The sequence below is a fragment of the Oncorhynchus mykiss genome, chromosome 3, assembly GCF_057628025.1.
Source record: "Oncorhynchus mykiss isolate SJ-2025 chromosome 3, ASM5762802v1, whole genome shotgun sequence".
Classification (NCBI taxonomy): domain Eukaryota; kingdom Metazoa; phylum Chordata; class Actinopteri; order Salmoniformes; family Salmonidae; genus Oncorhynchus; species Oncorhynchus mykiss.
Window position 1 is genome coordinate 20,429,658 of NC_143024.1, and position 71,927 is coordinate 20,501,584.

Below are 71,927 nucleotides of genomic sequence, written 5' to 3' on the forward strand. Positions count from 1 at the left end.
CAGCCATTATACTGAGCCCGTCCTCCTATAGCTCCTCCCACCAGCCTCCACTGGTGTACATGCGTGTGTCTGTGTTTGTGTGTGCATGCAGAACAAGTTTCACCAGGTGAGCTCCACATATGGCCCTCTATTTCTAGACGTCCCTCACACAGTGCATGTCTGATAGAGAAGCTGGACCTGAGTGGCCTATAGAACAAGGAAAGGGGTCACAGTGGAGCCCTGAATAGCCCAATAGTTCAGAATTGTCTAAACCACAAACAAACTTCCTCTTTCACATTTTATTCCTGTTCAATTGCCCATTGAGCAGAACTAGGCTAAAAGTGAATGCTGTCCACCCTATAGAAACACTGAAGAATGCCCACATTCCATCTCAATACTTTTGAAGTTCTTCCTGACCACGGCACTGCTCTGATACTTTCACAATGCATCCTTACGTGCTCCTATCCTCGTGATGGAAGTTTTAGACTACATTTTCTGCAATTCTACACATTTTGCAATAGGGTGAAGAGAAATGTTTGCAGTTTTTAATATGATATCTAAGTGAGAGTGACTAACATAATCAATAGGGCCCCCCGGTCCATGATTTCTACAAGTTTAGAAAGCTGGACACTAGACTAACTTACCAATGTAAAAAATGTTAGCAGACACGGCTAATTGAGTGAATGTCAGTGACTGACACAAGAGAAAAACTACTGATGCACAACCAGAGTTCAAAATAGCACCTTATGATTCTACTATTGTAGAATTCTACTAACTATTCTACTAACTCTCAATAGTAAGTTGAGACCCAGACTGAGTTCCTAAAAATCTTTTTTATTTCTCCTTTTTTTTTGCAGGCCTACAAAAGCCAATCCATGTTGTAGGCTGATGGGGGTGTATTACATGTTTACATGCTCATAGTAAAGCACTTGCCTGCCAACTCGGAATGTGCTGCTTGTGTGTGACCACTCAGATGAGGTCATGTGGTTTTAAGTCCTATGGTGCTGGCTGATGATGCTGCTCTTCAACATTCTACCAAATCAGCCTTTATTGATAGTGCATATATTCAGCATGGTACAATACACTTTTTCAAATGAAGTACAAGGTAATGAAATGCTGACGCCAACATTAGGCTGGGGCCCACAGCCATAGACAGATGCCTGACTGGCACACAGGAACAGGCAACACCGTCCATAACATACATATGACAAAACAGATAGATGTCGTGAGAGAACAAAACATGGCAGTCTATTAGCTGTTGTGTGTGAAACGTCATAGCCCTAATCTGGTACGGGTACCAGTCTGTTGAGCTATCATTTCCCATCTTGCCACTCTTTTTATGCTAAACATATTTGGCATATGACACAGAGTACAAGGTACCCAGGCCATCATAGCCCAGGTTCAGACCCAGGGTCAGACCTGAATAGATGGCAGTTTTAAATGTTGTGAGTGAAACATTATAGCCCAGGACGAGACCTGAATAGATGGCAGTCTTTTAAATGTTGCGAGTGAAACGTTATAGCCCAGGACCAGACCTGAATACATGGCAGTCTACACCCCCTAGAGTCGATGTCTGCTCCCCCCCCCCCCCCCCCCCCCCGCTGAAATCTAATTAGAATATTTTTAAAAATCCCCATCAAAATCCCTCTGTTTAAAGATGTACTATTAAGAAATCACTCCGCCATTTCCTGGTTGATAAACTGAAATGAGGTAAACTATTAGAATTTTATGACAAAACAGGCAGTCATTGTGTAGAGAATCATAGTTCCACCTAAACTGCTGTGAAATATTTTTTCAATAACCAAAAATACTGCTTGTGTACAAATCTGAAAGTAAAAGACGCGAAAATAGCACACATAGAACAGATCTACCGCTTCTTAGACTTGATCTATAGAGATCTATATAGTTATTGATCTATATAAGATCTATAACTCGTATTTCTATGTGAATTTGGTGGGGTTGCCCAAAAAGTTACATATTGTAGCTCTAAGCTAGAGAGATGTAGCTTTTTGGATGGGCTGCGTCTCAATTCACCTCATCCGCCAATGGCGTCCTTCCGCATCTGTGGTGGAAGGTGACCAAGCTACTGTTTGTCAGACCATGAGACATGGCGGAAATCGTTCTTCTCACAAAAACGTCTGTAGCGTCCGAACGGTTTGGCCAACAAACTAATGCGACCCCTCTATGGAAAGATGAGACTCTTAAATTTGAAGAACCCCTAAAGGATACTCCGGGAACATTTTTTTTTTAGGACAGACACTTTAAAACTAACTTCCTTTTGATGTATTGTTTGACCCCCCCCCCCCCCCCCCCCCATGAACTGTTCAGAAAAGGAGTTGTGAGAGAAACATGAGTATCAATGAAGATGCCAGCCACATTCCTGAGACTTTGAAGCTCGAGCCCTTCCCTTTCTCCGTGCTGCCACATCCTGCAGCGTTATTGTCGGGCTTGCTCCCCTCGCGGTTCCCCTCGAAGTGGACCGGCACACACCTGTTCTCCAGCACCTCACATGCCAGGATCAAATGCTTGGTCTCCTCCCGCACGCTGGACACACCGCAGGTCCCAGTCTCACTCCTCACTGTTAGAAACGTGAAAGGGCTTTGGCTGATGCACAGGTTCCCCTGGTACCTCTTTCCCCCAGAGCTGGAGCAGACCGCGTCCACCCTCTCCCGGTCTTTGGGATGGAGGAAGGACTGCGTGGGTCTTGAGCAGTCGTTTTTTCCACGTAGATACTTCTCCCACGCGTTGCGGTCCGTCGTTAACGGGGTATTTGGACGCACATGCCGGTATAGGAACTTTTCATGGCAGTTATTGCATCGGGACCGTTGGCAGGGTTCGACATTACTGTAGCCACTCACCCCCAGGTTGCCCAGCAACAGGCAGATGGAGAGAGAGAGGATGAGAAGTTTAAGGTTCTTCATCCTTTAGAAGTCTTGAAGCTGCAGAGAAACAAATAGCTCAGTGAGTGAAGTGGCTTGTAGGCCCCCCCATCTCATTTTAAAAAATCTATTACAGATGCCCATCTGGATTTAAATATGCACTGGAACTGAATGGGGCCGTCCCTATCTGATCCCTGGCTCCCTGTCATTCTCTGACCCCGTTAACACTCAGAGCTTCTACAACTGTTCTACAACCCATTGGTTATTCAATCAAAATGAAATATATAATGTGAACAGGATCTCTCTTCCTCCCATCTACAATCAAACAGGGTTCCAAAACAGGCATTGTTTACACGTGCACATTTAATCTGGCCGTATTAGTCAGGCAGGCTGTCTGCACTGAGGAAGGTATTCACACACAGGAAGGGCTTGAGTCTGACTCACACACAGCTCTCTCACACACAGCTGTCTCACACACAGCTCTCTCACACACAGCTCTCTCACTACTATTTACACACGTATCCCTCTCTAACACACAGAGATATGGGTATACATTAAGTTGTACATTACCTGGTTATGGATCCGTAATGTCTGCTGCAGTGTGTCTCTGTAATGGAACTCTGTTCCAGATTGGTGGAGAATAACTTCAGCCCTCAGCTCACACGTCTCATTCTTTTATTTTCCTTACAGGACTGTAGACGGGTGTGTCCCCATGTGTACGTAACGTCCTGCTGCGTGACTGCGTCACAGTGTGCATGTCTGCATGTCACAACGGGTTAGTGTGTGTGTCCACGGAGCTAGTTAAAGGCAGGGGTTTTGCAGTGTGGCCTTTATTCTCTGTTGCTGAAGGGATCAGGTTTCAGCTAAAAATACTGTCCAGTGGGGAGGATGGGTGGGGCTAGCGTATGGAGGATGGGTGGGGCTAGCGTATGTAGGATGGGTGGGGCTAGCGTATGGAGGATGGGTGGGGCTAGCGTATGTAGGATGGGTGGGGCTAGCGTATGTAGGATGGGTGGGGCTAGCGTATGTAGGATGGGTGGGGCTAGCGTATGGAGGATGGGTGGGGCTAGCGTATGTCGGATGGGTGGGTCTAGCGTATGTAGGATGGGTGGGGCTAGCGTATGTAGGATGGGTGGGGCTAGCGTATGGAGGATGGGTGGGGCTAGCGTATGGAGGATGGGTGGGGCTAGCGTATGGAGGATGGGTGGGGCTAGCGTATGTAGGATGGGTGGGGCTAGCGTATGTAGGATGGGTGGGGCTAGCGTATGTAGGATGGGTGGGGCTAGCGTATGTAGGATGGGTGGGGCTAGCGTATGGAGGATGGGTGGGGCTAGCATATGTAGGATGGGTGGGGCTAGCGTATGGAGGATGGGTGGGGCTAGCGTATGTAGGATGGGTGGGGCTAGCGTATGGAGGATGGGTGGGGCTAGCGTATGTAGGATGGGTGGGGCTAGCGTATGTAGGATGGGTGGGGCTAGCGTATGGAGGATGGGTGGGGCTAGCGTATGTAGGATGGGTGGGGCTAGCGTATGTAGGATGGGTGGGGCTAGCGTATGTAGGATGGGTGGGGCTAGCGTATGTAGGATGGGTGGGGCTAGCGTATGTAGGATGGGTGGGGCTAGCGTATGTAGGATGGGTGGGGCTAGCGTATGGAGGATGGGTGGGGCTAGCGTATGTAGGATGGGTGGGGCTAGCGTATGTAGGATGGGTGGGGCTAGCGTATGGAGGATGGGTGGGGCTAGCGTATGGAGGATGGGTGGGGCTAGCGTATGTAGGATGGGTGGGGCTAGCGTATGTAGGATGGGTGGGGCTAGCGTATGGAGGATGGGTGGGGCTAGCGTATGGAGGATGGGTGGGGCTAGCGTATGGAGGATGGGTGGGGCTAGCGTATGGAGGATGGGTGGGGCTAGCGTATGGAGGATGGGTGGGGCTAGCGTATGGAGGATGGGTGGGGCTAGCGTATGTAGGATGGGTGGGGCTAGCGTATGTAGGATGGGTGGGGCTAGCGTATGTAGGATGGGTGGGGCTAGCGTATGGAGGATGGGTGGGGCTAGCGTATGTAGGATGGGTGGGGCTAGCGTATGGAGGATGGGTGGGGCTAGCGTATGGAGGATGGGTGGGGCTAGCGTATGGAGGATGGGTGGGGCTAGCGTATGGAGGATGGGTGGGGCTAGCGTATGTAGGATGGGTGAGGCTAGCGTATGGAGGATGGGTGGGGCTAGCGTATGGAGGATGGGTGGGGCTAGCGTATGTAGGATGGGTGGGGCTAGCGTATGTAGGATGGGTGGGGCTAGCGTATGGAGGATGGGTGGGGCTAGCGTATGTAGGATGGGTGGGGCTAGCGTATGTAGGATGCATGTGTGCCTGTGTGTGATTAAGATTTGTCAATACATGCTCTTCAAGACCTGAATGAGTTAGTGTATGTTAGTGCTGGGCTAGAACAAAAGCCTGTTCACCCTGTATCTCTCCATGGTTGGTGACGCTGATGGTGTTTTTTAGCCATCTAGTCCATTGGTACTAAACACATCTAACGACAGAGTCTGTGGAACAACTAGCCTATGATGAGCCAAACGATGAGGGAGAATGAGAGAGAAGCTTATTCTAAAAAGAGCAACCTTTCACTACGTAGGGAAACCATCTGTGTTTCTATAGATGGACACATAGGGTGGATGGATTTATGGACTGTCTCTGTTCCTCTCTTACGTAGTGAAACCATCTGTGTTTCTATAGATGGACACAGGATGGATGGATTTATGGACTGTCTCTGTTCCTCTCTTACGTAGTGAAACCATCTGTGTTTCTATAGATGGACACATAGGATGGATGGATTTATGGACTGTCTCTCTGTTCCTCTCTTACGTAGTGAAACCATCTGTGTTTCTATAGATGGACACATAGGATGGATGGATTTATGGACTGTCTCTCTGTTCCTCTCTGACGTAGTGAAACCATCTGTGTTTCTATAGATGGACACATAGGGTGGATGGATTTATGGACTGTCTCTCTGTTCCTCTCGTATATAGGTAGAGACCATGTGAACATACTGAGCATTCTAAAGACTGTTAAGGACAAAGTCATGGGTTTTATGCATATGACTCAGACCTCATTTCAAATGTGAATTTGAGTATGTGTTATTTAAATATTTTTTTCTGTGTATTTTGGTATTTCCAAATACACAACCTAAAACAAATACTTTTATTTGAACTTGTATTTGTAAAAAACCAAGTAGTTGACCAAATTGTATTTGAAAGTGTTTTCAAATACTATTTAAATACCTGGGAGTGTATTTGAGTACTTCAAACACAATCCAATATTAAACTACTTGTTTTTTCAAATAAAAGGTTATCTGAATACTTGTTTTGAAATGTATTGAAAAGTAATTGAAATACCTGAAATAGTGTTATAACCCAGGTCTGATGACTAGGCCTACACATTTTATACATAGGAGTGACGTTGTACAATCATCACATTTCTCAAAACGAACAGTTCAAGTGTTACAGCCCCCCGACCCCTAAAATAAACAAATATCCACCCACAAGTTCTTGACAATATAACAATTTAATAGAAAAACCAAACATTTCACTTTCTCTTGTTTAACATTTCATTTACATTCCTATATTTGTGTATCTGTGTGCGCTATATAAACTGCAGCTCACATCATTGTAAAAACCTGGACAGGGAACAACCAAAGTGGTTTAAAACAATAACAAGACAACACAGTCATCAAACTGCCATTTTCATCGTGTGACTATTGACACATGATGGGTTTACATACAATTCACATGTTTCGGCAAGTCTGTGAATTACGCTCACAGACATGTATACATTATCAGACTTAAAATGAAAGGCCTACACAATAACAATTTTTGTATTTCAGAACCTTAAAATTCACAGCCCTCTGTTGCCCAATCAGAATTCTTAATTCCCTGTATAAGAGTGTTATAGTGACTTACTAAATATCACAATCGATTTCAGAAAACAAATGTTTGATTCAGATCATATTTATGAATGTCAAACTATCTCGATAAGGATGAACTTTGATTGAAAAAAAGAAGAAGAAAAAGTGTATTAATTGCCAAACTCACAATCAACATCTACTGCTTAATGGATTATTGGGTCATGTGTTTGGAACATGATTAGGATGACTTGAATTTCAGGCCAAACATCATGGCATGATTCTGTCATATTGAATGAGGAATCTTGTCAGTTCTAAACTGGACCTTTCTGTCCTGAACAAGATGCCCTGGTCAATATACATCAAAAACAACCTATCACGAAGTAGCAATGGAGATGGCTACAAAACAGGAAGAGCCAATCAAAAGGCCAGAAAATAAAAACATCAGTTGAAGAAAATTTCAGTCAATCAAATCATTACTACTTCCTGTGTATTTCCGTATTCAAGAACAATAATCAAGATAAAAACATGTAGGACAACAATAAAGAATGGCTTTAAAAAATAACATCATTCCTGCTTGTAAATTATTGCTTTCCAATGTCTTTTTTCATTTTCCTTTTCCTAGTGTAAGTAGAAAAAAAAGCACACTTGGGAGGGTGATTGAGGAAGAGCGTGAGTGGAGGAAGAGTGTGCTGGGTAACCCTGGGTAACAGAGGAAGGAATACAAACGAGTGAGAAAGGGACCCTGGGATTGCTGTGCATTCAGGTTGAGATCAATAAAGTTATACAAACACCTCCAGTAGACATATAACCGTATATAAACACTTGACTTATATACTGGGTATATGTAGGACTACATCAGGTTGTAGTTTCATATCCCCCTCTTCCCTTTACTAGTCATAGACATCTCTCTCAACCTCTCCCCCTCACTAGTCATAGACATCTCTCTCCCTCTCTCCCCCTCACTAGTCATAGACATCTCTCTCCCTCACTAGTCATAGACATCTCTCTCAACCTCAATAGTCATAGACATCTCTCTCAACCTCTCCCCCTCACTAGTCATAGACATCTCTCTCCCCCTCACTAGTCATAGACATCTCTCTCCCTCTCTCCCTCACTAGTCATAGACATCTCTCTCCCTCTCTCCCCCTCACTAGTCATAGACATCTCTCTCCCCCTCACTAGTCATAGACATCTCTCTCTCCCTCACTAGTCATAGAAATCTCTCTCCCTCTCTCCCTCACTAGTCATAGACATCTCTCTCCCCCTCACTAGTCATTGACATCTCTCTCCCCCTCACTAGTCATAGACCTCTCTCTCCCCCTCACTAGTCATAGACATCTCTCTCCCTCACTAGTCATAGACATCTCTCTCCCCCTCAGTAGTCATAGACAACTCTCTCCTTCTCTCTCCCTCACTAGTCATAGACATCTCTCTCCCTCACTAGTCATAGACATCTCTCTCCCTCACTAGTCATAGACATCTCTCTCCCTCACTAGTCATAGACATCTCTCTCCCTCACTAGTCATAGACATCTCTCTCCCTCACTAGTCATAGACATCTCTCTCCCCCTCAGTAGTCATAGACATCTCTCTCCTTCTCTCTCCCTCACTAGTCATAGACATCTCTCTCCCCCTCAGTAGTCATAGACATCTCTCTCCCTCTCTCCCCCTCACTAGTCATAGACATCTCTCTCCCTCACTAGTCATAGACATCTCTCTCCCCCTCACTAGTCATAGACATCTCTCTCCTTCTCTCTCCCTCACTAGTCATAGACATCTCTCTCCATCTCTCCCTCACTAGTCATAGACATCTCTCTCCATCTCTCCCTCACTAGTCATAGACATCTCTCTCCATCTCTCCCTCACTAGTCATAGACATCTCTCTCCATCTCTCCCTCACTAGTCATAGACATCTCTCTCCCCCTCACTAGTCATAGACATCTCTCTCCAGCTCTCCCTCACTAGTCATAGACATCTCTCTCCAGCTCTCCCTCACTAGTCATAGACATCTCTCCCCATCTCTCCCTCACTAGTCATAGACATCTCTCTCCCCCTCACTAGTCATAGACATCTCTCTCCCCCTCACTAGTCATAGACATCTCTCTCTCCCTCACTAGTCATAGACATCTCTCTCTCCCTCACTAGTCATAGACATCTCTCTCTCCCTCACTAGTCATAGACATCTCTCTCCCCCTCACTAGTCATAGACATCTCTCTCCCCCTCACTAGTCATAGACATCTCTCTCTCCCTCACTAGTCATAGACATCTCTCTCTCCCTCACTAGTCATAGACATCTCTCTCCAGCTCTCCCTCACTAGTCATAGACATCTCTCCCCATCTCTCCCTCACTAGTCATAGACATCTCTCTCCATCTCTCCCTCACTAGTCATAGACATCTCTCTCTCCCTCACTAGTCATAGACATCTCTCTCCAGCTCTCCCTCACTAGTCATAGACATCTCTCCCCATCTCTCCCTCACTAGTCATAGACATCTCTCCCTCTTTTCCACCTGAAACCACCATAACCACATTGTTAGGTGACATCGTCAATGTAGAAATATAAAAGTGTTTGTACAGTGTTGGTATAAATCTGCCTGCGTGAGGACAGTGTCCTTTTGAACATGCTACGGGTCGCTAAGCTAAAACAGCGAGGGGAGCAGATAGAGGATATTCACAGGCTTCAGATCAGAATATTCCCATATATATATATTCCCACATATTCCCCCAAAGCTGTAGATCACCTGGATTGCCTGAGGCTTCAAGTGAATGATTGGACTGATCTATCCATATGATGTACAGACCAGTGGAGCAGCATAGATCTAAACACACAGCTGACTCGGTTAGTGAAAGGCCATGTTTGTGTGTTACTGGTGAAGCAGTGCCTGCCTCAGGGCCTTGTGCATGCTCAGGTGGGATTGTGTGTTACATCTCTACAACAAATCCACTGGCTGTGGAGCTTGGGCAGTGCTAGCTACAGATGTCATTTTACATTTGCACAACTATCGCTGAACCCTGAATCTCTTCTCTCTCTCTCCCCCTTTCACGTGCTTATTGAACCTGCATTTGCATACCTAAACTTGATTTCACTCTCTCTTTTCCCTGATTAACTCGCTTTCTCCATCCTGGCAGTGCAATCATCTGAGCGATAATTAGACATGCTCTCTTTGGATCACGACAGGCAAAGAAAGAGAGCAAAGTGCACCAAATGAGAGAGAAGGAGACATTTGAGAGACAGAGGAGGTAAGTGGAAGAGTGTATGTGAGGTCACTCGTTGAAAGAGGGGTAGATGGGAATCTCAAAGTCATCGTTGTTGAAGTTGGCTGGCTGGTCCAGCATGGCGAGAACATCCTAGAGAGAGAGAAAGATTTAACTTGAAAGCAACATGACAACACATAACAAAAGACACAGATGGAGACATGGGGAAGGGAAAGGCAGATTGATATAGGTAGAGGGAGAGAGACTTACAGGGAAGATGTCAGGCTGGTTGTTCTGTGTGTGGGGGTGCTGCTCTGCCCTGTTCTGAGCTTGCTGCTGGCCCTGCCACTGGGGCCACACTGCCTCCACTGCCCTGGAGGGGAACTGCTGCCCCGACCCCAAGCCATCTATCAGAGACAATGGGCGATTCAGTATCTAACTACACCAGCATACACAAACACATAAAAACACTACTGTAGTTGACACACACACACACTCTCTCAGGGTCACGTACCATATCCGTTGGAATTGAGGCTGGCGCGGGGGTTGATATTTGGGTAGTTAGCCCCCATGGTGGGGGTCGGAGCAGCAGTGGTGGGCATCGCCCCAAATGAGGAGGAAGAGCCCCCAACAAAACTTCCCATGGCAAACTGGGGAGACAGGGCCTTCCCTGCCTGGGGCACCACCTGCTGGGCGGGAGGTGAACAACACCATGTTATTATTCACACTTTGTTGAAACTGTCTGGGTGTGATACTCAAAACACAGGTTACACAGGAATAACAGACGAGGTCCTTTACAACGCTAAGATACAGAGATGCAAGAACCCCAGAGCACTCATCCCCATCACACCAGCTACAGATGTAGGATTTCAATTTGATAACCCTGTTCAAGGAAAACTGTCCTGCAATGCAGCCAATTTTAAACTTGGATTGTATTTGAGGTTTAAAAAAAGCTTCTGACAATTGTAATTTCCACAAACAAATTATAATACACAAAATAATTAATATTTCCTGTTGCTGCAGGATTATTTTCCTGCTGTAGAAAAGTCTTAAATTAAGATTCTACATCTGTAGCACTTTGGGCAACAACAGAGGATCTAAACTTCAGGTTGTTTGGACAGCTTCTACCTGCAGCTGCCAGCTGTCTCACCTGGTTGTTGAAGGGGGGTCTAGCCCCTGCTGCTGGCCCCGGCCAGCTCACCGCTGCCCCTCCCTGTAGGGGGCTGCTGTTGGAGGGGGGTGCCCCGTTCTGACGGGACATCTGAGCCAGCACCTGGCCTGCGGAGTGGGATGGCTGCACCATCTGAGGGGCCATCCCTACTGACCTGGAATTAGTTCATAACAACAGGACATTACAATCTCTTATTCAGTATACATGGCCCATAGATCAGTTTAAAACAGTACAACAGAGGCTAGTGGTCATACCTGCTGTATGTGTCGTTGGAGCGGTTGGCAGTGGTGTAGTTGTTGTTGTCCTGAGGGTAGATGGGTACTCCGGTGGCAGAGGTGGAGGGCAGGAACTTGGCCTGGTCTGGGTTGGGGTACATGGAGGGGTGCATCTCTGCCTTGTCCATGGTCTTACTGTGGTCAGTTCCAGCTGCGGTCACGGCCTGGACAGGCATCTGACATGGACAACGGTCAACAAGCGGTCAATACTCACTAAAGGCTTGGAGGTAGGTACAACAATACAACTTTATTGTCCATGTTACAGCGAACAGTAGAACGATCTCGCCCCCAAGACATCACACATACAGTGAGATAAGCACAGGATCAAGCTGCAGTCCAGAACCGCTGGATGGAGGACTTGTTGTGGGGTTAAGGCCCCAGTTAGGTGTGTGTTTTAGTCAGTGCTAGTCTTACCTGTGGAAGTGTAACCTGTCCTGCCTCGTACAGACCATCTCTCCCTCCTCCCCCCAACTCTGCTTGCTGCTGCTGCAACTGTCTGGAAAGGGGGGGGGAAGGGGGAGAGAGACAAAAGAGAGGGAGAAAAGAGGGGGTGGTAGAGAGTGGTAGAGGGAGAAAAGAGGGGGTGGTAGAGAGAGAAAAGAGAGGGAGTGGTAGAGTGGTAGAGAGTGGTAGAGGGAGAAAAGAGAGGGAGTGGTAGAGTGGTAGAGAGTGGTAGAGGGAGAAAAGAGAGGGAGTGGTAGAGTGGTAGAGAGTGGTAGAGGGAGAAAAGAGGGAGTGGTAGAGAGTGGTAGAGGGAGAAAAGAGGGGGTGGTAGAGAGTGGTAGAGGGAGAAAAGAGGGAGTGGTAGAGAGTGGTAGAGGGAGAAAAGAGGGGGTGGTAGAGAGTGGTAGAGGGAGAAGAGAGAGGGAGTGGTAGAGAGTGGTAGAGAGAGAAAAGAGGGAGTGGTAGAGAGTGGTAGAGAGAGAAAAGAGGGAGTGGTAGAGAGTGGTAGAGGGAGAAAAGAGGGGTGGTAGAGAGTGGTAGAGAGAGAAAAGAGGGAGTGGTAGAGAGTGGTAGAGGGAGAAAAGAGGGGGTGGTAGAGAGTGGTAGAGGGAGAAGAGAGAGGGAGTGGTATAGAGTGGTAGAGAGAGAAAAGAGGGAGTGGTAGAGAGTGGTAGAGGGAGAAAAGAGGGAGTGGTAGAGAGTGGTAGAGAGAGAAAAGAGGGAGTGGTAGAGAGTGGTAGAGGGAGAAGAGAGGGAGTGGTAGAGTGGTAGAGAGAGAAAAGAGGGGGTGGTAGAGAGTGGTAGAGGGAGAAGAGAGAGGGAGTGGTAGAGAGTGGTAGAGGGAGAAAAGAGGGAGTGGTAGAGAGTGGTAGAGGGAGAAAAGAGGGAGTGGTAGAGAGTGGTAGAGAGAGAAAAGAGGGAGTGGTAGAGAGTGGTAGAGGGAGAAGAGAGGGAGTGGTAGAGTGGTAGAGAGAGAAAAAAAGAGTGTTAGCAGTGACAACAGAAAATATCATTTTCGTCAAGGCCCTCCACCACTGCTCGGGAAACCAAAACACCTGCCGACCAACAGCACTTGCCCCACCACCAGTCACTATGGTAACCAAGAAGAAAAGAGCAGAGGGGGTTCATTACCAACACCGTGGTCATGATGGATATCTTACTGCTGTTGAGGAGGGAGAGGGAGACGGGGAATCACCCAAAAACAGAAAGGCCCGGTCAAGTCAAGTAACAATCCACAGCCCTTACCAAGGGGTGAACTCTGAACCAGACCAGAGAGAACAAGAGAATAAAGGGAACAAGAGAGAAATAGAGTTGTAGTCTCCAGTGAAGCAGCAGCAGCAGCCCCAGCTGACCCATGCCAGGGGGGGGGGGGGTTGAGGGGGTCTGGTCTCACCTGGCAGCCACCTGCCCTGGGCTGTGGGACACAGGGGGGAAGTTAGGACTGCTCTCCCCCAGCGAGGGGGGCAAAGACACAACTGAGGACGAGAGGGGGGTGAGGGTGTCCTGAGTTGAGGTTCTACTGGCCCACAACAAAAACAAGGGGTGAGGAGGAAAGGAAGGGAGAGAAAGATATGGAGGGGAGGTGAACATACTGACAAACACACATCCTGGAAGAGATGACATCACATTTCCTAAGGTGGCTCAACAGATTGGTTAGGCAGAGTGGAGATGTTCAGATGTTGAGGTGGAATAGAGTTGTGGTGTCTATGTGTTGTAGGCGTCTCACACTCAGGTGACTTGCGTTGGTGCAGATAATACGTGTGTGCGTGTTGGTGTGTGTGTGTACCTACTTGGCGTTGGTGCAGGTGTGTGTGTACGTGTGTGTATGTGTACCTACTCGGCGTTGGTGCAGATGATGTGTGTCTGTGTGTGTATACAGCACCTACTTGACATTGGCGTTGGTACAGATGATGTACTCTATCTCCTCAGAGAAGGGGTTCTGGAAGGTGAAGGAGCTGGTCCTGATCCAGAGCCAGTCTCTGGTCTTGGACAGGAAGCGGAACATGACGGACAGCACCTGACCCTTCAGCTTGACCACCTGCTGGAAGCTGTCTCTCAGCAGTTCCTGGTCCTCAGGGTGGGCCAGCTCCAAGATGTTCTTACCCAGCAGTTCCTGGGGAACACACACATACACACAAACACACACACACACAAACACACACACACACACACACACACACACACACACACACACACACACACACACACACACAACACAGAACAAGTTAGATCAAGCTTACAGCTGTCACAGAGTTTAAACACATACTGTATCCTGATACACAGTTTAAACACATACTGTATCCTGATACACAGTTTAAACACATACTGTATCCTGATACACAGTCTAAACACATACTGTATCCTGATACACAGTCTAAACACATACTGTATCCTGATACACAGTTTAAACACATACTGTATCCTGATACACAGTTTAAACACATACTGTATCCTGATACAGAGTTTAAACACATACTGTATCCTGATACAGAGTTTAAACACATACTGTATCCTAATACACAGTTTAAACACATACTGTATCCTGATACAGAGTTTAAACACATACTGTATCCTGATACACAGTTTAAACACATACTGTATCCTAATACACAGTTTAAACACATACTGTATCCTGATACACAGTTTAAACACATACTGTATCCTGATACAGAGTTTAAACACATACTGTATCCTGATACACAGTTTAAACACATACTGTATCCTAATACACAGTTTAAACACATACTGTATCCTGATACACAGTTTAAACACATACTGTATCCTGATACACAGTTTAAACACATACTGTATCCTGATACACAGTCTAAACACATACTGTATCCTGATACACAGTTTAAACACATACTGTATCCTAATACACAGTTTAAACACATACTGTATCCTGATACACAGTCTAAACACATACTGTATCCTAATACACAGTTTAAACACATACTGTATTCTGATAAACTATGAAATGTGATGCTGGGTGTTTGTCCTACTCTAGCCCCAGGCTGTGAGGCCTACCTGAGGCTGGAAGCCCACTGTGGCCATGCAGCGGTGGTCTACGAAGGTGAAGAGGCCCTGGCAGTTGTGACGAGAGATGAACTCCACCGGAACGCTGATGCTGTTTATGTCTGTGTCGCTCGGGCAAGAGGTCACCTAGACATCAAGGGGGGAACAAGTGTCTGCAAGATGGTGGTTCCATGAGCCCATCCAAACATTGGACATTAAGTTGTCCCATCTTACCTGAAGTCTACCGATGGCGACTAGACAGTAGCGACTCCCCTGAATATTGTCTGCTTCCTCATCTGTTAGATTCACCCCTGAAATGCGAGCAGGCAAACACACACGACTCAGTATGCAGCAGTAGTGTATACATTGGATATATGCCAGTACAGGGACAAAGTGGAGTCGCAATTCAACGGCTCAGACACCAGACGTATGTGGCAGGGTCTACAGGAAATCACGGACTACAAAAAGAAAACAAGCCTCGTCACGGACATCGACATCTTGCTTCCAGACAAACTAAACACCTTCTTTGCCCGCTATGAAGATAATACAGTGCCACCGTCGCGGCCGACGTGAGTAAAACACTTAAATGTGTTAACTCTTGGAAGGCTGCTGGCCCAGATGGCATCCCCAGCCGCGTCCTCAGAGCATGCACAGACAGGCTGGTGTGTTTACGGACATATTCAATCGCTCCCTATCTCAGTCTGATGTCCCCGCTTCAAGATGGCCACCATTGTTCCTGTACCCAAGAAGGCAAAGATAACTGAACTAACTGACTACCGCCCCGTAGCACTCACTTCTGTCATCATGAAGTGCTTTGAGAGACTAGTCAAGGATCATATCACCTCCACCTTACCGGCCACCCTAGACCCACTTCGGTTTGCATACCGCCCCAACAGGTCCACAGACGATTCAAGCCATCACACTGCCCCAATAGGAATACCTATGTAAGAATGCTGTTCATTGACTACAGCTCAGCATTCAACACCATAGTACCCTCCAAGCTCAAAATTAAGCTTGAGGCCCTGGGTCTCAACTAGAGGTCGACCGATTAATCGGAATGGCCGATTAAATAGGGCCGATTCAAGTTTTCATAACAATCGGTAATCAGTATTTTTGGACACAGATTTGCTTATTTATTTTTTTACACCTTTATTTAACTAGGAAGTCTGACTAGCAAGTCAGTTAAGAACACATTCTTATTTTCAATGACGGCCTAGGAACGGTGGGTTAACTGCCTTGTTCAGGGGCAGAACGACAGATTTTTACCTTGTCAGCTCGGAGATTCGTTTTTGCACCCTTCCGGTTACTAGTCCAACGCTCTAACCACCTGCCTTACATTGCACTCCACGAGGAGCCTGCAAGACTACCTGTTACACGAGGGCAGCAAGAAGCCAAGGTAAGATGCTAGCTAGCATTAAACTTATCTTTTAAAAAACAATCTTAACATAATCACTAGTTAACTACACATGGTTGATGATATTACTAGTTCATCTAGCGTGTCCTGCGTTGCATATAATCGATGCAGTGCCTGTTAATTTCTCATCGAATCAGAGCCTACTTCGCCAAACGGGTGATGATTTAACAAGCGCATTTGCAAAAAAAGCACTGTCATGCACCAATGTACCATAAACATCAATGCCTTTCTTTAAAATCAATACACTGCCTGCCCTCCGGGACACCTACAGCACCCAATGTCACAGGAAGGCCAAAAAGATCATCAAGGACAACAACCACCCGAGCCACTGCATGGTCACACCACTACCATCCAGAAGGCAAGGTCAGTACAGGTGCATCAAAGCTGGGACCGAGAGACTGAAAAACATCTTCTGTCTCAAGGCCATCAGACTGCATAACAGCAATCACTAACTCAGAGATGCTGCTGCCAACATTGAGACCCAATCACTGGCCACTTTAATAAAATGGATCACTTCATACAATGCCACTCTAAATAATGCCACCTTAATAATGTTTACATATCTTACATTACTCATATCACATGTATACACTGTATTTTATACCATCTATTGCACCTTGCCTATGCTGCTCGGCCATCGCTCATCCATATAATTATATCCACATATTCTCATTCACCCCTTTAGATTTGTGTGTATTAGGTAGTTGTTGGGGAATTGTTAGATTACATGTTAGATATTGCTGCAGTCGGAACTAGAAGCACAAGCATTTCGCTACACTCGCATTAACATCTGTTAACCATGTGTATGTGATCAATAAAATGTGATTTGATATAAGAGCTATGCCATAGGTTAGTTAGTTAGTTACCTGTGGGGGGCCAGGACTTGATGTATCCAGTGCAGTGGACCACCACATACTGAGGCTCTCCATCCTTGGGTGGGCCCAGACCATTCCTACAGGGGAGAACACTACCAGTCAAGGCATAGTTCACTACACATTGTATTCAGGAAAGTATTCAGACATTTTGACTTTTTTCCACATTTTGTTAAGTTAAAGCCTTTTTCCTCATCAATCTACACACAATACCCCACAATGACAAAGCAAAAACAGGTTTTCAGAAATGTTCGCAAATTTATAAAAAAAACTGAAATATGACATTTACATAAGTATTCAGACCCTTTACTCAGTTGTTGAAGCCCCTTTGGCAGCGATTAGAGCCCAGAGTCTTCTTGGGTATGACGCTACAAGCTTGGCACACCTGTATGTGGGGAGTTTCTCCCATTCTTCTCTGCAGATCCTCTCAAACCCCGTCAGGTTGGATGGGGAGCGTCGCTGACCAGCTCTTTTCATGTTTCTCCAAAGATGTTCGATCGGGTTCAAGTCCAGGCTTTGGCTGGGTCACTCAAGGACATTCAGAAACTTCTCCCGAAGCCACTCCTGCATTGTCTTGGCTGTGTGCTTAAGAGTCATCGTCCTGTTGGAAGGTGAACCTTCGCCGCAGTCTGAGCTCTCAGGAGCAGGTTTTCATCAAGGATCTCTCTGTACTTTGCGCTGTTTATCTTTCCCTCGATCCTGACTAGTCTCGTAGTCCCTGCCGTTGAAAAACATCCCCACAGTATGCTGCCACCACCATGCCTCACCGTAGGGATGGTGCCAGGTTTCCACCAGGCGTGACGCTTGGCATTCAGGCCATAGTTCAATCTTGGTTTCATCAGAACAGACAATCTTGTTTCTCATGGTCTGAGAGTCATTTAAATGCCTTTTGGCAAACTCCAAGCAGGCTGTCATGAGCCTTATACTGAGGAGTGGCTTCTGTCTAGCCACTCTACCATAAATGACTGATTAGTGGAGTGCTGCAGAGATGGTTGTCCTTCTGGAAGGTTCTCCCATCTCCACAGAGGAGCTGTCAGTGTTCTTGGTCACCTCCCTGACCAAGGCCCTTCTCCCCCAATTACTCAGTTTGGCCGAGTGGCCAGCTCTAGGAAGAGTCTTGGTGGTTCCAAACTTCTTCCATTCAAGAATGATGGAGGCCACTGTGCTCTTGTGGAACTTCAATGCTGCAGAAATATTTTGGTACCTTTCCCCAGATCTGTCTCTGGTACCGCGACACAATCCTGTCTCTGAGCTCTATAAACAATTCCTTCAACAACGTGGCGTGCTCTGACATGCACTGTCAACTGTGGGACCTTTTATAGACAGGTGTGTACCTTTCCAAATCATGTCCAATCAACTGAATTTACCACAGGTGGACTCCAATCAAGTTGTAGAAACATCTCAAGGATGATCAATGGAAACAGGATGAACCTGAGCTCAATTTCAAGTCTCATAGCAAAGGGTCTGAATACTTATGTAAAGGTATTTGTTTTTTATTTTAATAAATGTGCAAAAATGTATAAAAGCCTGTTTTCGATTTGTCATAATGGTATTGTGTGTAGATTGATTAGGAAAAATGTATATTTAATACATTTTAAAACAAGGATGTAACATAACAAACTGTGGAAAAAGTCAAGGGGTCTGAATACTTTCCGAATGCACTTTTTACAGTAAAATATACAAGAATGATCTCACCTGTTCCTGCTCCGCAGGAAATGCAATCTGTTCATAGACATGGGCTCCACTGGACACGAACCACATCTACAAACACACACATTTCAGAATACACACGCCCAACACAGGTGCATACAGCCATATACACATGCAAGCTCATCACACACACCTCATCCTACATATGAAAGATCGTCTGGCTCCCATACACATCCTGACGGAGGACTGCTGTCCCTCCTTCTTAACTGTTCCTGTCTTCAGGTCTAACATCCTCCCTGAGAAAGAGAGAGAAGGGTCATTACCCACAGTCATTAGTGTTGTGTGTGTCTCCTACCTATATTATAACTCTGCAGTACAGAGCTGCTCCTTTAGTTCATCTGTACCACCTGTATTATAACTCTGCAGTACAGAGCTGCTCCTGTAGTTCATCTGTACCACCTGTATTATAACTCTGCAGTACAGAGCTGCTCCTTTAGTTCATCTGTACCACCTGTATTATAACTCTGCAGTACAGAGCTGCTCCTGTAGTTCATCTGTACCACCTGTATTATAACTCTGCAGTACAGAGCTGCTCCTGTAGTTCATCTGTACCACCTGTATTATAACTCTCTGCAGTACAGAGCTGCTCCTGTAGTTCATCTGTACCACCTGTATTATAACTCTGCAGTACAGAGCTGCTCCTGTAGTTAATCTGTACCACCTGTATTATAACTCTGCAGTACAGAGCTGCTCCTGTAGTTCATCTGTACCACCTGTATTATAACTCTCTGCAGTACAGAGCTGCTCCTGTAGTTCATCTGTACCACCTGTATTATAACTCTGCAGTACAGAGCTGCTCCTGTAGTTAATCTGTACCACCTGTATTATAACTCTCTGCAGTACAGAGCTGTTCCTGTAGTTAATCTGTACCACCTGTATTATAACTCCCTGCAGTACAGAGCTGCTCCTTTAGTTCATCTGTACCACCTGTATTATAACTCTGCAGTACAGAGCTGCTCCTTTAGTTCATCTGTACCACCCATATTGTTATTCTCTGCAGTACAGAGCTGCTCCTGTAGTTCATCTGTACCACCTGTATTATAACTCTCTGCAGTACAGAGCTGCTCCTGTAGTTCATCTGTACCACCTGTATTATAACTCTCTGCAGTACAGAGCTGCTCCTGTAGTTCATCTGTACCACCCATATTGTTATTCTCTGCAGTACAGAGCTGCTCCTTTAGTTCATCTGTACCACCTGTATTATAACTCTGCAGTACAGAGCTGCTCCTGTAGTTCATCTGTACCACCTGTATTATAACTCTGCAGTACAGAGCTGCTCCTGTAGTTCATCTGTACCACCTGTATTATAACTCCCTGCAGTACAGAGCTGCTCCTGTAGTTCATCTGTACCACCTGTATTATAACTCCCTGCAGTACAGAGCTGCTCCTGTAGTTCATCTGTACCACCCATATTGTTATTCTCTGCAGTACAGAGCTGCTCCTGTAGTTCATCTGTACCACCTGTATTATAACTCTGCAGTACAGAGCTGCTCCTGTAGTTCATCTGTACCACCCATATTGTTATTCTCTGCAGTACAGAGCTGCTCCTGTAGTTCATCTGTACCACCTGTATTATAACTCTGCAGTACAGAGCTGCTCCTGTAGTTCATCTGTACCACCTGTATTATAACTCCCTGCAGTACAGAGCTGCTCCTGTAGTTCATCTGTACCACCTGTATTATAACTCTGCAGTACAGAGCTGCTCCTGTAGTTCATTTGTACCACCTGTATTATAACTCTGCAGTACAGAGCTGCTCCTGTAGTTAATCTGTACCACCTGTATTATAACTCTGCAGTACAGAGCTGCTCCTGTAGTTCATCTGTACCACCCATATTGTTATTCTCTGCAGTACAGAGCTGCTCCTGTAGTTCATCTGTACCACCTGTATTATAACTCTCTGCAGTACAGAGCTGCTCCTTTAGTTCATCTGTACCACCTGTATTATAACTCTGCAGTACAGAGCTGCTCCTTTAGTTCATCTGTACCACCTGTATTATAACTCTCTGCAGTACAGAGCTGCTCCTGTAGTTCATCTGTACCACCTGTATTATAACTCTCTGCAGTACAGAGCTGCTCCTTTAGTTCATCTGTACCACCTGTATTATAACTCTGCAGTACAGAGCTGCTCCTGTAGTTCATCTGTACCACCTGTATTATAACTCTGCAGTACAGAGCTGCTCCTTTAGTTCATCTGTACCACCTGTATTATAACTCTGCAGTACAGAGCTGCTCCTTTAGTTCATCTGTACCACCTGTATTATAACTCTCTGCAGTACAGAGCTGCTCCTGTAGTTCATCTGTACCACCTGTATTATAACTCTGCAGTACAGAGCTGCTCCTGTAGTTCATCTGTACCACCTGTATTATAACTCTGCAGTACAGAGCTGCTCCTTTAGTTCATCTGTACCACCTGTATTATAACTCTGCAGTACAGAGCTGCTCCTGTAGTTCATCTGTACCACCCATATTGTTATTCTCTGCAGTACAGAGCTGCTCCTGTAGTTCATCTGTACCACCCATATTGTTATTCTCTGCAGTACAGAGCTGCTCCTGTAGTTCATCTGTACCACCCATATTGTTATTCTCTGCAGTACAGAGCTGCTCCTTTAGTTCATCTGTACCACCTGTATTATAACTCTCTGCAGTACAGAGCTGCTCCTGTAGTTCATCTGTACCACCTGTATTATAACTCTGCAGTACAGAGCTGCTCCTGTAGTTCATCTGTACCACCTGTATTATAACTCTCTGCAGTACAGAGCTGCTCCTGTAGTTAATCTGTACCACCTGTATTATAACTCTCTGCAGTACAGAGCTGCTCCTGTAGTTCATCTGTACCACCTGTATTATAACTCTGCAGTACAGAGCTACTCCTGTAGTTCATCTGTACCACCTGTATTGTTATTCTCTGCAGTACAGAGCTGCTCCTGTAGTTCATCTGTACCACCTGTATTATAACTCTCTGCAGTACAGAGCTGCTCCTGTAGTTCATCTGTACCACCTGTATTATAACTCCCTGCAGTACAGAGCTGCTCCTGTAGTTCATCTGTACCACCCATATTGTTATTCTCTGCAGTACAGAGCTGCTCCTTTAGTTCATCTGTACCACCTGTATTATAACTCTCTGCAGTACAGAGCTGCTCCTGTAGTTCATCTGTACCACCTGTATTATAACTCTGCAGTACAGAGCTGCTCCTGTAGTTCATCTGTACCACCTGTATTATAACTCTCTGCAGTACAGAGCTGCTCCTGTAGTTAATCTGTACCACCTGTATTATAACTCTCTGCAGTACAGAGCTGCTCCTGTAGTTCATCTGTACCACCTGTATTATAACTCTGCAGTACAGAGCTACTCCTGTAGTTCATCTGTACCACCTGTATTGTTATTCTCTGCAGTACAGAGCTGCTCCTGTAGTTCATCTGTACCACCTGTATTATAACTCTCTGCAGTACAGAGCTGCTCCTGTAGTTCATCTGTACCACCTGTATTATAACTCCCTGCAGTACAGAGCTGCTCCTGTAGTTCATCTGTACCACCCATATTGTTATTCTCTGCAGTACAGAGCTGCTCCTGTAGTTCATCTGTACCACCCATATTGTTATTCTCTGCAGTACAGAGCTGCTCCTGTAGTTCATCTGTACCACCTGTATTATAACTCTCTGCAGTACAGAGCTGCTCCTGTAGTTCATCTGTACCACCCATATTGTTATTCTCTGCAGTACAGAGCTGCTCCTGTAGTTCATCTGTACCACCTGTATTATAACTCTCTGCAGTACAGAGCTGCTTCTGTAGTTCATCTGTACCACCTGTATTATAACTCTCTGCAGTACAGAGCTGCTCCTGTAGTTCATCTGTACCACCTGTATTATAACTCCCTGCAGTACAGAGCTGTTCCTGTAGTTAATCTGTACCACCTGTATTATAACTCTCTGCAGTACAGAGCTACTCCTGTAGTTAATCTGTACCACCTGTATTATAACTCTCTGCAGTACAGAGCTACTCCTGTAGTTCATCTGTACCACCTGTGTGTACCTGTATTGTTACTCTCTGCAGTAGAGAGCTGCTCTCGTAGTTTGTCTCCGTCGTCCGGGTGGAGCTGGTCGTAGAGTGAGGAGCCTAGCCAGTCAGACTGTGATTGGTTAAGAACAGGGGTCAGGGAGTCTGACACGTAGACGACCCGTCCACTCTCACACGACACCACAAACAGGAAGCCATCAGCAGCTTCCAGGATCAGGTGCTTCAGCTCCTACAAAGAGAGGGATGGGGAGTGAGAGGAAAGGAGAGGTAGAGGAGAGAGAGAACGATGGAGGGAGAGATGACATGGAAGATACACTCAGTTATTATTGTGCAACAAACACACATGATAACATTTCCCCTTGTCATCTCTCAGCCCCCTCTCCTCCCTTTCCTTCCTGCCTCTCTTTCTCTAACCTGGTCGGTGAGGAAGGATGGTTTGTATGTCCCGTCTGCTGCAGTGTTGCCGCTCCCTCTCAGAGACTTCATGTGGGACACGGCCATGCGCAGGATGGTCAGCTTATCTGGTTTCCGTGCCAACGCGCTGCAGGTGGGAACCATGTCTGACAGCTCTGTGATGTAAGCAGTCATCTTGTTCCTCCGCCGCCGCTCAATCTCACTGTGGTTCTCCCTGGAGCGAGGGAATGAGGGAGGAGAGGAAGAGAGGAGAGGAGAGTAGGAGGAGGGACAGGGATGGGGTAGAGATGGGAAGAAATAGGAAGGGCAGAGAGTAAGAGGTAGAGGAGGGATGGGGTGGGGTGGAGAGAAAGAGGGGTGGATATAAATGGGAAGAGGTGGGCAGGTAGGTGGACAACATGGAGTAGACTTTAGTGTTGGCGTAACCAAATGATATTTTCAGATTAGGATGAGGTAGGTGGAACAAGCATGGATTGATAAATATAACAAGGAGTGAATGATCCATCAATACGATAGATAAATGTAGAGATCGAGATAGAGAGAACCTGGTCTTTCAAAGCAAGACAGAGTGATAGAGGAGAGGAAGTGCTGAAAGAAAAAGACTTCAGAGATCCTGAGAGAGAGAGAAGCAGAGAGGGAAGGAGGGAGAGAAAGGGGTTGTGCTCAGAAGAAAGGGATTGATAGGAGTGAACAGGTGTCCCTGAGCTCAGGGGTTAGTAGTAGAGACAATAATCACAGTGGTGTGATAGGGAATCTGGTGTCTCGGGATGTGTGCATGCAGAATATCTGTATTATACACACGCACAAACACGCACCAACAACCTCCTTATTCTACCTGGCAAATCGCTCTTTGTCTCCTCCTCCTCCATCGTCATCACACCTGGTCAAAGACAGAGAAGAAGATCTGTCATCAAAACAACCAACACAATACAGTCAGATCAGATAGAGAGAGGGAGAGAGATGAGAGAGCAAGAAAGAGCGAGAGACAGGTGTCAATCCTACCTGAAGAGCTTGCTTCCATCATCATCATCATCATCATCGAAGTCTGGCCTGTGAGGAGGTAGACAGAATCCAGGTTTGCAAAGTTAACACCAAAGAATGGATCAACAACTTATCGGTGTGATTCTGATTCTGCACCTATGGACAACTTCTACCCTGTGCTGTCATAGCTATAGACCGTCTGTTAAAGTTGTGACATAGTGATTGACTGATTCATTGGCATTGTATACTATACTCACGCAGCTCGTCTCTTATTGGACCCTTTTGGCACAACAGCACTGCTGCTTGCCTGGGCCCCACCGGCTCCCAAACCCAGAGAGTCATCTGGTATGTCTGCCACACACACACACACACACACACACACACACAGACAGACAGACAGACAGACAGACAGACAGACAGAGATAAATTATGCAACGTAACGTTACACGATGCTACAAGTGTACTTCAATAACACAACTGTTTGTTTAATTTATTTAGCCATAAACGTATCTACCGGGACATATGTTGCTCCAGACAGCCATGTAGTAACACACCTGAGTCAACTAACGTTAATCAACCAATCGTAAGAATTGATTTAGACGAATAAAATGGTGTGTGAATGCTGGATTGAACCATGCAGCTCTCCAAGCCAGAGCGTGTGACCACTGCAGTTGTGAGTATAGCGAGCTAGCTATTGCCTCTCTGGTAATGAAACTGGCTATGCGTTAACTTACCTAGCCACAAAGCTCGCTAGCTAACAAATACTGTAGCTACAACTAACTCGCTAGCTATGCTAAGCCAAGCAGAACAAGCTAACTGTCAGGTGGTCAAAAAAAAAGCTAATGATTCGTTCAAAATAACACTTGTTTTGATGAAATATTGACACAAACTAGCTAGCTAGTTAGTAGCTAACTTGTCTGAGCATAACCTACGCAAGTCTGTCACCTAGCAAGCTAGCTAAAAATGATAACTAGCTAAGCTAACATGGCGAGTTGGCAACATTAACCTTAGGTCATGCCAGCTAAATGTAAGACAAGCTATTTGCCCAGGTTGGTAGCTAACTACGATGTTGCAAGACAGAAACGTCAATAGCTAGCTAAGTAGTTAGCTAGTTAAATTATTCAATTCAAAGTAAAATATTCAGTTAGCTTGCTTTCGCTGGCCAGTTAGCGCAGCTGGGGCTAAGCTATCTAGCTCCCTAATGCTGTCATCAGACGCAATCTGGAGAAAGTGACAGATTCGGTCAAAGGGCCACGGATCGCCAATTTTCCATCTGCATTATCACCTATAACATTTGAACTTATTCCCACAAGTTTAAAACTTTACTGTACCTGGGATAGAAGAGTCCATGTCCGGGTTGAATAACATAAACAAACCAAGTTACAGTAAACTGCGGAAATTTCCTCAGTCCACAATCCTCTCAGATTTACCGATTTTAACTATATCAGCAAATAAAGAGGGGACGTCATGACTCGTGTTTCTTCATCATCAGCCAGTGGGGGAAATTACAAAATAAGAATTAAAGTATCTATTTTCCCCGTTTGGAAACCTTCTAGATCCAAGATGGCGTTCACGGCTAATAGCAATAACTGTATAGGCTCTAGCTATGTAACACTTTTCTTCAATCATTAGCGGGATACAAGTGACATCCAATAAGAGGGCAACCCCAATGTTTGACCACTTACACAGAATCACAGGCCAGAACCATCTGTATAATATTTTATTTGAGTCAAAGCAAGATCTTAACCTTTAAGATTATTTGAGTGATATGTTATACTCACATTATAATGTAATAAACCTACTACTCCTATTTCAGAAACATATTGTATGTGTGTACACTAAAATAAGTGCACAATATACAATCCCTGTGTTTATAGAAGGTTATAGGCCTCAGTACCTAAACCAAGACATAGGAAACCTATATATACTCTCCCCTTATCCATCAGTGAGGAGAACTTCATAATTTGAGTGTGTAAAACAAACATTGAAGTAGACAAGTTTGGCGTAGTGATTCATGATCGTTGTTTTTATTATTAATGATAATACTTAAGCATCATAATACACACAAAAAAATAACACTGTAATTACGTGACTGTTGTTTTTCCAAAGCGACGGGGAAGAGAGGAAGATTGGTCAAGGTTAGTACAAATGAACGAGGGTTGGAATGGGGATGTGAAAGGCTGTGAGGGGAGGATCTCAGAATGAGGGAGGAGATGGATGAGTAGAAGGAGTGGGCAACAATAAGAAGCAAAAGACAGAGGGAGAAAGGATGAATGAGGATGAGAGGAGCTGAAGAAGGTAGAAAGGTGAGAGGGTAGGCTATCCCATACATTACAGATAAGGCACTTAAAAGACAACAACAATTGAAAATATATAATGATAAAAATACAACACTTCCATTGTTCCATGTATCATACTTTTGCTTACTGAGCAATTGAGTTGCTAAAATCCAAACTCAAGAAAAATCCTAACTTTTCTGAAACAATGATGTCAAACATGAAACATGACTGTAAACCTGTTTCTCATAGGAATCATACCTCAAATCACTCTAGAATAACAGAAAAACACATACCACACACACGGGATAATCTAATCCAGGGCAGTATGGCCTAAAAAATCTGCCCTAAATAAAGCATAAATTACAATGGCCCTTTCCAGTCTCCTGAGAAGAAATGTCCTGTTCTGACCAACCAATCCAGGCCCCCGATGAATATCCATCATGATGCATGATATCATCAGTGTGGGTCAGGATTCTACTGGATCATTGTGCCCAGAAACAGATTGGACTAGACCAAAACAGACTGGCATTCAACTCTGCAAACATTTGCAGAAAACGTTCGTCCTTACAAGGTCATTGTTGAAGAAAGAGTACACAATCAAGTGTTTTCAATAGAATAGAACAGTTCTCCTGTTGTCGAACATTCTTGGTGAGTTGGATTGTTGGTGGGCGCTCAGAGTTGGGAGCTTTATAATCGTTAGCGGAGTTGAATGCATCTCTAGTCGATGACATGCGTCATACCACACTGGAATGAAACCACAACTGGTCCATACTGGTCTAACAGTTAAAATATTGCTTTAAAAAAAATGTGAATTATTGACATTCTATTTGGGATCCTGACTGGCTGGACTGTTGTTTTTTGCCTTTACATTTACAAATGGCAATTTTTGTTTTGCAAAAACTATTGAAATATACTGAAAATAAAGTTCTGCCTGTGTAAAACTGTTTGATAACAAGTATTTTCCTCTCCAATGTCAACGGAGAGTGTCTACAGACAGAGCGTTACCACTGGCACATAAACATGACATCAGCAGAGGAAGGAGAGCATCATTCAGAAATCAGCAGAATCTCAATATACCCCCCAAAACTATTTAACACTTCGTTTGAAGGACTGCTTATAAGCTGCTTATAAACATGATTACATCGTTTATGAACCAGTTATTCACATTATTACATTGTTTATTAACCATTCAATAAAGCAGTTTATAAACAGGCCCTCAAATCAAGGTCCATACAGTGCAGTATTTAAACCCATGCTACCAGTGAGGGAGACAACCAGACTCCCTCACTATCTTACTGCATGGCTTCTACAAGCTTAGAGGTGTCCCAAACAACGGCCATTCCGATGCACTACAGGAGCTGAGCAGAAAAAAACATAATTACATAGAATCATAAAAACCAGGGTCGGCGAATCTGTATGTAAGCCCCAAATCAACATTCACACAAGGACACATTCACATGATTGTGTATTTGTGTGTCAGGTTAAATCTTGTTGTGTCTCTTTTCTAAAGTCTGTCTTTCATGGCAACTGGAGTATTGGACATAAAGGCACATGGACAAAACATGCTTATAGCAGGTTGAGCAACAACAAGGTAAGTGAAAAATAACAGAATAAGGTAAAAGCACCATAGTCTGGCTGTAAGGCACATGAGTACAGTAAGAAGAGCCATACTAGAAGCAGCATCACACTTTCTCCCCTTCCTTCTCTTCTTCCTTCTCCCCTTCTCTTCTTCCTTCTCCCCTTCCTTCTCCCCTTCCTTCTCCCCTTCCTTCTCCCCTTCCTTCTCCCCTTCCTTCTCCCCTTCCTTCTCCCCTTCCTTCTCTTCTTCCTTCTCTTCTTCCTTCTCCCCTTCCTTCTCCCCTTCCTTCTCTTCTTCCTTCTCTTCTTCCTTCTCCCCTTCCTTCTCTTCTTCCTTCTCCCCTTCCTTCTCTTCTTCCTTCTCCCCTTCCTTCTCCCCTTTCTTCTCTTCTTCCCTTTCTTCTCTTCTTCCCTTCATTCTCATCATTCTGTCCTCTCTTCCATTCACATCATTTTGAACACTCTTTTAGAGGGACTGAAATCACACAGACGTTCCCAATGCTATTCCTTAACTTGTGTGTGTGTGTGGGGAGGTATTCTCATGAAACCAGTTTTAAAATGTCTGGAACAAATTTGAGTTACAAAACTATGATGCATCTGCAAAAATCAACTATCATTCTTAGGACTAAGATGTCTAGTTTTAGGGGAAAATGTAATGTAAAAAAATAAAAAAATACATTTTCATTACTGAAATGCCTCCTGATTAAATTCATGGTAATTTTATAAAAATACATCTTTAAAAAAACGAACTTATTTAAATAAAACAAAATATGTTGCTGTAGTTTCTCCATAAATTATAAAAATTGTATACTAGTTGAAGTTTACATTAAACTATAATATTTATTACATACAAGCAGTGTCTGTGGATATGTCTCATTACCATTTTTTTCAAGTTCCTATAAAACTTTTTTAAATAAACATTTCTTCATCATCTAGAGTAGTCCTTAGAAAACAGCTAAAGAGCTCAAATTGGGAAAAAGTCTGATTTTAATTTTATAATAATTGTAATTTAAAATTATTTGTCTCAGTCATTTTCATTAGGGAAGCAATGTTAAAAAAATATATAAATATTGATTTATAACTTTTTTGGACAAAAACGAATGAGAATTTTATGAAAATGTTAGTATAATATCTGATAAAAAAACTAATAATAATTATGAAATAGATACGTATAGATCCTAATCTGTTATTCAAGAGGACATTTTGTGAAAAATTACTAAATGTATATTTTAATTACAGTTTCGTGAGAATTACCTGTGTGTGTGTGTGTGTGTGTGTGTGTTATTAATGGACTATAATAACAGGTCCATGCCAATTAATGTAGTATATCCAAAATTGTGTGTGTGATTGAGTGTTTATAATGTAGTACAGTGTATCTAACCACAGGTACAGGTCTACCTGTAGTTCTCAGGCTTTAGGAATGCCTTTCCTTCTCCTTCGTCCATTTTCCCTACCACTCTGTTCCTTTCCTCTTCTTTCCATCTCTCCTTTTCCCCTTCCCTCCCTTCCCTCCATCTTTCCCCTTCCCTCCCTTTCCCCTTCACTCCATCTCTCCCGTTCCCCTTCCCTCCCTTTCCCCTTCCCTCCATCTCTCCCGTTCCCCTTCCCTCCATCTCTCCCACTCTGCTGAGTGAGGGATGTGAATTCTTCACACTCTTACTTCCTGGCACACGTTTTCATTACTCTGTCTTGCGGTGGTTGTTGTGAGCGGCGTGACCATTCTGCACCGCACCTTTCTTCTCCACCCCCTCCTCTTCCTCCCCTGACTCGTCTGTCTCTTCTTTATCGCTCCTCTCGTCCTCCACCTTTTCCTGAAGCGAAATGAGAGAAAGAAAGAGAGGTGTGTTCAGAAACAGGTCATCCGTCCAGAGACATTACTTTTCCTTTCGGCAAACTGAACCCAAACCAGACTGCTGCTCTTTATCAGCTGGGCTTTCCAACACATATAATCAACGAGTGATTTCTGAATAAACTTTCTCTCTCCTCCACCCACCCCTCCTCTCCCAGTCTCTCTCCTCCACCCACCCCTCCTCTCCCAGTCTCTCTACTCCACCTACCCCTCCTCTCCCAGTCTCTCTCCTCCACCCACCCACCCACCCCTCCTCTCCCAGTCTCTCTCCTCCACCCACCCACCCACCCACCCCTCCTCTCCCAGTCTCTCTCCTCCACCCACCCACCCCTCCTCTCCCAGTCTCTCTCCTCCACCCACCCACCCCTCCTACTCTCCCAGTCTCTCTCCACCCTCCCACCCCTCCTCCTCCTCTCCGTCTCTCTCCACCCTCCCACCTCTCCTCTCCCAGTCTCTCTCCTCCACCTACCCACCCCTCCTCTCCCAGCTCTCTCCACCCTCCCACCTCTCCTCTCCCAGTCTCTCTCCTCCACCCACCCACCCACCCCTCCCAGTCTCTCTCCTCCACCCACCCCTCACAGTCTCTCTCCTCCGCCCTCCCACCCCTCCTCTCCCAGTCTCTCTCCTCCACCCTCCCACCCCTCCTCTCCCAGTCTCGCTCCTCCAGGATGCGTGTTCAGTGCTGTAATGGTTGTATATGTAGTGTTGTCAGGATGTGTGTTCAGTGTTGTCAGGATGTGTGTGTAGTGTTGTCAGGATGTGTGTGTAGTGTTGTCAGGATGTGTGTGTAGTGTTGTCAGGAGGGATGTGTGTGTGTAGTGTTGTCAGGAGGGATGTGTGTGTGTAGTGTTGTCAGGGTGTGTGTGTGTGTGTGTGTGTAGTGTTGTCAGGGTGTGTGTGTGTGTAGTGTTGTCAAGGTGTGTGAGTGTGTAGTGTTGTCAGGGTGTGTGTATAGTGTTGTCAGGGTGTGTGTATGTGTGTGTAGTGTTGTCAGGGTGTGTGTGTGTGTGTGTGTATAGTGTTGTCAGGGTGTGTGTGTGTGTGTAGTGTTGTCAGGGTGTGTGTGTGTGTAGTGTTATCAGGGTGTGTGTGTGTGTGTGTGTAGTGTTATCAGGGTGTGTGTGTATAGGGTGTGTGTGTGTGTGTGTGTAGTGTTGTCAGGGTGTGTGTGTGTGTGTATAGTGTTGTCAGGGTATGTGTATAGTGTTGTCAGGGTGTGTGTGTATAGTGTTGTCAGGGTGTGTGTGCAGTGTTGTGTACATACATCGCTGCTCAGGAAGCGGACGGCCATACGCAGAATGAGGATGGCCCAGAAGATATGGAGACACTGCAGCACCATCATAAGGAAATTCAGGAAGTAGTATCCAAAGAACGGAGAGTACATAGTCATTGGATAAATGTACGTAGAATAAATGATGCTGAGAGAGAGGAGGGGGGGGGGGGCAAGAAGAGCAATAACATCAGTAACAACCAACAGACAATTAACAGACATTTATGATGCTAATCAGAATTTGTTGTTCACTGACTTGCCTAGTTAAAGGTTACATAAGTAAAACAATCAGAATGGCTGTGAGAGACAGATCATTGGTGTGTGGTGGGAGTGTTCAGGTGTCATCTCACTAGAAGGGGAAGATATAGAGTCTAGTGAAGATGAAGACGGCAGCGAAGAGGAAGAAGACGTAGTTACTGGTGTTTCTCCATCCAGCATAGATGAATATCTTAGCGGACTTTAAGAGAGAGAGAAAGGTTGTTGTTAGAAAATAATTGTAATGTCATATTTCTTCCACCAGGTGACAGTACTAAATAATCTCCATATCTCCACTTCTCCAATATCAGTAGTACTTTGTCCACTTCCTGGTTTATCAAATAAAATGGGATTTCCTTGTGGGTGATTCCCCTGTGGGCCCCACCTACAAACTACATGTGCTAACTGTATTATTGTGTTTATTATCGTATCATGGCAGTGATATTATTATCATGTTATGTTGGTGACCCAGCTCTCCTGTAATTGGTTGTACCTCCAGTAAATAGTCGGAGGAGTCGTGCAGCAGCATGATGAGCGTGCCCGCTCTGATGTAGTTGACACACCAGGAGAAACTGATGAGGAAGATGGTGGCCATATGGTGAACCATCTGCTCCTTAAAGTCCTACACAGAGGAAGGGAGGGAGAGAAGGAGGGAAAGAGAGAAATGCAGGGAGGGAAAGAGAAGGTTAGAGTTTGTGTTTTGTTACCATGATAACATGATAACATTCTGATCCAACCTGCACGCATGCACATGCGCAAACACACACACTATAGTAAATCATGCCAGAGGGCCATCAGGTGACTTTATTTAGCAGGTACACACTGTCTGTTCTGACCTGACCCTAGTGGAGTAGAGTCCACTGACAAACTCCCCTTTAACCTCCGGCTCCACACACACAAGCACGTCATATCAGTCCAATGTCCACCTCCTGCAGTTGCCCCCTGGCCCCTGTCCACTGACATTTACATCAGTGCCATGACAGTAACCCCTGGTCGTCAGTACAGGGGCAACACCATGGCGACAGCAGGAGAGGGATCGGAAAGACTTGCTTACTGCTTTCAATGAATCACTTGTAGCTAACAGAGTGTGCAGCCTTGGTTAACCACTATCCCTGATCTTGTCAACTGCACTCCCCCATGTATGGAAGAATCTTCGGGTGATCTGCGTGCTGTAATTGATTGACTCTTAAAGTGAATAGGACTGTAAGTAAAGGGATTCTGTGCCAACATTTTTAGTGGTTGATTTGTATACTGTATTCTTGATTGTTACAAGCATAGTGTGTTTCATAGAGCAGGCACGGTGCACATAGTGTGTTTCATAGAGCAGGCACGGTGCACATAGTGTGCTTCATAGAGCAGGCACGGTGCACATAGTGTGTTTCATAGAGCAGGCACGGTGCACATAGTGTGTTTCATAGAGCAGGCACGGTGCACATAGTGTGTTTCATAGAGCAGGCACGGTGCACATAGTGTGTTTCATAGAGCAGGCACGGTGCACATAGTGTGTTTCATAGAGCAGGCACGGTGCACATAGTGTGTTTCATAGAGCAGGCACGGTGCACATAGTGTGTTTCATAGAGCAGGCACGGTGCACATAGTGTGTTTCATAGAGCAGGCACGGTGCACATAGTGTGTTTCATAGAGCAGGCACGGTGCACATAGTGTGTTTCATAGAGCAGGCACGGTGCACATAGTGTGTTTCATAGAGCAGGCACGGTGCACATAGTGTGTTTCAGAGAGCAGGCACGGTGCACATAGTGTGTTTCATAGAGCAGGCACGGTGCACATAGTGTGTTTCATAGAGCAGGCACGGTGCACATAGTGTGTTTCATAGAGCAGGCACGGTGCACATAGTGTGTTTCATAGAGCAGGCACGGTGCACATAGTGTGTTTCATAGAGCAGGCACGGTGCACATAGTGTGTTTCATAGAGCAGGCACGGTGCACATAGTGTGTTTCAGAGAGCAGGCACGGTGCACATAGTGTGTTTCATAGAGCAGGCACGATGCACATAGTGTGTTTCATAGAGCAGGCACGGTGCACATAGTGTGTTTCATAGAGCAGGCACGGTGCACATAGTGTGTTTCATAGAGCAGGCACGGTGCACATAGTGTGTTTCATAGAGCAGGCACGGTGCACATAGTGTGTTTCATAGAGCAGGCACGGTGCACATAGTGTGTTTCATAGAGCAGGCACGGTGCACACTTACTTTCCGTTTGACGTCTGATGCCACACTGAAGATTAGAGAGACGTAGAAACCCAGCTCTATCATATAGTACCAATACTGAGACGGCAGGAGAGTCTGGGGGAGAGATGAGAGATGGAGGGATGGAGGGAAATTGATGAGAGATGGAGGGATAGGGAGAGAGATGGGATGGGGAGATTATTGGGGAGAGAGAGAGAGGAGAGAAAGAGCAAGATAATATCAATAACATGCATTGATACTTCCATAATATACTTTCTGAACACAGTCAAACACTGGACATAACATGATATGATTGATTATGATATATGCCTTCCAATGACTTTCCTATGTTACAATGTATTAGTTACCACTCATCAATAACCAGAGGGACATACCAGAATAGGGAAGCCCTGCCACATCTCCTTAAAGTCATACAGCCAGGGTTTCTGAGAGAGGGAGAGAGTCATACATAAATCAGACACTTCTAACTTCAGTCACAGAGAAATAACATATCCTTAAAGTCATACAGCCAGGGTTTCTGAGAGAGGGAGAGAGTCATACATAAATCAGACAGTTCTAACTTCAGTCACAGAGAAGTACAGCATTGAAACAGATAAATCATTTTCACACCCTCTTTCCCTCTATATATTAATGTGGCTTTATAATTCTCTTCCAGTGTCATTCGTAACTTCTTTATTAATCATGTTAGAAAAACATCAAATTGTATAACATTTGTTTTGGATACTCCGTTGTCCCGGATATAACCAACTGTTGTTGACAGGGCTGTTGTTGACAATTCTATCTTAGTATCCTGTAACACATTGATCCTGTCAGTGAACAGGCTCGGTTTCTCCCATCAATGGTTTAACTAGGATCTAAAGTTGAAACGATGAGTTATGACAGAGGTCAGATAACATGAGTGACCAATGAGGTTGCAGGGAGATTAGCTTGGAGACAGGCGAGAGTTTTAAAGGTCAAAGGTGAAACAGCAGTACTCACGTCAATGAGGGCAGCCAGGCCAGCAATGAAAGCAAGAAGGTAAAAGGTGAATCTCCAACTGCAAGAGAACATACAAAATCGTTGGACAACACACACACAGACTTTATACTACAGTGCATTTGGAAAGTATTCAGACCCCTTGACCTTTTCCACATTTTGTTACGCTACAGCCTTATTCTAAAATTGATTAAATGTTTTTCCCCTCATCAATCTACACACAATACCCCATAATGACAAAGTAAAAACAGCTTTTTAGATATTTTTGCAAATGTATTAAAAATACAAAACTTAAATATCATATTTAAATAAGTATTCAGACCCTTTACTCAGTACTTTGTTGAAGCACCTTTAGCAGCGATTATGGCCTCAAGTCTTCTTGGGAATAAGCTTGGCACACCTGTATTTGGGGAGTTTCTCCCATTCTTCTCTGCAGATCTTCTCAAACTCTGTCAGGTTGGATGGGAAGCTTTGCTGACCAGCTCTTTTCACGTTACTCCAGAGATGTTCGATCGGGTTCAAGTCCAGGCTCTGGCTGGGTCACTCAAGGACTGTCACGACTTCTGCCGAAGTCGGTCCCTCTCCTTGTTCGGGCGGCGTTCGGCGTCACCGGTCTTCTAGCCATCGCCGATCCACCTTTCATTTTCCATTTGTTTTGTCTTGTCTTCCCTCACACCTGGTTTCAATTCCATCATTACATGTTGTGTATTTAACCCTCTGTTCCCCCCATGTTCTTGTCCGGTAATTGTTTATTGTAGTGCTTGTGCACGTTATGCTGGTGTGTAACGGGTTTTGTACCCATTGATTTATTGTTCTGTTTACGGTGGTTTTGTTTATTAAACTGCACCGTTGTAAATCAGTTTTTTCTCTCCTGCGCCTGACTTCTCTGCCGCCAGTACGCACCCCATACAAGGACATTCAGAGACTTGTCCCGAAGCCACTCCTGCGTTGTCTAGGCTGTGTGCTCAGAGTCATTGTCCTATCGGAAGATGACCCTTCACCCCAGGCTGAGGCCCTGAACAGGTTTTCATCAAGGATCTCTCTGTACTTTGCTCCGTTCATCTTTCCCTCATCTCCAAGTCCCTGCTGCTGAAAAATATCCCCACAGCATAATGCTGCCACCACCATGCTTCACCGTAGGGATGGTGCCAGGTTTCCTCCAGACGCGACACTTGGCATTCAGGCCAAATAGTTCAATCTTGGTTTCATCAGAACAGATCATTTTTTCCAAGCAGGGCTGTCATCTGCCTTTTACTGAGGAGTGGCTTCCGTCTGGCCACTCTACCATAAAGGCCTGATTTGTGGAGTGCTGCAGAGATGGTTCCCAGGGTTGTCAATTATGGCAGCCCCCTGCATCTCTCTGATTCAGAGGGGTTGGGTTAAATGCGGAAGACACATTTCAGTTGAATGCGTTCAGTTGTACAACTGACTAGGCATCTCCCTTTCTGGAAGGTTCTCCCATAGAGTGACCTTTGGGTTCTTGGTCACCTCCCTGACCAAGGCCCTTCTCCCCTGATTTCTCAGTTTGGCCGGACGGCCAGCTCTAGGAAGAGTCTTGCTGGTTCCAAACTTAGTTCATTTAAGAATGATGGAGGCCACTGTGTTCTTGAGGACCTTCAATGCTGCAGACATTTTTTGATACCCTTCCCAGATCTGTGCCTCGACACAATCCTGTCTCAGAGCTCTATGGACAATTCCTTCGACCTCATGGCTTAGTTTTTGCTCTGACATGCACTGTCAACTGTGGGACCTTATATAGACAGGTGTGTGCCGTTCCAAATTATGTCCAATCAATACATTTGACCAAATGTGGACTCTAATCAAGTTGTAGAAACATCAAGGATCAACAATGGAAAAAGGATGAACCAGAGCTCAATTTCGAATCTCATAGCAAATGGTCTGAATACTTATGTAAATAAAGTATTTCAGTTTATTTTTAATACATTTGCACAAATTTATAAAAATCTGTTTTCACTTTGTCATTATGGGGTATTGTATGTAGATTGATGAGGGAAAAAATATAAGTAATCCATTTTAGAATAAGGCTGTAATGTAAAGAAATTTGGCAAAAGTGAAGGGGTCTGAATACTTTCTGAATGCACTTATATGTACAGTAAAGAGAACATACACACATTCTGTTAAACTGTAATGGATCAGTCCCGTGCAAACTTCCCAGCACACAATAAGAACAGTCATACAGTAGCCTCCCAGTTCGGTCCTGTCACACAGAGACCAGACCTCCAGTACTGTACGACACAACAACCTGCTGACTACAGATAGAGACCTCCAGTACTGTACAACACAACAACCTGCTGACTACAGATAGACCTCCAGTACTGTACAACACAACAACCTGCTGACTACAGATAGAGACCTCCAGCACTGTACAACACAACAACCTGCTGACTACAGATAGACCTCCAGTACTGTACAACACAACAACCTGCTGACTACAGATAGACCTCCAGTACTGTACAACACAACAACCTGCTGACTACAGATAGACCTCCAGTACTGTACAACACAACAACCTGCTGACTACAGATAGAGACCTCCAGTACTGTACAACACAACAACCTGCTGACTACAGATAGAGACCTCCAGTACTGTACAACAACCTGCTGACTACAGATAGAGACCTCCAGTACTGTACAACACAACAACCTGCTGACTACAGATAGAGACCTCCAGTACTGTACAACAACCTGTTGACTACAGATAGACCTCCAGTACTGTACAACAACCTGCTGACTACAGATAGAGACCTCCAGTACTGTACAACACAACAACCTGCTGACTACAGATAGAGACCTCCAGTACTGTACAACACAACAACCTGCTGACTACAGATAGAGACCTCCAGTACTGTACAACAACAACCTGCTGACTACAGATAGAGACCTCCAGTACTGTACAACAACAACCTGCTGACTATAGATAGACCTCCAGTACTGTACAACACAACAACCTGCTGACTACAGATAGAGACCTCCAGTACTGTACAACACAACAACCTGCTGACTACAGATAGAGACCTCCAGTACTGTACAACAACAACCTGCTGACTACAGATAGACCTCCAGTACTGTACAACACAACAACCTGCTGACTACAGATAGAGACCTCCAGTACTGTACAACACAACAACCTGCTGACTACAGATAGACCTCCAGTACTGTACGACACAACAACCTGCTGACTACAGATAGACCTCCAGTACTGTACAACAACAACCTGCTGACTATAGATAGACCTCCAGTACTGTACAACACAACAACCTGCTGACTACAGATAGAGACCTCCAGTACTGTACAACACAACAACCTGCTGACTACAGATAGACCTCCAGTACTGTACGACACAACAACCTGCTGACTACAGATAGACCTCCAGTACTGTACAACAACCTGCTGACTACAGATAGAGACCTCCAGTACTGTACAACACAACAACCTGCTGACTACAGATAGAGACCTCCAGTACTGTACAACACAACAACCTGCTGACTACAGATAGACCTCCAGTACTGTACGACACAACAACCTGCTGACTACAGATAGAGACCTCCAGTACTGTACAACACAACAACCTGCTGACTACAGATAGACCTCCAGTACTGTACGACACAACAACCTGCTGACTACAGATAGAGACCTCCAGTACTGTACAACACAACAACCTGCTGACTACAGATAGACCTCCAGTACTGTACAACAACAACCTGCTGACTACAGATAGAGACCTCCAGTACTGTACAACACAACAACCTGCTGACTACAGATAGACCTCCAGTACTGTACAACACAACAACCTGCTGACTACAGATAGAGACCTCCAGTACTGTACAACACAACAACCTGCTGACTACAGATAGAGACCTCCAGTACTGTACAACACAACAACCTGCTGACTACAGATAGAGACCTCCAGTACTGTACAACACAACAACCTGCTGACTACAGATAGAGACCTCCAGTACTGTACAACAACAACCTGCTGACTATAGATAGAGACCTCCAGTACTGTACAACAACAACCTGCTGACTACAGATAGAGACCTCCAGTACTGTACAACAACAACCTGCTGACTATAGATAGACCTCCAGTACTGTACAACACAACAACCTGCTGACTACAGATAGAGACCTCCAGTACTGTACAACACAACAACCTGCTGACTACAGATAGAGACCTCCAGTACTGTACAACAACAACCTGCTGACTACAGATAGACCTCCAGTACTGTACAACACAACAACCTGCTGACTACAGATAGAGACCTCCAGTACTGTACAACACAACAACCTGCTGACTACAGATAGACCTCCAGTACTGTACGACACAACAACCTGCTGACTACAGATAGACCTCCAGTACTGTACAACAACAACCTGCTGACTATAGATAGACCTCCAGTACTGTACAACACAACAACCTGCTGACTACAGATAGAGACCTCCAGTACTGTACAACACAACAACCTGCTGACTACAGATAGACCTCCAGTACTGTACGACACAACAACCTGCTGACTACAGATAGACCTCCAGTACTGTACAACAACCTGCTGACTACAGATATACCTCCAGTACTGTACGACACAACAACCTGCTGACTACAGATAGACCTCCAGTACTGTACAACAACCTGCTGACTACAGATAGAGACCTCCAGTACTGTACAACACAACAACCTGCTGACTACAGATAGAGACCTCCAGTACTGTACAACACAACAACCTGCTGACTACAGATAGACCTCCAGTACTGTACGACACAACAACCTGCTGACTACAGATAGAGACCTCCAGTACTGTACAACACAACAACCTGCTGACTACAGATAGACCTCCAGTACTGTACGACACAACAACCTGCTGACTACAGATAGAGACCTCCAGTACTGTACAACACAACAACCTGCTGACTACAGATAGACCTCCAGTACTGTACAACAACAACCTGCTGACTACAGATAGAGACCTCCAGTACTGTACAACACAACAACCTGCTGACTACAGATAGACCTCCAGTACTGTACAACACAACAACCTGCTGACTACAGATAGAGACCTCCAGTACTGTACAACACAACAACCTGCTGACTACAGATAGAGACCTCCAGTACTGTACAACACAACAACCTGCTGACTACAGATAGAGACCTCCAGTACTGTACAACAACAACCTGCTGACTACAGATAGACCTCCAGTACTGTACAACACAACAACCTGCTGACTACAGATAGAGACCTCCAGTACTGTACAACAACAACCTGCTGACTACAGATAGAGACCTCCAGTACTGTACAACAACAACCTGCTGACTACAGATAGACCTCCAGTACTGTACAACAACAACCTGCTGACTACAGATAGACCTCCAGTACTGTACAACAACAACCTGCTGACTACAGATAGAGACCTCCAGTACTGTACAACACAACAACCTGCTGACTACAGATAGAGACCTCCAGTACTGTACAACACAACAACCTGCTGACTACAGATAGACCTCCAGTACTGTACGACACAACAACCTGCTGACTACAGATAGACCTCCAGTACTGTACGACACAACAACCTGCTGACTACAGATAGAGACCTCCAGTACTGTACGACACAACAACCTGCTGACTACAGATAGAGACCTCCAGTACTGTACTGGAGGTACTGGTTGTTGTCTACACTAGTGATTGTGATATTATCTACAGGTTGTTATCTACACTAGTGATTGTGATATTAACTACAGGTTGTTATCTACACTAGTGATTGTGATATTAACTACAGGTTGTTATCTACACTAGTGATTGTGATATTAACTACAGGTTGTCTCTACACTAGTGATTGTGATATTAACTACAGGTTGTTATCTACACTAGTGATTGTGATATTAACTACAGGTTGTTATCTACACTAGTGATTGTGATATTAACTACAGGTTGTTATCTACACTAGTGATTGTGATATTAACTACAGGTTGTCTCTACACTAGTGATTGTGATATTAACTACAGGTTGTCTCTACACTAGTGATTGTGATATTAACTACAGGTTGTTATCTACACTAGTGATTGTGATATTAACTACAGGTTGTCTCTACACTAGTGATTGTGATATTAACTACAGGTTGTTATCTACACTAGTGATTGTGATATTAACTACAGGTTGTATCTACACTAGTGATTGTGATATTAACTACAGGTTGTCTCTACACTAGTGATTGTGATATTAACTACAGGTTGTTATCTACACTAGTGATTGTGATATTATCTACAGGTTGTTATCTACACTAGTGATTGTGATATTAACTACAGGTTGTCTCTACACTAGTGATTGTGATATTAACTACAGGTTGTTATCTACACTAGTGATTGTGATATTAACTACAGGTTGTATCTACACTAGTGATTGTGATATTAACTACAGGTTATATCTACACTAGTGATTGTGATATTATCTACAGGTTGTCATCTACACTAGTGATTGTGATATTAACTACAGGTTGTCATCTACACTAGTGATTGTGATATTATCTACAGGTTGTTATCTACACTAGTGATTTTGATATTAACTACAGGTTGTTATCTACACTAGTTATTGTGATATTAACTACAGGTTGTTATCTACACTAGTGATTGTGATATTAACTACAGGTTGTTATCTACACTAGTAATTGTGATATTAATGTCAGTATTAGTGTAACACAGCCACTGTCTCAGTCCAATAACAATGACACACACTGTTGGGATATAAATTGATTCTGCTGATAGGGCCAAACTGTCTCCTGGGACTGGTGAGGGATGTGAGGGGCGGGCGGCGTGTGTGTGTGTGTGGCCTGGGGGGTAGGAGGAGCCTTGATAAAACCAGGCTGGCAATATAATGAGTGTCAGATATACTGTAAATAGACTCATGCTTTAACACTCAGGCATGTGCTCACAGCACGTGTGTGTGTCTGTGCATGGGGGTGTGTTGGTGACAGATTTTCATTAAGCAGCTTTTTGTGAAGCAGCTGTGTTGTTATCTTGTTTTGTGCCTGTGTTCATGCATGTGTGTGGGAGTGTGTATGCATATGGGTATTTGTGCATGTGTGTGTGTGTGTGTGTGTGTACCTGGCCTCTTTGAACTTCTTCAGTAGACTGGGTCGGTCCTGGTTCCTGCGTCTCCTGAACCATCTCTGCACCTGTCTCTCTGAACAACCTGTCTGCTTACACAGACTGTCTATAGAACTCTGTAGGAGGGAGGGAGAGCGGGGGATAGGGGGAGAGAGAAAGGGAGGAGGGAGAGAGAGCGGGGGATAGGGGGAGAGAGAAAGGGAGGGAGAGCGGGGGATAGGGGGAGAGAGAAAGGGAGGAGGGAGAGAGAGCAGGGGATAGGGGGAGAGAGAAAGGGAGGAGGGAGAGAGTGGGGGAGAGGGGGAGAGAGAAAGGGAGGAGGGAGGGAGAGGGGGAGAGAGAAAGGGAGGAGGGAGAGAGAGCGGGGGATAGGGGGAGAGAGAAAGGGAGGGAGAGCGGGGGATAGCGGGAGAGAGAAAGGGAGGAGGGAGAGAGAGCGGGGGATAGGGGGAGAGAGAAAGGGAGGAGGGAGAGAGAGAGCGGGGGATTGGGGGAGAGAGAAAGGGAGGAAGGAGAGAGAGGGGGGGATAAGGGGAGAGAGAAAGGCAGGAGGGAGGGAGAGCGGGGGATAGATGGAGAGAGAAAGGGAGGAGGGAGGGAGAGCGGGGGATAGATGGAGAGAGAAAGGGAGGAGGGAGAGAGAGCGGGGGATAGGGGGAGAGAGAAAGGGATGAGGGAGAGAGAGCGGGATAGGGGGAGAGAGAAAGGGAGGAGGGAGAGAGAGAAGGGTAGAAAGGGATACAGTTTAGCATAATGATTTGTGTGGTGCTGTATACAGATGTAGGATCTTAATTTGAGTCAGTTTGCTACAGCAGGAAAATAATTCTGCAGCAACGGGAAATGTGAATTATTATATGGATTATAATTAGGGGTTGATACATTTTTCATTAGGGCAAATCAAGTCTGAAATGACAAACTTTAGAAGCCTTTTTAAAACTCAAATGCACACGTTTACATTTCCTGCTGTGCAGAATTTTTTTTGCAACAAAAGACTGAACAAATTAAGATCTGTAGCAATTGTGTAGTGTTAATGTGTTCGTGTGTGTGTGCGTGCCTGTGTGCATGTGTCTCTGTGCTTGCGTGCATTGGTGTAGTCTTTTTTAGTTGTGTTACCTGTGAGGGGTTCTTGGTTGCGTTACAGTAGAAGGACTCCAGTGTGGGGTTGTGTGAGACTATGAGCCGAACTTTCTCCTTCACCCCCATGACAGCAGCCAGTGGGGTGGCCACTAACCTGCACACACAGAGAGGGGGGGAGAGAGGAATGAGATGGGAGGAAGAGAGAGAGACGGCATGATACGGTTTGATATTATCATGAGGGAGGATGGAGAGGTATGAAGGGAAGGAGAGAAAGTGATAGAGAGTGACAGAGAAAGGTTACGTCTTGACTGATTGCTAAGCTAACACACAACATACAGGTGGGTTCTAAAAATATGAGAGAAGAGAGGGAGGGAAAGGACACAGAGGAGAAGAGGAAGCAGAGATATGATCAGAGTGACTCAGTGAAAACAGACCGAGATTAAATTACAGATTGAAGGTAAAATAATGTAATTAAAGATTAGCGGTGGAGAGGACAAGATGGACAAAGGGAAGAGGGAGAGAGGGGGGGAGGCGTAGGAATATAAACATGTAGACAGATGGGGGAAAGAGAAGAGGTATAAACATGTAGACAGATGGGGGAAAGAGAAGAGGTATAAACATGTAGACAGATGGTGAAAGAGGCAGAGGATTAATCGTATGAGGGGTAACAGCCAGCCAAACAGACAGACAGACGGACAGACAGAACAGACGGACAGACGTACCTCTCGAAGATCTGTCGTATTACGAGGAAGGCTAGGGCGATGGGTAGCACCACCCAAAGGTCGCTGGCCTTGGCGTAAACACGGCCATCTTTGTCCTCCAGGTCAGCCCAACCCAGCCCCTCAGGGAACCACAGCCGCTCATTCCAGAACCACTCGCTCAGACTGGACACCATACTGGGGAGAGAGCAGAGAAGGCGGTTAATATACTGACATTTACACACACACACATACATACACAAACACACACAGCTGGCAGCATGATGCCTCAGAGGGATGGGAGAAAGGAGTGGTTACATCATCCTTTGTGGTTATTTGAATTGCTAGTTAATGAAAGGATGTGACCAGTTGTCCCATGTGTAGCCTACTTCCTGGTCTCTTTTATGACATAATGTCTGTCTAATCCTTCTCTATCTCATCCTAGCCAGACACAGGAAGACTGGAAGGGGTTTAAAATCCCTAACTGAATGAATGTTTATTTATCCATTTCTCTCACCGCAGTTAAACAACAGGAACCATCCCAATCAGAGGAAATGTTCATACCTCAACAATCGTCTGAAGTCAGATCCATATTCTAATCTATACCCTCTGTTGTGTAAACTCCACATAACACGCATTGGAAGAAATCTGCAGGACAATTGAACAGGAAAGATTGGCACCAACTAATTAGATGTATTGCCATTGTGCAAATCTTCCCCATTCAATTACAGATGTAGGATCTTCATTTGATCACCCTGTTGTAGGAGAATTGTCCTGCAATGCAGGAAATGTAAAACTTGTTGTGTGTTTGAGATTTAAAAAGGCTTCTGAAGTTTGTAATTCCATTTCGAAATTTCAGACTTAATATTCCCTTACGTAAAATGTATCAATCCCTACAAAAATGTAAATTAATTATAATCTACATAATTATCACATTCATGTTGATGTAGGATTATTTTCCTGCTGTAGCAAACTGGCTCAAATTAAAGATGGAATCCAAAGGTCGCGGGCAACCTCATGCTGTCCCCACTTGTTGTGTTGTTTTCTCACTTTCAACGAAAACAAGGGGGTTGAGCTAATAAAGTTGGTTAATAAAGTCTGATTTTATATACACTGCTCAAAAAAATAAAGGGAACACTAAAATAACATCCTAGATCTGAATGAATGAAATATTCTTATTAAATACTTTCTTTACATAGTTGAATGTGCTGACAACAAAATCACACAAAAATTATCAATGGAAATCAAATGTATCAACCCATGGAGGTCTGGATTTGGAGTCACACTCAAAATTAAAGTGGAAAACCACACTACAGGCTGATCCAACTTTGATGTAATGTCCTTAAAACAAGGCAAAATGAGGCTCAGTAGTGTGTGTGGCCTCCACGTGCCTGTATGACCTCCCTACAACGCCTGGGCATGCTCCTGATGAGGTGGCGGATGGTCTCCTGAGGGATCTCCTCCCAGACCTGGACTAAAGCATCCGCCAACTCCTGGACAGTCTGTGGTGCAACGTGGCGTTGGTGGATGGAGCGAGACATGATGTCCCAGATGTGCTCAATTGGATTCAGGACTGGGGAATGGGCGGGCCAGTCCATAGCATCACTGCCTTCCTCTTTCAGGAACTGCTGACACACTCCAGCCACATGAGGTCAAGCATTGTCTTGTATTAGGAGGAACCCAGGGCCAACCGCACCAGCACATGGTCTCACAAGGGGTCTGAGGATCTCATCTCGGTACCTAATGGCAGTCAGGCTACCTCTGGCGAGCACATGGAGGGCTGTGCGGCCCCCCAAAGAAATGCCACCCCACACCATGACTGACCCTCCGCCAAACCGGTCATGCTGGAGGATGTTGCAGGTAGCAGAACGTTCTCCAAGGCATCTCCAGACTCTGTCACGTGCTCAGTGTGAACCTGCTTTCATCTGTGAAGAGTACAGGGCGCCAGTGGCGAATTTGCCAATCTTGGTGTTCTCTGGCAAATGCCAAACGTCCTGCACGGTGTTGGGCTGTAAGCACAACCCCCACCTGTGGACGTCGGGCCCTCATACCACCCTCATGGAGTCTGTATCTGACCATTTGAGCAGACACATGCACATTTGTGGCCTGCTGGAGGTCATTTTGCTGGGCTCTGGTAGTGCTCCTCCTGCTCCTCCTTGCACAAAGGCGGAGGCTGCTGGGTTGTTGCCCTCCTACGGCCTCCTCCACGTCTCCTGATGTACTGGCCTGTCTCCTGGTAGCGCCTCCAAGCTCTGGACACTACGCTGACAGACACAGCAAACCTTCTTGCCACAGATCGCATTGATGTGCCATCCTGGATGAGCTGCACTACCTGAGCTGCACTACCTGAGCCACTTGTGTGGGTTGTAGACTCCGTCCCACTAGAGTGAAAGCACCGCCAGCATTCAAAAGTGACCAAAACATCTGCCAGGAAGCATAGGAACTGAGAAGTGGTCTGTGGTCACCACCTGCAGAACCACTCCTTTATTGGGGGTGTCTTGCTAATTGCCTATAATTTCCACCTGTTGTCTATTCCATTTGCACAACAGCATGTGAAATGTATTGTCAATCAGTGTTGCTTCCTAAGTGGACAGTTTGATTTCACAGAAGTGTGATTGACTTGGAGTTACATTGTGTTGTTTAAGTGTTCCCTTTATTTTTTTGAGCAGTGTATTTGGCTGTTTTTACTGAATAATATTTAGAAGTAGTCCCTTTTCACGTTTTGAAGACGGAACTGCTAAATGCTACATCTTTAAATCTAAATCCAACATCTTTAGGTTCGGGGCCTGCAGACTTGTCCTAACTAGTGGTCAACATACTATCAACAACATTTAGGACCAAGACCTGCAGACTCCTAACTAGTGGTCCACATACTATCAACAACATTTAGGACCAAGACCTGCAGACTCCTAACTAGTGGTCCACATACTATCAACACAACAGGTGTAGGAGAGGCCCAGTGGCCCACAGAGGGGAAGTACAACTGAGCCTAAATCACTTCTTCATTCATCCACCACATGGACATGGCCACATGGACATGGCATAGCAATGCCTATATACAGCCAGCACAGGCGAAACACAGTTTATTTTGTGTGTATATGTTTTCACCACGGCCTGTAGGTCCAGGTTACTGGCCCAACTGTTTTCTATACTGAGTATTGCTAACCCAGACAGTCTTTCCTGTGGCATTATATGTCCATTGCGCTGCACACAATTTAAACAGTCTTGAATGATGTATGCCAAGGTATACCTGAGATAAGGCACTGTTGAGTTTGCAACCCCACAACTCAAATGCCGGTTCACCAGTATGAACGAAATAGCAAACAGCTTTTTTTGTTCAAGCCCTCAAGAACTGTTGGCCGCTAAAGATGATCATCTGTTCACATCTGCCAATTTATTGACTGTTAAGTATCCAGACGACCTGTCCCCAGAGCTTTCAATAGGCTACAGTTCATATCTTTCTGTTGAGGCCGGCAATTAAGGAGAATCAGAGGCTAAATTAAAGAGGCTAAACTAAATTAAAGATGTTGCAGAACTGCTGTATTTGAAGAACAACTCTTCTGCCCAGTTCCCCATATGTTGCTATGGCAATCAAGATGTTTTTACCATCCCTGTAAAACTGTCGCTTTTGCGGAGAGATCGTTTTCAAAACTAAAACTCCTTAAAAAACTCCCTGTGAAGCATTAGGCTCTAGGTCTCATATTCGGGGCGGCAGGATAGCCTAGTGGTTAGAGTGTTGGACTAGTACCGGGAAGGTTGCAAGTTCAAACCCTCGAGCTGACAAGGTACAAATCTGTCGTTTTGCCCCTGAACAGGCAGTTAACCCACTGTTCCTAGGCCGTCATTGAAAATAAGAATTTGTTCTGGTAAAATAAAAAATGAGTGGAGCTGTTCAAAAACACATTGCCCTGGTGCCTTCGTAGCTGTTACCACAGCATTTGTTGTTCACTGATATCCCAGTCTGGTCTCATAGCCTAGACGTAACATAGTAAACATAAATCCAGAACACTGAGGATGATATGTTATATTTTGTATGCTTACGTAAGATATTAGGTTACTTAAAGCAAAAACGAAAGGAGGGTGGTTGTTAGGGGTGGGAATATAACGCAAACGTCTAGCAACACGAACATCTAGAAACCAAAAGGTTGCGTGTTTCAATCTCCTCAGACAACTTTAGCATTTTAGCTAATTGCCAACTTTGCAACTACTTTATAGCAACTTTGCAACTAAACTCAGCAAAAAAAGAAACGTCCTCTCACTGTCCACTGCATTTATTTTCAGCAATCTTAACACGTGTAAATATTTGTATGAACATAACAAGATTCAACAACTGAGACATAAACTTAATAAGTTCCACAGACATGTGAGTAACAGAAATGGAATAATGTGTCCCTGAACAAAGGGGGGGTCAAAATCAAAAGTCAAAGTCAGTATCTGGTGTGGCCACCAGCTGCATTAAGTACTGCAGTGCATCTCCTCCTCATGACTGCACCAGATTTGCCAGTTCTTGCTGTGAGATGTTACCCCACTCTTCCGCCAAGGCACCTGCAAGTTACCGGAGATTTCTGGAGGGAATGGCCCTAGCCCTCACCCTCCGATCCAACTGGTCCCAGACGTGCTCACTCAGTGGGATTGAGATCGGGCTCTTCGCTGGCCATGGCAGACCACTGACATTCCTGTCTTTCAGGAAATCACACACAGAATGAGAAGTATGGCTGGTGACATGCTGGAGGGTCATGTCAGGATGAGCCTGCAGGAAGGGTACCACATGAGGGTGGAGGATGTCTTCTCTGTAACGCACAGCATTGAGATTGCCTGCAATGACAACAAGCTCAGTCCGATGATGCTGTGACACACCGCCCCAGACCATGACGGACCCTCCACCTCCAAATCGATCCCGCTCCAGAGTACAGGCCTCAGTGTTTTTGCCAGTCCTGTCTGGTCCAGCGACAGTGGGGTTGCGCCCATAGGCGACATTGCTGCCGGAGATGTCTGTTGACGATCTTCCTTACAACAGGCCTACAAGCCCTCAGTCCAGCCTCTCTCAGCCTATTGAGGACAGTCTGAGCACTGATGGAGGGATTGTGCGTTCCTGGTGTAACTCGAGCAGTTGTTGTTGCCATCCTGTACCTGTCCCGCAGGTGTGATGTTCGGATGTACCAATCCTGTGCAGGTGTTGTAGTGGCAGACCACGTGTAACGAGGATGATCAGCTGTCCGTCCTGTCTCCCTGTAGTGCTGTCTTAGGCATCTCACAGTACGGACATTGCAATTTATTTGCCCTGGCCACATCTGCAGTCCTCATTCCGCCTTGCAGCATGCCTAAGGCACGTTCACGCAGATAAGCAATTCTTTTGATGTTTTTCAGTCAGTAGAAAGGCCTCTTTAGTGTGGTAAGTTTTCATTACTGTGACCTTAATTACCTACCGTCTGTAAGCTGTTAGTGTCTTAACGACCGTTCTACAGGTGCATTTTCATGAGTTGTTTATTATTCATTGAACGAGCATGGGAAACAGTGTTTAAACCCTTTGCAATGAAGATCTGTGAAGTTATTTGGATTTTTACAAATTATCTTTTAAAGACAAGGTCCTGAAAAAGGGACGTTTATTTTTTTTGCTGAGTTTATGTAGCATGTTAGCTAACCCTTCCACTAAACCTAACCTTAACCCCTAGAGCTAGCTAACATTAGCGTTAGCCACCTAGCTAATGTTAATGAGCATTTCTCCTTTGCCAAGATAATCCATCCACCTGACAGGTGTGGAATATCAAGAAGCTGGTTAAAAAGCATGATCATTACACTAGTGCACCTTGTGCTGGGGACAATAAAAGGCCACTCTAAAATGTGCAGTTTTGTCAAACAAGACAATGCCACAGATGTCTCAAATTTTGAGGGAGCGTGCAATTGGCATGCTGACTGCAGGAATGTCCACCAGAGCTGTTGTCAGAGAATGTAATGTTAATTTCTCTACCATAAGCTGCCTCCAAGGTGTATAGCATCATGCAGGCGAGCGGTTTGCTGATGTCAACGTTGTGAACAGAGAGACCCATACTGGTGGTGGGGTTATGGCATGGGCAGGCATATGCTACGGACAACAACACAATTGCATTTTATCGATGGCAATTTGAATGCACAGAGATACCGTGATGAGATCCTGAGGCCCATTGTCGTGCCTTTAATCTGCTGCCATGTTTCAGCATGATAATGCACAGCTCCATGTCGCAAGGATCTGTACACAATTCCTGGAAGCTGAAAATGTCCCAGTTCATCCATGGCCTGCATACTCACCAGACATGTCACCAATTGAGCATGTTTGGGATGCTCTGGATGGACGTGTACGATAGCGTGTTCCAGTTCCCGCCAATATCCAGCAACTTCTCACAGCCATTGAAGAGGACTGGGCCACAGGCCACAATTAACAGCCTGATCGGGAGATGTCGCGCTGCATGAGGCAATATTTGAAATTGTTGCATGTTGCGTTTTTATATTTTTGTTCAGTATAAAATGGAGTGTTTGGATTTACGTACAGAATAATACAAAATGCTCTGAGACCACGTTGCAAGATGATATCACCTTCCTTTCAATCAGTTATTTTCTTCTTTTTCAAGGCCTGAGGCACTTCTTCAGTTACATTCCTAAAGCCCAAGAAACAAACACTTGGCTTCCTGATTTATGACAGGCGCTTCGTGGTTTCAGAGAGAGAAAAGTAGAGACAAGCTTTACTTTGACTGTGATTTGGGTGTGGTAGGATGGGAGTTGAGTGGGGGACGGTATGAATCATGGCTGCATTTTTTGCTGTGAATCATCTATCTGTGCTGAGTTAGAATGTCCTCCCACACACCACTCAACCCTGCTCCCTAAACCCAGCACCTAAACCACTACCCTAATCCTCTCTGATGCCACCCTCCTACACAACCCACTCCCCCGATTCTCCTCAACCCCCAAACCCCTCCCCTATCCACTCCCCCTCCCTGATCCCTCCAGGACTTGCCTCATTGAGTAGGTTCCCTCCCCAGCTGACGGAAGTTCTGAGAGGCAGAGCGAGGCCTCCCTCCCTCCATGCCTACATCGCTGCCTGCCTGCCTCCCTCCTTCCTTCCCTGCCTACATCACTGCCTGCCTCCCTCCTTCCTTCCTTCCCTGCCTGCCTCCCTCCTTCCTTCCCTACCTAACATTACTCCCAGACCCAGACACAGAGCAGGCCTGGCTCTCTCCTTCCTTCCCTGCCTAACATTACTCCCAGACCCAGAGCAGGCCTGGCTCTCTCCTTCCTTCCCTGCCTAACATTACTCCCAGACCCAGACACAGAGCAGGCCTGCCTCCCTCCTTCCTTCCCTGCCTAACATTACTCCCAGACCCAGACACAGAGCAGGCCTGGCTCTCTTTCAACTATGCAGCTGGATTTACACACACATTAAAGACTGATATACAGCCAGGGAAGGGAGTGCCGCTGAAACCCAACGGTAGCATACACTGAGATAAACTGGGCTTTTCACATTGGTTAACATTGAAACGGATAGGAGCTACCGGCTAATACAGAACTGACCCTTTGAGCTTCAATAAAAATGTTAGCTAACACTGGGCTAGCTTTGGATAGCTTAGGTTACGTAGGCGTGGATCCCCATACACCAGTCACACTAACAAGACGGTAAATGAAGTTACAACACTAAGTTACGTCTACAGAAGCCTTCCCTTCTCACACACACTCTCCCCTGAGACACTGTCATTGTTCAGTTAATTCCACATCATAGCAGGTTACTCATCAACACCAGACACATTTCCTGTCACAACTCAGAGAGAGTGCATCTCAATCGTCTTCCCCTCCTCATCTCCTTTCCTTCATCAGGGGTGTATCTCAATACTCTAAAATGCCTTCCTCTCGTCATCTCATCTCCTCTGTCAGCACTGATCTGATAGAAGCGGACAGGACAGCTGGACCTCTGCCATAAAGCTTCCACCTATCCAGTCTATTGAGATCAGTGCAGGTGATGTTAAAAACAAGAAGTGGTGAGATAGACACATGTTGATGTGTCTAAAGTAGTTTCTCCAACAGGGGCTATAGGATGCAGGTTTTGGCAAAACTCTGCATCCTGTTGTAGAAACGCTGCAAGGATGATGACACTGAGTCCTGGGGGGTTGCTGCTGCTATTGAGACAGCATTAGTGCTATTGTTTCACCCGTCACTCCTCTGCAGCATAGCATTCCTGCTAGCATCATGGGATTACTGCTACAACATCATCCTGCTGAACTCAGAGGCAGGGAGGAAGGGAGGGAGGGTCCATGTATTCACTGGGAAATCAACACCTCCACAACACAGACAGGAGGCGGGGCAGGTGAATAACCCTGTTGACTTTCTGTGAGCACACTAGCAGAGATATTGAACTCTTCTACTTTCCATGCCTTTAGGGCACATCACCCAGATTGTCTGCTATTCTAAAAATGTAGTACGGAACTCTGTAAAATGCTGTTGAAGATTACAACACTAACGAGCAGATGTACACAGAGCAAAGAGGAGGGTAGGACACAGTACATTGCTTACAACTACCGCACACTCCTAAGAAAAATTCCAAATGCCCTAGACAATTTCATTCTCACAGACAATTCTTAAAAGCATTCCTCTGTCCTACTGTGTTTTAGGCAGTTGATTCTTGTATAGGTGAGTCTTCTAGGCAGAGTTAACCACAACAGCACAGATACGGGGATCTTCCCTGCTACAAAACAGAGCCACAGAGCAGTCCAAAGATCAGAACACATCACACACAGCAGAGAACCAATAAAGGCCGGACTCACTTCCCTGTGTGATAACCACTGGTCCCAACTCACAATATCATGTGGATCAGTATGCTAACGTATGGTCTAGAGGTCTCTCCATGGGAGGAATCATAGATTTCATTTAGATAAACATTAGAAACATGGTGGTGACATTTCAGTCAATACCAGTGTTCTTGAGTCTAAGAGCGTCAGTGTGTGTGTGTGTGTGTGTGTGTGTGTGTGTGTGCGCATCGCAACAGATCAAAGAAAAATAATTTTTCAGGTCAGCCAGAGGATCCAGCCTGCTACAGCATTTTTCCTGACAGAAGCCCAACTCCCCTTCCTATTGGCTGACAGGATCATGTGACCGGACTCTGGCCATTTTTCTGAGCCAATCAGACGGAGGATGTCTCTCTGGCTGGATGGGAGAGTGGAAGTGCCATCTCTCTTCCTCCCTCTGTTTCTGTGGGGCTGTCTGACAGGAGAATGTGAGTCATAACGCATATCATACATCCTCTGGCACACAGAGATGACCAGGATAGAGTAGAGAAGTGTGGAGCAATATATATATGAGAGAGAGAGAGAGAACTGTCTAGTTTCAGTGATCTTAATTGCAATTTGAGATCAGCGTTCATAACTGAGACTGCCATGTTGTAAATCATGCTTCCAGTCAATGGGAGGTTTGCGTGACAGGCAGACCTCAAATTAGGATTTGGCCTACTGAGATAAAATCTCTTGAATAATATAGACTTTGTCCAAAAGTGGGTCTAAATTATGTCAGGTTAAATTATTTAGAGTCAGTGTAATTTCAACATAAAGTAATATAATCCACAACCAGATTAAAGTCCACATTCTGGTTTGGTTAATCTCAAACTAAAAATGGGATTTCATGACCTCGGATTACAAGGTTTAGAGATCCAGAGCGTGACCCTCTGTATCCTCACCAGTCACACACACACACTGATGTTATATTATTATGACTGAAAATTCACTTTAATGCAGGTCATGCCTGCGACATTTGTAACAGCAATATTCTGTTCTGTCTATCTCCAACTGGCAGAGGGAGAGGATGTTGGACTGTACTCCTTGCTGTGACCCTGTAAAAGAGCACTTTACTGAAATTAGAGGGCCACACACAGACAGACATGCAATAAAATGTACACATAAAAATGACAAGTGATTGAAGGAGTAAAGCCTAATGGATAGATGCAGGGTAGAGAGTTAGGACTCAGATCTTTGATGTGTTAACAGTCAGCTATTGATCCATCAGTGTGATAACGATCAGTGACATCATGCTGTCTGCGTGACATCATGCTGTCTGCGTGACATCATGCTGTCTGCGTGACATCATGCTGTCTGCGTGACATCATGCTGTCTGCGTGACATCATGCTGTCTGCGTGACATCATGCTGTCTGCGTGACATCATGCTGTCTGCGTGAGCACCTTACTTTTTACCTGTTCTTTTTAATAAGGATGCATTTGACAGTCAAAAGTTTAAGATATATTTTAAAATATAAGTTATGAAGAGTAAATGTGATCTTATTCATTGCTACATGCCACTCCATATGCTTCCCATTCCTGTTTTTACCACTAATTTTTACCACTAATACCGCAAAGTATTAGAATTTTAGTAACCAGGAAATGGCTGAGCGATTTCTACATATAGTACGTTTAAGATGTTTTTATTTTACAATTTGTCAGAAGGATCCAAACACAATATACCTTATTCAAAACATCTATGAACTCGGAAATCTCAGACTTCCGAGCGTTCAAAACAACTGATAACTCGAAAAAAAAACAAGCTCCCACTCTGAAAAATAACCCAACTCGGAATTCCAACCACTTTCTAAAACTCCAACTTTTTGACCTGAAGATCACCGACGTCATGATTTGACTTCATATTTTTCAGAGTTCACAATTATCTCATCATATATGGAACAGTGTTTGGGTCTTTGCGTGTCAAAAAAGATACATGTCAAATAACACTATTTGACGCATGAAATAACACTATTTGACGCATCAAATAACAATATTTGACACATTAAATAAGCTTTTAATTTGACACGTCAAATAACACAATTCTATTATAGAATGTTTTGTGTGCTGAATTTGCACGTGTAAGCCAAGCGCCACCACTACTGTCAGTAGCACTGTCAAAGCTGTACATAAAAAGTCTGCAAACAAGCACACACCGGCCACGAACGATATGTTTACAATCCTGCTTTAATTATAAGGCATTATTTGTTCGACAGCAACTTCTAGGGTAGCTAGCTAGCTTTAACTTGGTACCTAGCTAGCACCAATACAACCAGCCTGAAAACAATGATCAGTCGAAACTGCAGTCATTTTCATTATTCTTAGCAATGATTTAGGAATCCTTGCGAGTAAGTATTAGCTAGGTAGTCACTTGTTGTTCGCCTATTGAAATTGAACTTCAGTTCATGGAAATAAATAGCTAATAAATAGCTATAAACATCAATTACTTCGACACCGGTGCCCCCCGCACATTGACACATTAACCCTGTACCGGTAACACCTGTATATAGCCCGGCTATTTACTGCTACTCTTTGTTGTTATTCTTATCTCTTACCTTTTGGGGGATTTTCTTAAAGCTGCATTGTTGGTTAAGGGCTTGAAAGTAAGCATTTCACTGTAAGGTCTACTACACCTGTTGTATTCGGCGCATGTGACAAATAACATTTGATTTGATTTGCTGACAGAGGCGTGATGCATGACTGGAACGATTATGTGTTGTGAAGCTAGCCACAATAAGGATTAGGCACAATAGTGGAATTTACGGGTTGCCTTCTAAATAAAAGTACCTCTTTGAAAGTGATGCAGAAGGTTACTGGTGGAATCATGCCATATTTAGACTAGATCATGTTAAACAAAGTTAGAATGTGAAGCAATGAAATGGGGTATCAGTCTACTCGGTGACACCCAGAGAACACAGTGAAATAAGTATGCCCCCAATGCAATGCTAAAGTCTAATATATACAGTGTAATTTAAACGTTTTTTTTATGTACAAATTATAATCATTTTTAAAATTTTATATAACAACATTCCAAAGTCGTTTAGCATGATCTATTTAACTATGGCATAATTGACAGCGATTTGCGTCACTGTCAGTGACATTCTTTTATTTTGAAGGCTAACCTCAAAGTCCAGTATTGTGGCTAATCCTTATTGTGGCTTGTTTCACATAGATGGGTCCGTCCACCATTAATCAAATAAAAGCTGTTATAAATTAGGGTCCTTTTAAATTATGACACCTAGTTATATAGTTAATTGTCTAACTATAGCTACTGAAACAGATGATGTCGTTTTGCTATGTTTTTGGGGAAGAATATTGTTTGCATCCATCAGCTAGCTAGCATCATAGCATGAATCGTTGTGACATATGACATACGAGTGATAGTGTAATCAATGTGTAATAGCTACGTAAAAGCTTTATGAACGCGTTAAATGATTATGTGACGTGCAGTCATATTCAGATCCAATAAGCTTATTTGACACATCAAATAGTGTTATTTGAAGTGTAGATTTTTTGACACGAAAAGACCCAAACGGCGTTCCTTTAATCATAGGATAAACGTACGTGTCTTGCGTAATGACGCGTGTCCAAGTGATCGCGCTTCATTGTGGGCTGCATGCCTAGATAACCGAAAGGTTAGCGCAGCCACAAAGTCAAAATTGGCTATTGTAGAAAATCATGGAAAAAAAGAAGCCTTTTGTTAGTAATTTAATGTTAGGGTTAGGCATAAGGTTAGCAGTGTGGTTAAAGTTAGGGTTACGGGTAGGATTAGGTTGAAAACCTTCAACACTTGAACAGACAACAGAGTACTGGCTATTGTAGAAACACTGCATATTCAGACGAAACCGTTATTCAGTTTATACCACAATAACAGTCTTATTGATGTGATTGAGATAACGGTACTTACTTTGGTCCCAATCCCCTCTCACTGAGGTCCAAGGCGATGTATGAGACTTTGGGTTAGAGCACACGGAACAGATAGCGGTAGCCTATATGCAATTTTCAGAAAGTTCGACCGCTGAGCAGAAAATCAGTCCAACCAGAGAAAGTATAGCTCCGTCCTGTTGAATATATTCTGCCTGCTGCGTTCGTGACGGCCCGGGTGTCTCGTTGTTTTAGATTAGGGTTCGACCTGACCACTTCCGCCGTTTATCCACATCTTTCCATCCAGTCAAAAACGATTTTAATAGAAAGAAGGATTGAGATAAAAAGAAAGAGTAGGTGGGAGAAGTTGAGAGACCGCGAGACGAGTAAAGGCGGGGTTTCTTTCTGTGTCGATGGATATCCGCTCTGATTGTCCTGGATAAATCTAAACTACAAGCTAGGATAATTTATCTTTCGTTGTGTCCCATGTATTCTTTCTCTTCTCTCTGGGGGATAGGGTGGTTGACCGGTAATAGGCGTAGACCAGCCGAGCTGCTGCGTCTGGAGAACGGACCGCGAGAGGGGTGAGACTAGGAGTGAAATAGAAAATAACTGTGAGGAAGAGTCACAGATGACGTTTAGGCACGCGAGAACACTTGGCTGACACACACACATCCGCATTTTGTTTCCGGCCCCAATAAACACTTTTACCCTTCTCTCCATAATAATGGTGCGATTAAGGCTATTTACATTACCAACTATTAGTGCGTAAACGACCAAAAAATACAATATAGGCTAACCTAAAAAAAAAAACAATATAGGCTAACCTAAAAAATACAATATAGGCTAACCTAAAAAAAACAATAGGGCCCAGGGTTCCCCAACTGGCAGCACACAGGATGATTTTATTTTGCTGAGTTTTCATTGTTGGACATTAAAGACTGTAAGAACACCAGGAAATTAGCTCCAAGTGATTTTCAAGTATTTCCAAGTGTAATAGAGAGACACATTAGATCGTATTCCAATGTAATGAAGGTTTGTTTTGGTCAAATATTATATATGTTTGGACTTCTTGTGGTCAATTACAGTGTACAATGTTATTTGTAATTATGTTCCGGCCCCCCAACCATCTGCTCAAGAAAAAATTGTCCGGCAGCTGAGTGTAGTTTGGGACCCCTGTAAGAGGCCATCTAAATACATGCAATTATGAACAAAAAGTAGTCTAAAAGTGACTTGTTTTATGAGTTTGGACTTTAGACATTATTTGATGACTTGAATGTAGGCCTATCAGTAGCTGTGTGTGTATAAAATCAGTGAGGCAGCCAAGCCAGTAAAAAGCCATATTACAACCTATGTTGTGATAATTGCATTGTTTGCTCTATAACCCATTCGTTCATACCCCACCGTGATATTCAGTAAGGCTGTGACAGCACAAATACGTCACACATTGGCGGAATAAATTCAACTACACATACGTTTGTTTCATCATAAAATAGGATCGCAACATCTGTCTAGTGAAGTGCACAAAGCAAATATTGCATACATTCAGTTTTATCACCTGCAGCAGGGTCAAGCAAGTTCGTGCTTTCGACAGTTTACTAAGTAACTACTGATTTATAACCATTGAGTTACTGCAAGTCAGCACAAAGACAACAGGAATACTGCCTTCACTATTCCAGCACCATTTAAACTTTAACATTTAAACATCAAATCAACAAGGCTATATATGCTTAGTTTAAACTAATAGCCTTGTTGATTTGATGTTTAACAACAAACCTAAAGATACCAAAATACATTTAGTCCAATCAGTAATGCTAAATATCCTGTGGCTGTCCATGGCACTGATTTCTGTGTGCATGTGTGCATGTAAAACAATAAATGTTGCCTTACCCTACTTGAAGACTAGTTGAACGCCAATGCCATCCTCCTCTCTTTCATGTTGGCAAACCGGTCTATTTAGTTTAGCTTAGTTTATTCATTCGAACATTTAAAAAAACAAGCACACATAAAACTTGAAAAAGACATACATGCACATAAATAAAATCATTGAGGATAACACACAACAAAGTCTGGGACTTATTTCCATTGTGGTCCTCTTGAGACAAGATGGCTAGACAAGATCGAACACAGTTAAACACAGTATGGCAGTGAAATAGTAAAACAATAACAGAGGAGAAGAACATCTATCTCGTCATTCCAGTTACTGGGGTTATTCATATGGGCACAGAAGACATCAAACATATTTTTACTGTATTTTTATAGCTGCCCAGAGAGGAAGTTTTTTTGTGTTTTTTTTTTATAGGTATTCTATGGCTCTGTCACACAGTACAGTTTTTGTTTTTGTTGTCATAGGCTACATTGCTAAAATGCTTGCTAGCCTGACTTCCTTGCATGGACAATGAACCAGCTAAGTTCAATCAATCAATCAAATGTATTTATATAGCCCTTCGTACATCAGCTGATATCTCAAAGTGCTGTACAGAAACCCAGCCTAAAACCCCAAACAGCAAGCAATGCAGGTGTAGAAGCACGGTGGCTAGGAAAAACTCCCTAGAAAGGCTGGAACTTAGTAAGAAACCTAAAGAGGAACCAGGCTATGAGGGGTGGCCAGTCCTCTTCTGGCTGTGCCGGGTGGAGATTATAACAGAACATGGTCAAAATGTTAAAATGTTCATAGATGACCAGCAGGGTCAAAATAATAATAATCACAGTGGTTGTAGAGGGTGCAACAGGTCAGCACCTCAGGAGTAAATGTCAGTTGGCTTTTCATAGCCGATCATTCAGAGTATCTCTACCACACCCGCTGTCTCTAGAGAGTTGAAAACAGCAGGTCTGGGACAAGGTAGCATGTCCGGTGAACAGGTCAGGGTTCCATAGCAGCAGGCAGAACAGTTGAAACTGGAGCAGCAGCACGACCAGGTGGACTGGGGACAGCAAGGAGTCATCAAATAAAAGTACTCAAAAATATAAAAAGTAAAGTACAGATACCCCAAAAAACAACTTAAGTAGTACTTTAAAGTCTTTTTACACCACTGCCACTGAGACATATAGGCCAATGTGGCGCACATGTAGGCTATACCAAAAGTCGCGCGTAATTGGAATAGCATTTTGAATTATGTCACCACTGGTCCCCTATAGCTGAGTGGGCGGGACAGATGGGGACAAGAGTTAAAACATCACTGACTTCTATGCAACCGGATAGTAAGTGGCTGATCGGGCAATTTGCACGTGAAGCTGAACATCGAGTTCAAAGGGAGGATGAGATGAGACCAGACAAGCACAGTGCTGAACATCGCAGTAATTAATGTAAAGTCCTCTATATGCTCAAATCACTGTTTATTGGTCGCATACACAGTTTAGCAGATGTTATAGTGGGTGCAGTGAAATGCTTATGTTACTAGCTCCTAACAATGCAGTAAAATGTCAAACAAGTAGGCTCCACAAATAATAAAACATTATAAATAAATCTTGAAATGTTGGAATGAATCCAGTTAACCCAAATGGCTCTGTAACAGTTATCCAAATGCAATCTATAAGGATATACACCGGATGAATTTACACAAGATATACTAAGAATGACATGTACAGCCAACACAACACTGTACACCAGTAGATATATTACAGTGAGCTACTCTATGTCAAAAATCTAGTATATAAGTAAATATGTGGTGTGTATAAACGGTGTAACCAAAATGCTACAGTAGTAGAAATAATAGAAGGAGCTATGTGGAGAATACAGTATTTAAATACACAGTACATAATCCCATGGCAAAATGGATAGAATTGCAGGAATTTAGCTTCCGGACCAGAGTCTGAAATATAAAAATACAGTAGGCCCATATGCAGGGGGATTTTGGAATAGGTGGGACACTGTCACGTTCTGACCATAGTTCTTTTGTGTTTTCCTTGTTTTAGTGTTGGTCAGGACGTGAGCTGGGTGGGCATTCTATGTTGTGTGTCTAGTTTGTCTATTTCTATGTTTGGCCTGATCTGGTTCTCAATCAGAGGCAGGTGTTAGTCATTGTCTCTGATTGGGAACCATATTTAGGTAGCCTGTTTTGTGTTGGGATTTGTGGGTGGTTGTTTCCTGTCTTTGTGTTTTATGCACCAGTTAGGACTGTTTTGGTTTTTCACGTTTATTGTTTTGTATCCTGTTCATGTTTGAGTTACCTTATTAAATGAACATGCTGCGTTTTGGTCCGCCTCTCCTTCCCAGGAAGAAAGCCGTTACAGACACGTTTTGCATTTATGTCTCCTGTAACCTTTTTCGACATCTATCCAACATATTATCTCAAAGCCACATAATACATTTCTGAAATCCTCAAGATGTTTCCTTATCACACTCACACACAAAATATCATATTCACTGGAGACATAAGACACACATTTGTGTACGCTGAGTCAAAACCATATTTTCAGTTTGTTTTGGTAGACTGGGACAGCAGGTCAGGTGAACTAGAACACATTGTTATAGTGTTAATTGTAACCCAATGACAATTAGATTTTGTGTGATTAGGAGACATCTGAGGATTTCAGAATGTATCATGTGTAAGGCTAATTTGTTGGCTAGAGGTCTGAAGAGGTTACAGAAGAGGGAAATGCAAAAAGGGTCTCACTTTTTCTGAATTGACTCAAATAGCAGTACTAATAACAGTACTACAAGAGAACAGGATATAGTTATACAACACCAGAGCCCTGTCTAGCCTAAGTACAGGAGGTCCCTAATGTAAACTGGAACTCTTTACTCCATTGGAAAAGCCTATAAGACTGTCCCACTTCAGCTTCTCCATGCGGTCCCACTTCAGCTACTCCATGCGGTCCCACTTCAGCTTCTCCATGCGGTCCCACTTCAGCTACTCCATGCGGTCCCACTTCAGCTACTCCATGCCGTCCTACTTTAGCTACTCTATGCTGTCCCACTTTATCTACTCCATGCCGTCCCACTTCAGCTACTCCATGTTGTCCCACTTCAGCTACTCCATGCTGTCCCACTTCAGCTACTCCATGCTGTCCTACTTCAGATACTCCATGCTGTCCCACTTCAGCTACTCCATGCCGTCCTACTTTAGCTACTCCATGCTGTCCTACTTCAGCTACTCCATGCTGTCCTACTTTAGCTACTCTATGCTGTCTCAACTTAGCTACTCCATGCTGTCCCACTTCAGCTACTCCATGCCGTCCTACTTTAGCTACTCCACGCTGTCCCACTTTATCTACTCCATGCTGTCCCACTTCAGCTACTCCATGCCGTTCTACTTCAGCGACTCTATGCTGTCTCAACTTAGCTACTCCATGCTGTCCTACTTCAGCTACTCCATGCCGTCCTACTTTACCTACTCTATGCTGTCTCAACTTAGCTACTCCATGCTGTCCCACTTCAGCTACTCCATGCCGTCCTACTTTAGCTACTCTATGCTGTCCCACTTTATCTACTCCATGCTGTCCCACTTCAGCTACTCCATGCCGTCCTACTTTAGCTACTCTATGCTGTCTCAACTTAGCTACTCCATGCTGTCCCACTTCAGCTACTCCATGCCGTGCTACTTTAGCTACTCTATGCTGTCCCACTTGATCTACTCCATGCTGTCCCACTTCAGCTACTCCATGCCGTCCTACTTTAGCTACTCTATGCTGTCTCAACTTAGCTACTCCATGCCGTCCTACTTCAGCTACTCCATGCAGTCCTACTTTAGCTAGCTATGGTTGAAAAACAATGACTGAATTACAAAATGGAAACATAATATTAGCAACTTTTGAATGTATTTTGAAGCACCAGTACATAGTATGCACATTTACATCACCATTTGGCACAGTGCATTATTTATGACAGTTTTATACCTTAACATCAAAACAGAAAAAAACGTTTGAAGTTTGCTCTGACCCCCTTGATGAGGTGACACCAATGAATTGATGTGATTTGGATCATGTGGTTTCTCAGCAAGGATTTAGTAACCAAGACCAATAAATAAACCCTTAGGATTAAGCTGTGCCAGTTGATATGATGTCCCACTCTTTCTGAACTCACCCTAAGTGAATGGTGTGTGTAAAGACAGTATGGACAGTAAGTGAATAGAAAAGGTGTGTACAGCAGTAGTTATATAAGATAAGCCATCACTAGAATACAGTATAAACAATGCATTAGGAAAGTATTCAGACCCCTTGAATTTTTCCACATTTTGTTACATTAGTCTTATTCTAAAATATATATATTTTTAAATTCTCATCTATCAACACACAATACCCCATAATGACAAAGCGAAAACAGGTTTTTAGAAATGACTTATGTAAATATCTTATTTACATAAGCATTCAGACCCTTTGCTATGAGTCTCTAAATTGAGCTCAGGTGCATCCTGTTTCCATTGATCATCCTTGAGATGTTTCTACAACTTGATTGGAGTCCACGGGTAGTAAATTCAATGTATTGGACATGATTTGAAAAGGCACACACCTGTCACAGATGACAATGCATGTCAGAGCAAAAAACGTATGCAGCTTTGAAGGTCCCCAAGAACACAGTGGCCTCCATCATTCTTAAATGGAAGAAGTTTGGAACTACCATGAGCTGGCCACCCGGCCAAACTGAGCAATCGGGGCAGAAGGGCCTTGGTCAGGGAGTTGACCAAGAACCCGGTGATCACTCTGATAGAGCTCCAGATTTCCTCTGTGGAGATGGGAAAACCTTCCAGAAGGACAACCATCTCTGCAGCACTCCAACAATCAGGCTTTTATAGTAACAGACGGAAGCCACTCCTCAGTAAAAGGCACATGACAGCCCACTTGGAGTTTGCCAAAAGGCACCTAAAGATTCTCAGACCATGAGAAACAAGATTCTCGGGTCTGATGAAACCAAGATTGAACTCTTTAGCCTGAATGCCAAGCATCACGTCTGGAGGAAATCTGGCACCATCCCTACGGTGAAGCATGGTGGTGGCAGCATCAGGCTGCAGGGATGTTTTTCAGTGGCAGGGACTGGGAGACCAGTCAGGATCGAGAGAAAGATGAACGGAGCAAAGTACAGAGAGATCCTTGATAAAAACCTGTTCCAGAGAGCTCAGGACCTCAGACTGGGGCGAAGGTTCACCTTCCAACAGTACAACAACCATAAGCACACAGCCAAGACAATGCAGGAGTGGCTTCGGGAGAAGTTTCTGAATGTCCTTGAGTGACCCAGCCAAAGCCTGGACTTGAACTCGATCGAACATCTCTGGAGAGACCTGAAAATAACTGTGCATCGATGCTCCCCATCCACCCTGACAGAGCTTGAGAGGATCTGTAGAGAAGAATGGGAGAAACTCCCCAAATACAGGTTTGCCAAGCTTATAGCGTCATACTGCAAAAGGTGGTTCAACTAAGTACTGAATAAAGGGTCTGAATACTTATGTAAATGTAATATTTCCGTTTTTTATTTTTAATACATTTGCAAAAATGTCTAAAAACCTGTTTTTGCGTTGTCATTATAGGGTATTGTGTGTAGATTGATGAGAGAAAAAAACAATTTAATACATGTTTGAATAAGGCTGGAATGTAACAAAATGTGGAAAAAGTCAAGGGGTCTGAATACTTTCCGAATGCACTGTACATGTAAAGTGGGTAAAACAGTATGTAAACATTATTAAAGTGACCAGTGTTCAATGATTATGTACTGTAGATGGTGCATCAGTCTCTAAGGTGCAGGGTAGAGTACCGATGGTAGCTGGCTAATGATATTGTCTAAGTTTCAGGGCAGGGCACTGCTCATTTTTCAGTATAACATTTAGAATGTTGATTCAGGTGTTAACTCTCTAAGAGTGCAGTTAACACTCATTGGTGTAAAATAACCCCAGTGTTGGTGTTAATTACTAGTGTTGAGTGTGACAGTTTGTGTCATTTTTACTCAGTGGAGAATAAAACATTCCCATCAAAACCACGTCCATCATTATCATATTTCCCAGCATGCCTACTGCAACTAGATTTTTTTTAGGATTGTTTTTAATAACTGTGTTTTTGCATTACACTAATTGATTGATTAATCTTATGCAACACAAAGATAAACAACATATATATTTTTTTACTAATCCAATCAGTTAATTAGATGTATTATCAATGACTCTATGTGCATCAGTCTCTAAGGTGCAGCCTGGTTCCTCTCTAGGTTTCTTCCTGAGTTTTGGCCTTTCTAGGGAGTTTTTCCTAGCCACCGTGCTTCTAACTAGCTGGCTACCATCCGGTAGCCAGCTAGTTACATTGGTCACTTTAATAATAATGTTTACATACTGTTTTACCCACTTTATATATACGGTGCATTCGGAAAGTATTCAGACACTTTGACTTTGTCCACATTTTGTTACATTCCAGCCTTATTCAAAAGTGTATTCAATAGTTTTTTTTCAGAGTTACTGATATGGTTGTTTCAGTTTAAATGGTTTAGGTAGTCTCCTTTATCAATGTTCCTAACCCTGAAAGTTGTTCTGAATGCAGGTTGTGTCACGCCCTGACCTGAGTATTCTTTGTTTTCTTTATATATTTTGGTTAGGTCAGGGTGTGACATGGGTGATGTATGTGTTTTTGGACCATCTAGGTGTTTATGTATGTCTATGGTTGCCTAGATTGGTTCTCAATCAGAGGCAGCTGTTTATCGTTGTCTCTGATTGGGAACCATATTTAGGCAGCCATCTTCTTTGGGTATTTCGTGGGTTATTGTCTATGTGATGTTGCATGTTTGCACTCAGTATTGATAGCGGTCACGTTTGTTTAGTGTACTTTGTGTTTTTTCGTCTATCATTAAAAGGATGTATTCACATCACGCTGTGCTTTGGTCTCCTCACTACGACGATCATGACAGGTTGCATGTGAATATTAATGTAAACTGTTGGATGTCCTAACTCTAGCTGGATTCCAATGGGAGTTACATGTCACTTTGCAAGCCAGAAAAATGGTGATATATTATTAGAAACAGTTTAGTATTAATGATAACATTCACATACAGTAGAAACTCACTTTGTCAAGTCCATGGAACTGAAAATGAACGAATTCAACAACCATGTCTCTCTCACTAACAAATACAGTCATGGGCGGTAACACTACAATTCACAATAAAAGGCAAGGCACACTGGATAATTATATTGGATTCGTGAGGGCGTGGCTTTCAAATAATTATTTTTGGCCCCCCGTAAGTGGAAGTGATGTACCAGTTTTATGAGTCTATGGTTATGTTAATTAACATTTGAGCATCTCTGCTACCATTTCTGAAGTTTTTATTAACACATACATAAGAGCATGTGGAAAAAAATACTTTAAAGACTATATAAAGTGTTATTGCATAACACCATTTTTGTAAACTATATACACTTCATACTGATCAAAATACTATATGAGTTGTTATTGCATTTGACTTATTAGGATCCGATGCCAATGGTGACAGCTCGTCTTACTGGGGCCCGACATATAACGAGAAAGACATTACAGACAAAATACTTCACAATTTACATACATTTAAAAACATTAACTTATATGTATGTGCATAACACTGAAAGTGTTCAGTCCCAAACACAGACTCTAGCTCCGTTAATACATGGTTCTAACTTGTGTCCTTTGTCCTGATCTTGTCCACATGCTCATTGTGCCCACATTTGTAGACAGGTGTAGACAATCAAACGACCCCATACACCTCCAGAGGTAGTCGGACACATATTCTGTCTGAATATCGTACAAGTGTAGACAGATCTGGACAGAGAAACCATTTCAATCGTCATTATCCTGCCCTATAAAAGCATTGACAGGTGGCACCATTAACTGATTACATCAATATGTGTCTTACAATAAATACATAAATATTATTTTGAAAGAATAGCTGTGAAATAATTTGCATAATAGAATGGACCAGGAAGTGTAACAGCGTCCACACTAGCACGGTAATAATTTAACACTCAAAAGTGTGGACCCGTATAGACAGTGGCCAGCCTCAGACTTCAGTGCAGAGCCAACCTTTGACTGTGATCTGATTACAATCACATAGCCATCATGCAGTAGCTTTCCCAACTATTTATAAACACCATGCACACTCAGGCTCTCATAAAGAATGACTGATAAACTCTCTCACCCTTGAACACATCAACCTAGATAACTCCTGGTGGTTTGGGGCAGGACTATACCCTACCTACCATATCTACCAGAACCTCTCGAGAGATAACTACCTACCGAGGTGGAGACTGGAATCTGTGCCTGTCTCGCCCTCTACTGGTCAATTACAATCTATACTGTTCCTTCTCTCTCTCTTTTACATATTTTAACTGTTCCTTCTCCCCTCTGCCTCTCTCTCACACGCTTCTCTCTCTCTCCCCCTCTATCCCTCCCTCTCTCTCTCTTACACACACACACACACACACACACACACACACACACACACACACACACACACACACACACACACACACACACACACACACACACACACACACACACACACACACACACACACACACACACACACACACACACACACACACACACACACACAAAACACAATAAATAACACATATTTGATGTATAATACTTTTTATTTTAACTTAAAAAGAGATTGGATCAAAAACAGACTCAATAAATAAGAAATAAATATCATTGTTGTAATAATTCATTCATAATTATAATTACTCTGACAGAGTCTGACAGAAACAGACCCTTTTTTGCTCTAAAAAAATTCTAAAATCAGTAACCCCTTTAAACCCTTCATCATTTCTCCCTATTAACAAAAATAATTGATAAATTAGTCAATAAATAAAAACTTGTTCAAATATTAAAACCTCTCAGAAAAGGTGCAGTCCCTCCCACCCACATTTATCCTAAAATCTAAGTAGAAATTGAAAATATGTTTGTGATTCTCCCTTTTCTTTATTTCTAATACAATATCCCCTAACGAAGATAATAATAATAATAACAATAATAATAATAATATTGTGTCATTCTTCAGTGATTTATCTAAAGTACTCTTCTTTTTGCGTTTTTTTGTAATTTTCTAAATGTTACTCTTCTTAAACTAAATTATTTACAGGCCATAAGGATCTCTCTCCAAAGTTTCTCTAAATTACTCATTTTTGTCTCAATATTTTTTCCTGTTTTCCTTTTTTTATTACGAAATGGAGGCTTTCCTATTTGTATCATGTTATACACATGTAATAGCCATGTAATATGACATGTTATGGTCCAAAGAAGTGATATATCACCATTATTCATCATCTCATCAATGACTTTAGTAAGTACTTCCTGGGTCGTGTATGTGTGTGATCTTCACTGCCCTACACACTCCAGACAAACTCCTCACAAACCATTTTCAAACTGAGTCAAGTTCAAAGGGTACGATTACTGACATATATGTATTTGAAAGTATGTCAGTGTTTGTGTGTGTGAGGACTATAATATGTACATTGGTCAATATCTGTGCCTTGGTCCTTTTAGAGTGCAATGTGTGTGTGTGTGTGTGGTATTTGTGTGTGTGCTGTTCCCCGTCGCTCAAAAGAAAGGTAGTAGGTCTGAGGGCGCAATGCACGCTGGGATTCCACCATGGCCAGAGTCTGAGAGAGAGAGCGAGAGAGAGAGAGAGAGCAGCGAGAGAGAGAGAGAGAGAGAGAGCAGAGAGAGAGAGAGAGAACAGAGAGAGAGAGAGAGAGAGAGAGAGCAGAGAGAGAGAGAGAGAGAGAGAACAGAGAGAGAGAGAGAGAGAGAGAGCAGAGAGAGAGAGAGAGAGAGAGAGAGAACAGAGAGAGAGAGAGAGAGAGAGAGAGAGAGAGAGAGAGAGCTTGTTAGGACATGGATATAGTATTGTGGTTAACCTCTACAATAATCCTCTATATATCAGAGAACAAAGAAATAACAGTATAGAAACAATTCATCCCTCATGTGGATGTCATTTCCAACAAAAAAATATATTACCAGAAACCATTTGCACAAAACAGTTTACCTCTACTATGTCTGCATCATTGGTTACTATAGTAAACCTCTGTGTTTTTCAACAGGGATAACGTCATGGTGCTTTTACACATAGACATACAGAGTGTCCAGGGCATGCAACTCAACACAGTGAAATATCCATGAATGTTGTTGTCGTCATTTGGGAGGCCTTTTGCCTTTTCTGTAATTGTATGTATGTCTGTGTGTTTGTGTGTGTGTGTGTCCGTGCACGCACACGTTGTACTTGTGTCTTAGATCACGGCAAGCAAAGGTTCCCAACATGCATCACTCTCTGGCAGTTGCAGTATAGAAATTCTGGGTAACAGTCGCCCTTAGTCCACAAGTAGCTTAGAATTCTGTGTGGTAGCTTCTCTGGTAAATTTGTAAATTAAAGCAATTACAATACATTTTTCTCATTTGTTGTCTTTTAATGTTATTTATTATTAGATTATTCAGATAAACTGATCTAAGGTCAGTTTTGTGTTTTCTCCCATATGGTTAACGTTTTGATTTGGGGCAGGTTAGCTGATCCTAGATCTGGCTCTATGGGTAACCTCTACCCATACCAAGACACAATTTTTCCCCCATGTTATTAATTCTCCCAGAATTCCTATAGTTTAAGTCTGTTCTCCAATCGACAAGAGGCAATGTTTAACACCATAACAACCACAAACCATTACCTCAAGACACCGGCCAGGGGGGTGAGAGAAGGGGAGAGAGAAAGGAAGCAAGAGAGAGAAAGAAGGAGAAAGAAAGATGGGAGGGGAGAAAAGGAGAGGAGTGATAGAGAGATATAAAACAGGAGAGGGAAATAGACTGGTAGAAAAGAAGGGGAAATAGACACCAATCAGAAAGTCAGGCCAGTCCACAGTCTTACCAATCAGAAGCCAAGGACACACAGCCTACCAATCAGAATCCAGATCAGCAGAGTTTAGTGTCATCAGAGGTCCACAGTCCAGTGCTGCATCTGAATAGTCTGAAGTAACTTCCTCTCCCTCCCTGTCTCTTTCCTCTCTACGCTCATCTGCTCATCTTCCACCGTATTGTTTTCACCTATTACTTGGTTTCAGTGCAGATGAAGGAAATGCGACCGGGTGATGAAGGCTCTTTAAACTATGAGATGGACTTGGACTTATCCTAGGTATGTGTGCTGTTTATCGGGAGTTATTTACAATTCCTTGCTTAGCTTACACATGCAAAATAATTTCACACATTTTCCTTACAAAGGGGTTACCCACCTCTATATCCACATACAGTGCCTTGCGAAAATATTCGGCCCCCTTGAACTTTGCGACCTTTTGCCACATTTCAGGCTTCAAACATAAAGATATAAAACTGTATTTTTTTGTGAAGAATCAACAACAAGTGGGACACAATCATGAAGTGGAATGACATTTATTGGATATTTCAAACTTTTTTAACAAATCAAAAACTGAAAAATTGGGCGTGCAAAATTATTCAGCCCCCTTAAGTTAATATTTTGTAGCGCCACCTTTTGCTGCGATTACAGCTGTAAGTCGCTTGGGGTATGTCTCTATCAGTTTTGCACATCGAGAGACTGACATTTTTTCCCATTCCTCCTTGCAAAACAACTCGAGCTCAGTGAGGTTGGATGGAGAGCATTTGTGAACAGCAGTTTTCAGTTCTTTCCACAGATTCTCGATTGGATTCAGGTCTGGACTTTGACTTGGCCATTCTAACACCTGGATATGTTTATTTTTGAACCATTCCATTGTAGATTTTGCTTTATGTTTTGGATCATTGTCTTGTTGGAAGACAAATCTCCGTCCCAGTCTCAGGTCTTTTGCAGACTCCATCAGGTTTTCTTCCAGAATGGTCCTGTATTTGGCTCCATCCATCTTCCCATCAATTTTAACCATCTTCCCTGTCCCTGCTGAAGAAAAGCAGGCCCAAACCATGATGCTGCCACCACCATGTTTGACAGTGGGTATGGTGTGTTCAGGGTGATGAGCTGTGTTGCTTTTACACCAAACATAACGTTTTGCATTGTTGCCAAAAAGTTCAATTTTGGTTTCATCTGACCAGAGCACCTTCTTTCACATGTTTGGTGTGTCTCCCAGGTGGCTTGTGGCAAACTTTAAACAACACTTTTTATGGATATCTTTAAGAAATGGCTTTCTTCTTGCCACTCAAGAAGTTCCATAAAGGCCAGATTTGTGCAATATACGACTGATTGTTGTCCTATGGACAGAGTCTCCCACCTCAGCTGTAGATCTCTGCAGTTCATCCAGAGTGATCATGGGCCTCTTGGCTGCATCTCTGATCAGTCTTCTCCTTGTATAAGATGAAAGTTTAGAGGGACGGCCAGGTCTTGGTAGATTTGCAGTGGTCTGATACTCCTTCCATTTCAATATTATCGCTTGCACAGTGCTCCTTGGGATGTTTAAAGCTTGGGAAATCTTTTTGTATCCAAATCCGTCTTTAAACTTCTTCACAACAGTATCTCGGACCTGCCTGGTGTGCTCCTTGTTCTTCATGATGCTCTCTGCGCTTTTAACGGACCTCTGAGACTATCACAGTGCAGGTGCATTTATACGGAGACTTGATTACACACAGGTGGATTGTATTTATCATCATTAGTCATTTAGGTCAACATTGGATCATTCAGAGATCCTCACTGAACTTCTGGAGAGAGTTTGCTGCACTGAAAGTAAAGGGGCTGAATAATTTTGCACGCCCAATTTTTCAGTTTTTGATTTGTTAAAAAAGTTTGAAATATCCAATAAATGTCGTTCCACTTCATGATTGTGTCCCACTTATTGTTGATTCTTCACAAAAAAATACAGTTTTATATCTTTATGTTTGAAGCCTGAAATGTGGCAAAAGGTCGCAAAGTTCAAGGGGGCCGAATACTTTCGCAAGGCACTGTAGGCTATGATCAGCACCAAATGCAGATGGCTGGGCTGGACTAGGCTGGGCTGGACTAGGCTGGGCTGGGCTGGGCTGGACTGGGCTGGACTAGGCTGGGATAGTTCTAGGCTAGACTGGGATAGTTTACGGCGTAAATCTGTACTTTAAACCCAACAACAGATGAAGGGGCCCCATTACCTGTTACCCCATTACACACTGAATGGCCTGGTTAGAGACTGTAGGAAAACATTCAGAAACCTACTGTAACCACACAGTTAACTTTAGACACACACACACACACACACACACACACACACACACACACACACACACACACACACACACACACACACACACACACACACACACACAGCCCCCTTGCCCACCTCAGTCTAGCCCAAATATACAGTAGCACTATAATGATAATGACACCAAACAGAACACTACAGAAACTGATCAAAAACGAAACTGCAGAAAAACAACGACCATTAATACAGTTTTTATCCAAATATCCAATACAATTATCCATCAGTCAATGCGGATATTCAATCGAATCAATTGATACTTAATTTATCAGATCCCAGTTATTGACAGTTATTGATCAGTATGTGCACAGGTCAATACAAAAGAAAGTCACAATGCACCAAACACAGTCTGTGGTCACCACAGCAACAGGGCATGCAGGTCAGTGCATGGCCGGTTGCTCGGGGCGACGGAACAAACAAACAAATCGCCAAGGGCAACCAGCACAGGCAATCCACCTCCACAGCAACCCAGACACAGGCCAACCAATCAACTTACAACACGTGAGAGGAAGGGGGGTCGGGGCTTTATCGGTCGCTAGGTAACCATAGTGATGGGATCCCGCGAATTATGATTGGACGGGAGGATCTCAGGTGAGGTATGTTGTTGTTTCAGGAAA

General features: G+C 43.9%; 4 protein-coding genes across 17 annotated transcripts in view; all 4 read right to left on the reverse strand.

Moving 5' to 3' along the window:
- Positions 1–797: 797 nt before the first annotated feature.
- LOC149984447 (angiogenin-like) lies at positions 798–3,567 on the reverse strand. Its single transcript, XM_090224192.1, has 2 exons — positions 3,429–3,567; positions 798–2,918 (listed from the first exon to the last, which is right to left on the reverse strand). Exon 2 carries the CDS (start codon positions 2,898–2,900, stop codon positions 2,304–2,306), a length of 597 nt encoding a protein of 198 aa, XP_090080318.1. The 5' UTR covers positions 2,901–2,918; positions 3,429–3,567; the 3' UTR covers positions 798–2,303.
- A 2,830-nt stretch (positions 3,568–6,397) lies between these two features.
- Positions 6,398–25,909, reverse strand: LOC110501040 (aryl hydrocarbon receptor nuclear translocator). Of its 6 annotated transcripts, none has more exons than XM_090224202.1 (19): positions 25,594–25,906; positions 24,520–24,613; positions 24,284–24,331; positions 24,117–24,161; positions 23,282–23,495; positions 22,883–23,096; positions 18,985–19,087; positions 18,837–18,902; positions 17,136–17,221; positions 15,090–15,166; positions 14,868–15,002; positions 13,727–13,953; positions 13,234–13,356; positions 11,811–11,892; positions 11,376–11,572; positions 11,101–11,275; positions 10,465–10,636; positions 10,221–10,357; positions 6,398–10,103 (listed from the first exon to the last, which is right to left on the reverse strand). In XM_090224202.1, the coding sequence occupies exons 1-19, from the start codon at positions 25,628–25,630 to the stop codon at positions 10,020–10,022; spliced, it is 2,316 nt and encodes a 771-aa protein (XP_090080328.1). In that variant the 5' UTR covers positions 25,631–25,906; the 3' UTR covers positions 6,398–10,019. The 6 variants fall into 6 exon arrangements, with proteins under 6 accessions (XP_090080328.1, XP_036823933.1, XP_036823954.1 ...); XM_036968038.2 differs by having other exon boundaries at positions 10,465–10,639; XM_036968059.2 differs by lacking the exon at positions 13,234–13,356 and having other exon boundaries at positions 25,594–25,909.
- Positions 25,910–26,260: 351 nt separating this feature from the next.
- On the reverse strand, positions 26,261–56,886 carry LOC110500119 (ceramide synthase 2). Of its 4 annotated transcripts, none has more exons than XM_036968081.2 (11): positions 56,253–56,886; positions 43,586–43,759; positions 42,900–43,017; positions 41,784–41,902; positions 34,677–34,734; positions 34,073–34,123; positions 33,702–33,794; positions 31,987–32,115; positions 31,589–31,695; positions 31,233–31,386; positions 26,261–29,930 (listed from the first exon to the last, which is right to left on the reverse strand). In XM_036968081.2, the coding sequence occupies exons 2-11, from the start codon at positions 43,756–43,758 to the stop codon at positions 29,799–29,801; spliced, it is 1,134 nt and encodes a 377-aa protein (XP_036823976.1). In that variant the 5' UTR covers position 43,759; positions 56,253–56,886; the 3' UTR covers positions 26,261–29,798. The 4 variants fall into 4 exon arrangements, with proteins under 4 accessions (XP_036823976.1, XP_036823969.2, XP_036823979.1 ...); XM_036968074.2 differs by lacking the exon at positions 56,253–56,886 and adding an exon at positions 54,901–55,075; XM_036968084.2 differs by lacking the exon at positions 56,253–56,886 and adding an exon at positions 52,185–52,280.
- A 9,842-nt stretch (positions 56,887–66,728) lies between these two features.
- The window catches only part of LOC110508553 (CUGBP Elav-like family member 3), a 66,873-nt gene continuing 61,674 nt past the window's right edge, over positions 66,729–71,927 (reverse strand). For 4 of the 6 annotated variants that reach the window (XM_036968098.2, XM_036968106.2, XM_090224277.1 and 1 more), the window contains one exon: positions 66,729–67,758. The gene's annotated coding sequence lies outside the window, so the exon portion shown is untranslated. Of the gene's footprint in view, positions 67,759–71,806; positions 71,897–71,927 lie in introns of all 6 variants that reach the window. The other 2 variants (XR_016492603.1, XR_005040485.2) reach the window with 1 other exon arrangement.

Coding starts and splice junctions, on each gene's coding strand:
- LOC149984447 (XM_090224192.1), bottom strand. CDS start 2,900: ATGAAGAACCTTAAACTTCTCATCCTCTCTCTCTCCATCTGCCTGTTG.
- LOC110501040 (XM_036968038.2), bottom strand. CDS start 25,630: ATGTTATTCAACCCGGACATGGACTCTTCTATCCCAG. Junction 18,903..18,984: donor TCTTTCATATGTAGGATGAG/GTGTGTGTGATG, acceptor GTGTGTTTGTAG/ATGTGGTTCGTGTCCAGTGG. Junction 10,104..10,220: donor ACCAGCCTGACATCTTCCCT/GTAAGTCTCTCT, acceptor CTCTCTCTCTAG/GATGTTCTCGCCATGCTGGA.
- LOC110500119 (XM_036968074.2), bottom strand. CDS start 55,043: ATGCATCACGCCTCTGTCAGCAAATCAAATCAAATGTTATTTGTCACA. Junction 34,124..34,676: donor GCCTGGCTGCCCTCATTGAC/GTGAGTACTGCT, acceptor TCCCTCTCTCAG/AAACCCTGGCTGTATGACTT. Junction 32,116..33,701: donor CATCAGACGTCAAACGGAAA/GTAAGTGTGCAC, acceptor TCCTCTGTGTAG/GACTTTAAGGAGCAGATGGT.